Source organism: Nicotiana tabacum, chromosome 10 (genome assembly GCF_000715075.1).
Source record: "Nicotiana tabacum cultivar K326 chromosome 10, ASM71507v2, whole genome shotgun sequence".
NCBI lineage: Eukaryota > Viridiplantae > Streptophyta > Magnoliopsida > Solanales > Solanaceae > Nicotiana > Nicotiana tabacum.
This window is the reverse complement of record NC_134089.1, coordinates 11358861-11430949: the sequence shown is the minus strand read 5'-3', so window position 1 is coordinate 11430949 and position 72089 is coordinate 11358861. Positions and strand designations below refer to the sequence as shown.

General features: G+C 38.2%; 2 protein-coding genes and 1 long non-coding RNA gene across 3 annotated transcripts; 2 read left to right on the top strand and 1 right to left on the bottom strand.

Moving 5' to 3' along the window:
- The first annotated feature begins 26892 nt into the window (after positions 1-26892).
- LOC107801452 (uncharacterized) lies at positions 26893-31107 on the top strand. The gene is made up of 6 exons (XM_016624782.2): positions 26893-27164; positions 29776-29867; positions 29995-30073; positions 30363-30457; positions 30605-30700; positions 30807-31107. Exons 1-6 carry the CDS (start codon positions 26984-26986, stop codon positions 30885-30887), a joined length of 624 nt encoding a protein of 207 aa, XP_016480268.2. The 5' UTR covers positions 26893-26983; the 3' UTR covers positions 30888-31107.
- An 843-nt stretch (positions 31108-31950) lies between these two features.
- On the bottom strand, positions 31951-39096 carry LOC107801453 (ras-related protein RABC2a). Its single transcript, XM_016624783.2, has 6 exons — positions 38774-39096; positions 36854-36922; positions 35681-35746; positions 33870-33991; positions 32979-33107; positions 31951-32320 (listed from the first exon to the last, which is right to left on the bottom strand). The coding sequence occupies exons 1-6, from the start codon at positions 38910-38912 to the stop codon at positions 32210-32212; spliced, it is 636 nt and encodes a 211-aa protein (XP_016480269.1). The 5' UTR covers positions 38913-39096; the 3' UTR covers positions 31951-32209.
- Positions 39097-45602: 6506 nt separating this feature from the next.
- On the top strand, positions 45603-47114 carry LOC107801451 (uncharacterized). Its single transcript, XR_001651639.2, has 2 exons — positions 45603-46658; positions 46758-47114. It is a non-coding gene; the product is annotated as an uncharacterized LOC107801451 (long non-coding RNA).
- The last annotated feature ends 24975 nt before the right edge of the window (positions 47115-72089 follow it).

Sequence of the window (72089 nt, the reverse complement as noted above, 5' to 3'; positions counted from 1 at the left end):
ATATAGAATAATCCAAAAGGACGAATCTCTTTAGAAAGGTGATCTTTGTATTAATCTAGAGAGTTTGCTTTTCAAGAGAGTTCTTATCAGAGAGAATATTACATGCCCTTTATCTTATCTCCTTTTCTATTTATATGGGACATACCCCTACAGAACCCTAAAAGTACTAGTACAGAGAATATTCAATGGAGTATTCTCTCTAAAGATCCTAGTACAAAACTAGTTGTTACTGTTGCTCGTGACACTCGACCTCAGCTGTAATTGACTGCTCGGCAGTAAGTTTCGTTAATTACTGGTAGACCTCGGCCAAATTGCTTCTGGTAATTACCTTTTCGTGTTGAATTCCTTTAGTCAGATTTTGACCCATACAACTATGTCCATATATAAGTAGCCCATTACAAAAATTGGCCAATTCATAAGATATTACTAATGTTAGCCAAATATTACTAATATTAGCTATTTAGTTATTTGTGGCAAAATAATGTCAAATTTTTACTTTCTTTTGAGTGAGTGTTATTAGAATAGATTGGGTATGTCACGACTCGGAATTCTCACATTCGGGACCGTGATGCCACCTAACATTTTTCTTGCTAGGCAAGCCAACGTTAGATGATCTTTAAGCCAATTTTAATCAATTACAATAAGTACAATCAATTAAGCCAAAATGAAACTGAAACTCAGTGCGGAATAACATAAAAACCAATAATATCTAACTACAACTCGGATCTGGAGTCATAATTCACGAGTTTCTAGAGTTTCAACATACAGAGTTTGAAATAAGTTCAACTGTCTTGAATGATAAAAACAGTAAATATGGGGAAAGGGTAAGGGGAGTTCAAAGTCTGTGGACGCCAGCAGATCTACCTCGAGTCTCCAAGTCAGCTGATCCTAGATAATGCACCTCACGGGTAACTGGGACCAGTACCAAAATCTGCACAAGAAGTGCAGAGTGTAGTATGAGTACAACCGACCCCATGTACTTTGTAAATGTCAAGTCTAACCTCGACAAGGTAGTGACGAGGCTATGACAAGATACCCATGTAATTAAACATGTGCAGATAATAATATGTGTACAACATAACAATAAATAAAGGCTAAACATGTTCTATTGGGAGGGGACATGCGAAAGGGGTACAAAATACGGTTCAACAGGGAATGATAACAAGAATCAGTCAATAAACCTTCAATCAACAAAATGAACAAAACATAATGAATGAAACTGCACGACATCACCCTTCGTGCTTTTACTCTCATCCTCACCATGAAATAGTAATAATGGCTCGGCATCACCCTTTGTGCTTTTACTCTCAATCTCACCATAAAATGATAAATACGGTACGGCATCACCCTTCGTGCAATAACTCGCAAGTATGGCATGACATCACCCTTCGTGCTTTAACTCTCAAATATGACACGACATCACCCTTCGTGCATTAACTCTCAAATACGGCACTGCATCACCCTTCGTGCTTTAACTCTCTTCCTCACTATATATAAATCAATAATTGCAACAACAATCTGCACGGTATCACCCTTCGTGTTTTAACACTCTCCCTTGTCATGTAACGATGAACAAAGAATAATAGGGAGATAGAATGAGCAAGATCAAGTCTTATGTCAATAATGATTCCATAATATCAACCTCAACTTCAGTACCAATACTCAATTAACACAAATAACCCATAAATATGGAAAAAACGATCAATTTAATAATTAACTAGTCTAAGTATGGATAGATATCATGATCAAAGGAAGAAAGAAATTACAAGAAACAAGTCCCACCCGCATTCTTTAACCCAACAACAACGCATAAATACTCGTCACCTCACATATACATTGTACCCAACATCTAAATAGGTAGCTAGCAAACAAGTCTTAATCCCTCAAGTCAAGGTTAACCACGATACTTATCTCGCTCCAAAGATCAACTCAAAGTTCAACCACAGCTTTGTCTTTCAAACAAGTCTCCGAACCAACCAAATCTAGCAAATTATCAACCAAACGATTCAAAATAAGCCATAGGAACTACCCACGAATGAAAAGGTTCAATTTAGGTCATTATTGAAAAAGTCAACTCCTGAGCCCTCTTTGTCCAAACTCAAAATTCAGACCATAGTCCGATTACCCATTTATCCCCGAGCCCGGTTATGTAATTTGTTTCTAAATCCGACTTCAATTTGAGGTCTAAATTCCAATTTTACAAAAATTCCTAATTCTACCCAAACCCCCCATTTCTACCATGAAATCCAAGATTTTAGGTTGAATTATCATGAAATGTAATGAAAGATTGAATGAAAATAGGTTAGAATCACTTACCAATGAATCGGGGAAAAGGGGCTCTTGGAAAAATCGCCTATATGGTTTTCTAGGTTTGAAAATTTGAAGAATGAGAGAAAATCCCATCCAACTCAGATCTTGACCAGTTGTAGATGTCGCAATTGCGACCTGGGGTTCGCAATTGCGAACCCTGTAAATGCAAGAAACACTTCACAAATGTGAAGTCCCAGCATTTCTGCTATCATCGCAATTGTGATGATTTGTTCGCAATTGCGATGATTTGTTCGCAATTGCGAACAGTGGCTATCCCGCAAATGCGAACACTGTCCCCCTAGCCCCACTTCACAAGTGCGAGAAAATAGCTCGCAATTGCAAACCTGACATGAGTTCTGCAGTGTTGCAAATGTGAGGCCTGACTTCGCAATTGCGAGGTCTGAGGCCTGCACCAGAACTAAAGCACACCAGCATTGTTTTCTAAGTCCAAACCACTCTGTAGCCTATTCGAATCACGTCAAACTAATTCCCTTTCTCATCAAATATGACAGGCAAGTCATAAATATAGTAACAGACCTATACCGAGTTTTGAAATCAAAATACGGACCCGGTATCAATAAAGTCAAATATTGGTCAAACTTTTAGATTCATTAAGCCTTCAAACTTCAGTTTTCCAACAAAATGTGAAAACTCGAGTTAGGGACCTCCGAATTCGATTCCGGACATATGCCCAAGTCCCAAATTACTAAACGGACCCACCGGAACCGTCAAAATACGGATCCGAGTTCGTTTGCTCAAAATGTTGACTGAAGTCAAATCAAATGGATTTTTAAGGCAAAATTTCATATTTTTCAATTTTAACATAAGTTCCTTCCAGAAAAAAATCCGGACTGCACATGCAATTTTAGGAAGGCTAAATTGAGGTATTTGAGGCTTCGAAATACAGAATTAGGTTCTAAAACTCTAGATGACCTTTCGGGTAATCACAGGTACATCTTAATGAGCTTGAATCTCAGTTTTGGGATGATTTGGTGAAGTTTTGAGGTGGTTTGAATTGAAAATTCGAAGTAAAAACTGAACATGAGAAAAAAATAATAATATGTGTATCACACTATGTATCATTTGTGTACACATATGTATCATATTTGTATCAATTCTGTATCATATGTCTATCCATGTATAACTGTGTGAGATATATGCATGATATATGTTTGATACATGTGTCGCAAAAGAATTTTTTGAACTCGATTTAATTACGAATTTTGATACAAAACCAGTCCAAGTTACCTCCAATCTTCCTCAACTTTTATATATTGACTTATCATGTTTTTAATGAATTTCAACTATACCCATTGATAAAGTTCCTTTTTTGCTTAGATTTTTGGAATACTTTATATTTATTTATTTATTTATTTTTTGTATTCCATCGCCTTATTTGCTACCTCATCCATGACATTTCCTTTTCGTCTTGCATCTAATGTTGCTAATCATGCTTAAAAATATGAAAGGTGATTTTTGCATGTGATTCTTTGAGAGAAAGAACCTTATTTATTTGGTTTTTCAAGTTTTATATGTTCTTGGCTAGTTTTGGTAAGTCTATGATTAATGGCTAGAGATTGGGGCATTTGCATTTATACCCGCTTTTTGGGTCACATTTTAACTTGTGCCCGCTTTGCAAAAATAATTGCAAGCGTACACACTTTTTCGCGTAACTTCAGCATACGGGGCTGAAGTAGCAAAGGCAATCACGCAAAACTTCAGCATTCTAGTAGACGGGCCTAAAGTAGCAAAGGCAATACGCTGAAGTTTTTTTTGTCCTGGATAAGCTTTTTCAAAAACTTCAGCAGAAGATGCTGAAGTTATTTAGTTCATTTGTAAAAACTTCAACACTAAATAAGCTGAAGTTTTTTTTACCCTGGATAAGTTTTTTCAAAAAACTTAAGTAGAAGATGCTGAAGTTATTTAGTTCATTTGTAAAAACTTCACCACTATATAAGCTGAAGTTTTTGAAAAAGCTTTCTGAATGTTACTATAGTACAGAAGGAAGGACAAACAAAGCAGGAGGCTTACACGATGCTCTACCAACTGAAGTGGGATTTTGTGGCTCTTACTTTTGTCTCTCTTACAATCCCATCTTATTCTGAATGTTACTATAGTACAGAGACAGATTGGTTATTTTGCAGTGCAAAAGATACCATTCACAACACTCTCACTGTTCTGCTTCCTCTTTCCCCGCTTCTTTTTACTCTTCCCTTTGCATATCCATACGAAAATATATAAAGAAGACTACTCACCTTCCCATTCTTATATGTATAGTAATAATACACCTTTCAATAGTTTAAGCTAGTTCTTGAATTCATAGAGAAAGATAGGTTTAAAAAAAAGATTGTGTTTTTATTATATTTTCTTGAGTTTAGAGTTGTGGGAAATCGGTAAGACCGTGATCCGATGATGAAAGATCTATGTCTTTTTGCTTGACGCTACTGTTGCGTGGTTTTGAAGGAAGCAGTCGAAAGAAGAAGAAGAAGGAGGAGGAGGAGGAGGAGGAGGAGAAAAGGGGTTGAAATTATTTAAAAAGTGGGTACAAGTTAAAACTTTTTTAAAAAATGTGTATAGGTTAAATGGGGGCGACCAAATAGGGCGGACCATGCAATTTTTACTTGGTAAGTTGAGACTTATTTGGGACGTTTGTGTAACTTTCCCTAAAAAAATATTACTAAGGCACTATTTATTGGAAAATTTATATTGGATATTAAAATTATAGTATCATTAATAACTTTTTACTGTTTGTTCGATGGATGTTTCCACTTTACTTTCTTCTTACTCGCACATTTATTAGTACATGATTTTTTTGGGGGAAGTGCACGGTTGGCCACTAATAACACATGTATTTATTTTTAAGCCACCGTTTAAAATGTCTTTAGTCTTTAGCCACTGCTTTAATAAACTTTAACTGCCCGGATGAAAATACCCTTCTGCTCATGTCCTTAACTTCAGGATTTCAGGACTACATGTCCTTAACTTTTGAACTTGGAACTCTAAGTTCAGGATTTCAGGACTGCATGTCCTTAACTTTTGAACTTGTAACTCTAAGTTCAGGACTAGATGTCCTTAACTTTTGTACTTGTAACTGTAAGTTAAGGACTGCTTGTCCTTAACTTTGAACGTGTAACTGTAAGTTAATGACTGTCTGTCCTTAACTTTTGAACATGTAACTGTAAGTTAAGGACTGTCTGTCCTTAACTTTTGAACTTGTAACTATAAGTTAAGGACTGTCTGTCCTTAACTTTAGAACTTGTAACTGTAAGTTAAGGACTGTCTGTCCTTAACTTTTGAACTTGTGTCCTTAACTATTGAACTTAACTTTAGGACTTCAAGACTACATTTCCTTAACTTTTGAACTTGAAACTCTTTGAATTTAACTTTAGGACTTCAGGACTACATGTCCTTAACTTCTGGGAAGGAATTGTATTTCCTGTTTACTCATCACTCTTTTACTTATTTTCACAACTTTTAGATCTAAAAATAAATTCAAGGAGCTAAGAGCAAATAAACCCTATTACTATAGACTCACTAGAAAGAAAAATAATTAGCACACTGATTCTGCCACAAGAGAAATGGCAGAAGCATAATAGCTTCTTGAGAAAGTAAAACAGTAGCAACGTTTTCTTCGGAGGAATCTCATTTGGAGGCCAAATTTGTCTTACGCGAACCACAGCGATGACAATGAAGACGATAGCAAGCCCAAAAGTAAGAAAAATCCTGCCGATCATAAAAACTTAGAAAGGGTAACACTGTCTTTTCATATTAATTTTAATAGACTAGTGGCTATTATTGCTAAGCATTAAAAATGTTGGATAAAAAGTAAATACCACTTTAAAAAGTGGCTACCCCACACAATTTTTACGATTTTTTTGAGGTATCCTCTTTGAACATTGGGCCAAAGAGGTTCGTCAAAGCCCAATTTGAGCTCAAATTAAAAAAAGTTGGGAAAATAATATTGTATAGTCACTCTCAAAATAATAGCCGAAAAAATTTATATTTTATATATATAAATTTTATACACTTTTTGGTTACCAAATGTAAATAATTTCTGGCGCAGGCTAAAAATGAAAAAACCTCTTCAAAGTTTTGAAGAATTAATCTAAATAGTCGTCCACCCAAATCGTTTAAATTAAAATTAGCCAATAAATATATAATATAGGTATAATTTACATATAATATGTATATAATCATGAATTTATAGCGGTTAAAAAAATAATAAATCCGACCAACTATTTGTATAAAGATACTAAAAGTTTACAATACTTTAGTGGTGCGGTGTGACAACATATAACTATAAATGCCCTATGATGATCGAGGGAACTAAATCCATGTATATATATTTGCAGATGCATTAACAATTGGAATAGTGGAGTACACTGATGCACCGGTGAGAAGGTGTGAATGACTGGCGGTTGTGGGTACGAGGAGAGGTAGAGGGAGACCTAAGAAGTATTGGGGAGAGGTGATCAGGCAGGATATGGCGCGACTTAGGGTTACTGAGGACATGGCCCTAAACAGGGAATTGTGGAGATCGAGCATTAAGGTTGTAGGTTAGGGAAAATTGTGATGTCTTTTTTACAGCGCACTAGAGTGAGACTAGCTAGTTAGGAATTAGTCTTAGGATGCTATTGATCAACTACTAATGATGGGCTTTATCTTCTGTGTATTAATACCCTACATATTCTCGTATTTCCTATATCTCTTATATTGCTGTTACTCTGTTACTTTGTTTGTATGCTATTTATGTTATGTTATGGATTTTATGGTATTTTATGGTGTTTTATTATGAGACTATTGATAGTACTAATATAGTGTCTCTTGTTGTCTCTTGTTGCCTTTTTGAGCCGAGGGTCTCCTGGAAACAGCCTCTCTGCCCCTCGGGGTAGAGGTAAGGTCTGCGTACATATTACCCTCCCCAGACCCCACTTGTGGGATTACACTAGGTTGTTGTTGTTGGTGGTGGTGGTGGTTTATATAAAAGTGTGGTGGTATTTGTCTTCGTTCACCAAATATATTAAGATTTTCTTTTCCTTCCTTTTCCGGCATTTTTCCTAAAAAAAAATTACTTGTCTACCTCCATTACTCGCTGATCACGCATGTTTAACCAAAAATCTGAGTCTTTGGTCAAAGCTAAAAAGAAATTCGGGTTACTGATAATCAAGAGACAAAAATAAAATACTTTTGAGAATGATGGTAAAACAGCAAATAGTTTTGTATTTCAATGACTTCTCAATAGTATTCTGTGTCCTTACAAATGATGATACTTTTTCCTTTTATAGATAATTCTAGGTAAAGGAATGAAGCCTCAGCTTTAATGATATAATTATGAGTAATAAATGATATTAAATAAGCCGTTATACAATCATTCCTATTAAATACCAATTTTCTAACGTATCAGGTATTTAATAATGAATTTGGACTCCTTTCTGTCATCAGATCTTTGTCTTTAATGCCTTCTAATCCGTTGGCTGTAAATGACTTGAATTGGTACGAGACTCGTATCTGCACTTCGTCTCGTGCCTATTTAAATTCCTCTTCTCGTGGCTGTCTCCATCCGTGCCTCTTAGTCAATTGTTGCGCTTTAACCATTTAACCAAACCACGGTCATGCCACGTCATCTTTAATATAAACTCAGTTTTTTCCCAATACAGATAGCCCCTCCCCCCACTTTCCATTTATTTATCAATTAAATAATTGGGAAGTGGATCTTCATAAAAAGGAATTTTCGCCACCATTAATGCTTATGACAATATTAACGCCTGAGTAGTCTTTTCCATTTAATGTTCCGCCCATGTGTCATTTTCTGATTGATTCTGCTATTTACACCCTTTTTCAGGACTTCTTCATTCTCACTATTCACGAAGTGATAGTTGCCTTTATTATAGGCTTTCCATCATTACACTTTTAAGGTTGATGGTTCCCATTATATACATAACTTTTTCTTCCTTTGTCTTCTTCTCAAATCTTCAGCAAACACTTTCTTCTTTATTTCTACTTTCTTTCGACTTATCCTTCCTAACAATATTTTCTTCAAACCCTAACCGTAAAAAAGTTCCAATTCTAGACCAATTCCCCAACGCCCATGTTAGACACAGAAGAGGTGGAGGAGGTAGGCTTCGAACAGGGTTAGAATCTACTCGAGGCGGTTCATCTGGTTCTTTGTTAAGGAGTTCTATCCCAAAGGCCCCCTCTTCTAAAAGTAGAGAAATTCTTGATTCTTCTCAAGAACCCTTAGTTGATGAGATAGTTCCCAGCGATTTGTCTTTTGAAAGTAACAAAACGTCTCTTCAAAAGCAAATTGCAAATTTAGAAAAAGTCGATACTTACCCTACAATAGTAACCGAGCTTACAATCCCCACCATAAGAAAAGATTGTAACTGGAAGGATAGTCTTCAAATGTCAATTCCTTCCCCAAATCAAAGAATTTCCTCCTTTAGAAGTGGGTATTCTTTTGTTTATACTTACCCCTTCACCTTAGGTTTTAATCCTCCGATTGACCCAGTTATTCTTGATTTTTGCCGTTTCTTTACAATTTGTTTGGCCCAAATCGGCCCACTAGTGTGGAGAACAGTGGCTTGTTTGAGATACTTATCCTCTAAAGCCAATGTCAATTTCACCTTCTCTCATCTCATTCATTTATACCACCCTAACTTAATACGCCATGAGGTTTTTACCTTAACTGCAAGGAGCAAAAAAGTTCTGGTAAATCCCGAAGATGACAAAGATCGTGGATGGTATATCCGTTACGTTGTTGTTCGTACGGTGGACTTGATTGGCGAAATAAATACTCCCTTCCCTGAGAAGTGGAATTTTGAACGTAGGTTTCCTTTTATTTACCGTACCTATTTTTGAGAATTTCAAAAGAAATTTTGTTTTTAACCTCGTCTCTTCTTGGTTTTTTGTAGCAACCATGGGAGATGTGGAACCTATTCCCAACTTCCGTGGTTGGGTAGACTCACTTTTGAAGATTGCTTCTAGGGAGCAAAGAACTTGGAAATCGATTTCTTCCTTATATGGCTGGAAGGTCAAAACACATGGTATGCCCCTTTTTATATGTTTTTTTTACATGTTAAGCATTTTTTCCTCAATTTTGATCATGTATATCCATCCTTTAATCAGGATTTGGCATTAGAGGAATGACGGCTAAAGTAGTTATGGCCATTCGCATGTCTGCGAATGCTGCTCTTGATTTGGATAAGGCTCGAGCCTTGCTGCCAAAAAGGAAAGCTATAAAAGAAAGTTCTGAAGAAGAGGAGGGTACCTCCCTAATTACCAGGCCAAGGGTCAGGAGGCGAATAATCATTGATGATGAAATTGAAGACACTCCTGCTCGAACCTCCACCACCGAGCCTGTTTTGATTCATTCTGACGAGGACACTGAACCAAGAGATAATAATGAGTCAATTCAGCATCTTTTTGATAGTGGTTTCGGGAGTGGCGAGCTCGGCCCTGTTTTTTATGAAGCTCCTCTTTCCTCATTCGTTCCTATTTCCTCCATTCCTCTGCCAACCGTAAGTATTTCTTTACCAGTTTTGACGACTTCCGTTCTTTTGCCAGTTTCTACCGCTCTTATGTCCGTTCCCTTGGCAGTTTCTTCTGCACCTACTTCCGCTCCTGCGTTGGTTTCTACATCTTCTCCTTCCATTCCTGTTTCTACATCTTCTCCTTCCATTCCTTCCATTGCTCCTCTTCCCTCTGTTCATCGTACAGAGACGGGTTCTAGCAGTGGAAGTATGACTATGAGAAGTGTTACTCTGGAAGTTCCTGCCAATCATAGCCTCTTAAGAAATACTGGTAGAGCCGATGTTTTGCTCGAGCCCCTAATTGGAGATATTGAGAAGAAGAAAATGGAGAGCCATAGCTGCTTGACTTTGATGAATGACATAGTTCATTCTACTTTGAAGGTATTTTTCCTTTTCTTACCAACAAGTTTTTTTTTTAATTATCTTCAATCCCTTATTTCTATGAGTTGTCTCTGTAGGCTAACCTCATTGGTACGGAATTAATGGGAAGAATTTCCCTTCTGGAAAGAAAAGCCCGTGAGTCTGAAAAAACTGTCCACGAGGCCGAAGAAATAGCTAGGGGAGCCTAGCTTGAAGCAGCCAATTGGAAAGAACAGTTTGAAAATGCTCAAGGGACCATAGAGGAGTTGCAAGAAAATAAAAACCTCCTGGAGCAGCAAAACCGTGGTTTGACTTCTGAACTGGCAACTGCCAAGGCTTCTTCAAGCCAATTTAAAAGAGACAAAGAGCTTTTGGAATGCTCTTTGTCAGAATAATTATCCAAGGCTAGTGAAGAAGTTAGGGAGCTTAAGGCACTTTTGGCTAAGAAAGAAGAGTATGCAGGAGAGTTAGTGCAAAGTTTGACTCAAACTCAAGCTGACTTACAGACCTCCTCTAACGAGATTCATGCCTTGAAGAGTTCTCATGCCTCTCTTGAAGCTTCCCTTGATTCCCATTTAGCTGAGTACCAAATCTTAAAAAACGATCTTGCTATGTGGGAAAAGGAATATGGACTTCTGGAGGAGAACTTCAACATAGAGGTGAGTTGGGCTTTCCTGAAATCTCGCCGTGATGCTTTGACGGAAGCTGCTCAGGAAGGTTTTGACTTGCAGTCTGAACTGGCCAAAGTCGTAGATACCATCGAGAAAAGTCAACAATCTACTGATACTCCTTCTCCTGTACTTGAAGCTCCTGGAACGGAAGAACTTTTAAATGAAGAAGTGGCTACTGCAGCAATTGGGGTTGCAATTCTTGCTCCCGAGGGTGAAACTTCTGATGTTCCAAACCCTTCAGTGACTAGCTGAAAATGAAATTGTTGTAAAGGATCTTTTGATGAAGTCCCCAGTTATCATAATGGGGCATTTGTAAAAAACAAATGCTTTGTTGACTAAGTTTGTACTTAGTTTTTTTTATATTAAGAAGTTTTATCGGTACTTCTGTATATTCTATTCTTGCCTATTTATCTAGGACTTATAGAATAGCTTAGCATTTTTATCCTTTGAAAATGCTTTATGATTCTTCTCATGGATTATCAACATGAGGCTTATAAAAGAGGGCCCTTTTATTTTATCGACACTTAATGAAGAAGACGTCTCAACTTCATAATGGTGTTATAATACGATGAAAGAAATAGGAATACACATGTTTTGTATGAAACAACTTTGGCAAGTTTTTATTCATAAACTTTATCAAGTGTTTGACTGTTACATGTATTACAATACATCTACAACTTTCTCGTAACTATTTTTCTTGTAACAGATTTGTACATAACATAGAATAAACAAGGTTTTTCTTCATAACCTGTTTCAGTACATAGTCATGACCCTATCTTTATATATTAAGAAGGGTTTGAGAGATGACTTTGCTTATGAGTTTTGAGAGATGACTCTGTTATTCTCATGAATGCTGAATACTTCGTAACTTTTACTCAACACTTGACTCTGTTGTTCGATATTCGTATTTGCATTTCTACACGTATCTGTGTACAGTATTGTAGTCCCCCAAGTGTTTGAGCGGTGAAGTATGAAGCCTCAAGCACTTGTTTATTTCTTTTACTTTGGCCCTTTTTCCTGAAACAGAAAGATATACGGGACTCGAAGGTGCGATTATAGATGAAGACTGCCTAACTCGTGTGTATTTCCATCAGATTAATTGTAACCCTGGGCTAGGAATTTAAGAATACTCCATTTTGCCTTGCAGGTTGTGACTCATCATTTGGCACGAGTTAGGGTATTTTGCCTAGCATCTAAAATCGTTAGTAAAATATTAATAATCCAAGAGAGAAATTTTAACATGATGATACCTGACCGTAGGTACTTTCTCAAAAGTAATATCTTTTTAAGTGGACGGCATTCCAATGTGAGGGTAAAACTTTACAGTCCATTGTCTCCAACTGGTATGCTCCTTTTCCCGCAATGTCACGGACTTTGTACGGTCCTTCCCATGTTGGACTTAGCTTTCCTGAGTTAGCAGCCTTTGCAGATTGGAACACCTTTTTAAGCACGAAGTCCCCAATTTTGAAAAATCTGAGGCGTGCTTTCCTATTGTAATATCGTTCAATTACTTGCTTTTGTGCTGCCATCCTTATCAATGCAGCTTCTCTTCTCCCTTCAAGTAAATCTAGGCTAACCCGCATCTCTTCATCATTAGATTCTTCCGTTTCCTGATCGTACCGTGTGCTTGGCTCACCAATTTCAACTGTAATTAAGTCTTCTGCACCATAAACCATTGAAAATGGTGTTTCTCCAGTGCATGTTTTGGTCGTTGTACGATAAGCCCATAATACTCCAGGTAACACCTCAGGCCAATTACCTTTTGAATCCTGTAACCTCTTTTTCAAGTTGTTGATAATGACTTTGTTAGTAGATTCTACTTGCCCATTACCTACTGGATGGTATGGCGTAGACATTATCCTTTTGATCTGCCAACTTTGAAGAAATTCTGTGAATTGAGCTCCAATGAATTGTGGTCCATTGTCACACACGATCTCCTTTGGTGCTCCAAAGCGGCATATTATATTTCGCCATATGAAGTCTTTAACTTCTTTCTCTCGTACCTGTTTAAATGCCCCTGCTTCTACCCATTTAGTGAAATAATCTGTAAGTACAAGTAGAAACTTTACCTGACCTTTTGCTTGTGGAAGTGGACCTACGATATCCATTCCCCATTTCATAAAGGGCCACGGGGCTATAATAGGATGTAGTAACTCAGCTAGTCTGTGCATATTATTGCCGTACCTTTGACATTTATCACATTTGGACACGAAATTGGTTGCTTCTTCTTCCATCTTAGGCCAATAATATCCTGTGCGAATTAATGTTCTTACCAGTGACCGTCCCCCTGCGTGATTCCCACAATGTCCTTCGTGCACTTCTCTCATCACATATTCTGTTTGAGAGGGTCCGAGACACCTTGCTAGTGGTCCACCGAACATCTTTCGATAAAGATTTCCTTGATATAAACAATATCGAGCAGCTTTTTTGCGAAGCGCGTGAGCCTTTCCTTTGTCATTAGGCACGATATCGTGCTGTAAAAAGGCAACAATTTCGTTTCTCCAATCCCATGTTAAATGATTAAAATTTACCTCGTTTTTATCAGATTCGAGAACGGAATGAAATAGATGTATGACAGAAGCATTTGTATTGTTTGCTACGTCTGCTGCAGATGCGAGATTTGCTAAAGCATCTGCCTCTACATTCTCATCTCTTGGTATCTGCACTACTTTTCAAGTTTGGAATTGCTTTATTAACTCCCGTACCTTTGCGAGGTATTCTTACATTCGTGTCTCTCTGGATGTATAAGTCCCCAACATTTGATTAACCATGAGTTGAGAATCACTCTTGATTATAATCTGTGTTATGCCGAGTTCTCGTGCCAATTCTAAACCTGCAATTACAGCCTCATACTCTGCTTCATTGTTAGTTATAGAATGACATTTTATAGCCTGTCTAATAGTCTTACCCACAGGTGGTACGAGGACTATTCCTAGGCCTGCCCCTTTTACATTAGATGAACCGTCAGTGAATAAAACCCAAGTCCCCGGGTTTGCACCATTAAAAACTAGTAATTCTTTTTCTGCTTCTAAATGCATCCCCTGGCTAAAATCAGCCACGAAATCAGCTAGTACTTGAGACTTTATAGCGGTCCTGGGTTGATAAACAACTTCATATTCACTTAGTTCTATATCCCATTTTGCTAATCTTCCTGAGAGTTCGTGTTTATGCAAAATATTTCGAAGCGGAAAAGCAGTAACTACATTAATGGGATGACATTGAAAATAAGGTCTTAATTTTATAGATGCCATGATCAAAGCTAATGCTAATTTTTCTAGCTGTGGGTATCGTGTCTCAACTTCCAATAAGGACTTACTTACATAATAAATAGGAGATTGTTTACCTTGGTCCTCGCGGACTAAAACAGCACTCACTGCGACTTCAGACACGGCCAGATAAATGAGAAGTTTTTCTCCCACCTTTGGTTTTGCCAACAACGGTGGTTTTGACAAATAAGCTTTCAAATTTCTAAGGGCTTGTTGACAATCTTCATTCCATTCAAAATGATCTTGCTTTTTAAGTGCAGAGAAAAACTTAAAACACCTTTCTGAGGATTTGGAAATAAATCTCCCCAAAGCTGCAATTCTTCCCGTTAATCTTTGTACTTCCTTTTTATTAGTAAGGATATCAGGGATTTCTTCTATTGCTTTGATCTGAGAAGGATTCACTTCAATACCACGATTAGAAACAAGAAAACCCAAAAACTTACCTGATGCAACTCCAAATGCACATTTTTCTGGGTTGAGTTTCATATTAAATTTTCGCAAAATTTCAAACGTAACAGATAGATGAGAAATATGATCATGAGATTGCTGGGTTTTGACGAGCATATCGTCTATATATACCTCCATTGTTTTCCCTAAATGTTCTTGGAACATTTTGGTGACCAACCTTTGATAGGTTGCCCCAGCATTTTTGAGACCAAAGGGCATTACTTTATAACAGTAAGTCCCCCTGTCTGTGATGAAAGAAGTTTTTTCTTCATCACCAGGATCCATTTTAATTTGATTATATCCCAAGTATGCATCTAAAAAACTTAAAAGTTCATGACCTGCGGTTGCATCAATTAGTTAGTCTATATGCGGTAAGGGAAAGGAATCTTTTGGACAGGCTTTATTTAAATCGGTATAATCCACACAAACACGCCACTTACCATTTTTCTTGGGTACGACCACCGTGTTAGCTAACCAAGTAAGATACTTTACCTCACGGATTGATCCGATTTTTAATAATTTTTGGACTTCATCCTGAATCACCTGGTTCTTGAAAGCACCTTGCTTTCGTTTCTTTTGCTTTATTGGTGTGAAAGAAGGGTCCTCATTGAGTTTGTGAGTCATCACATTCGGTGGTATCCCTGGCAAATCAGTGTGGGACCAAGCAAAGCAGTCTAAGTTAGCTTTTAAAAATTCGATTATCATACCTCGCATGTTTAAGCTTAAATTGGCCCCGACATAAACCTTCCGTTCAGGCCATTGATCAAATAACATCACTGCCTCAAGCTCTTCAATTGTCGTTTTGATGCTTTCATTTTCTTCAGGTTCCTGAATTGTGTCAGGCCTTGAGTCCAAATCTGTCTTTTCTTGTTCAGCTGAAGTTTGATCTTTTTTACCTTCAACTGTTTCCTGTAATTGCTATTTTTCTTTATTTATGGCGCTCGTACTTGTTACAGCGTTGACACTTCTAGCCATCTGCTGATCCCCACAAATTTGGCAAATTCCCCATGGTGATGGGAATTTAATAACCTGTGTAGAGTTGATGGGACAACATCCATATCGTGTATCCATGGTCTCCCCATGATCATATTGTAGGCCATTTCCATATCAACTACCTGAAATTTAGTTTCCTTAACAACACCCATAGCAAAAGTTGTTAGAATTACCTCTCCTTTTGTTACTACACTTGAATTGTCGAAGCCTGACAAGGTGTGCGCCTTGGGTATCATTTTGTCTTCAGCTTGCATTTCCCGTAGTACCCTTAGTAATATAATATTTACAGAACTCCCTGGATCAATCAAAACTCGTTTTACATTAGTATCATGTACAAGTAAAGATATTACCAGTGCGTCATTATGTGGAGTTGTCACTCCTTCGGTATCTGCATCATCGAACGAAATACTTTCATTTTCAAGGACCTGCCGCACCCGTTTCCCGTGTGTAATTGTTACCTTAGAAACCTTGTTGGAGGCTGTGTAGGTTATGCCGTGAATATCTTCTCCCCCACTTATGACATTCACTGTTCTCTTGGGTGAAGGAGGTTGTGGTGGCTCTTGCCTGTTTTTCATATAAGCTTGTTTTCCTTTCTCACTAAATAACTCAGTGAGGTACCCTTGCTTCAATAGATGATCCACTTCACTCTGCAAGAATCTACATTCTGAAGTTTTGTGCCCGTGATCGTTGTGGAATTCGCACCAATGATCTGGATTGCGTCTATTTGGATTTGACCACATCTCTTTTGGCCACCGTATCTTATCTCCCATGCTTCTTAAAACAGCTAGATCTCGAAGGTAGAGACATTAAAATTATATAAGCCGAATCGTGCCTTTAAACTTCTGTCATCATCTCGTGATTCTTGTCTGTTCCGATCATTCCTGAACTTTGAAGGAAAGCCAGAATCCCGGTTCCTCGATTTTTGATCATATTGCTGGCTATCTTGTTTCGACCGTGGGTCTTTTCCTGCAGGTCCCATATATGGATCGTACCTGTTTTTACCTGATCTTTTTTCGGTTTCTGATCTTCGGGGACCGCCCCTTTCTTCATGATGAAACTTAGGTACGGTATCTTCTTCAATTCGCAGCTTCGTACTATACCTGTTGTAAACATCATTCCACGTGGTTGCAGGAAATTCTCGAAGGCTTTCTTTGAGTCGTCTCGTGGCTTCAGAACTTTTGTCATTTAAATTACTTGCAAAGGCTATTGCAGCCCAATTGTCAGGCACACGAGGTAGAGTCATTCTTTCACGCTGGAATCTATCAACAAAGTTTCTAAGCAGCTCTGAATCCCCTTGTTTGATTTTGAAAATATCTTCCATTCTTTTCTCAACCTTTTGTGCTCCCGAATGTGCTTTAATAAAAGAATCTGCAAGCTCAGCAAAAGAATTAATAGAATTTTCAGATAAAAGAGAATACCATGTTAATGCACCCTTGGTGAGTGTTTCTCCATATTTCTTGACCAATACTGATTCAATTTCTTGTTTGGTCAAGTCGTTGCCTTTTACGCCTGTTGTAAATGCAGTCACGTGGTCACGTGGGTCTGTAGTACCATCATATTTCAGGATGTCAGGCATTTTGAACTTTTTTGAAATTGGAAGGGGAGCATCACTAGGCTTCCATGGTTGTTGTGAGTATTTGTCCATGTCTACTCCTTTTATTACAGGCGGAACTCCAGGGATTTGTTCAATACGCTCATTTTGTTCCTTAATCTGTTTCTGCAAGGTTAGTACTAAATTTTGCAAATATGAATTATTTGAATTACCTGTCCCCCTTCATGTGGTTCACTGGGGGTTGCTCCGTTTCCAGAATTATCAAGACCAGAACGGGGATTCTCCAATGTATTATTATTAGGAGTTGGTGTGGGTGGTGCAGCAGGCAATCGAATAACAAGTGCCTGAAGAGCTTTGCCGACCTGTGCATCAATTAGCTTTTGTAAAGCTTCAGTTGTAACTCCTTCAAAATGTTCAGATTGCTCTTGTTGATAAACACGGGATTCAGTAACAGGAGTGCCTTCACGAGATTGACGTGGTGAATTTAGAGGAGAGGGAACCACGTCATCTTGATTTTGATGTATTTGATTCTCATGGTTTCCCAATGTGTTATTACTGTTGTTGTCGGTGTTGTTGTTGTTTGACATGGTGACGACAATAGATAAGATATAGCTTAAAAGAAAAGATTATAAGATTCCTGGTAACGGAACCAATTTGTTTAACCAAAAATCTGAGTCTTTGGTCAAAGCTAAAAAGAAATTCGGGTTACTGATAATCAAGAGACAAAAATAAAATACTTTTGAGAATGATGGTAAAACAACAAATAGTTTTGTATTTCAATGACTTCTCAATAGTATTTCGTGTCCTTACAAATGATGATACTTCTTCCTTTTATAGATAATTCTAGGTAAAGAAATGAAGCCTCAGCTTTAATGATATAATTATGAGTAATAAATGATATTAAATAAGCCGTTATACAATCATTCCTATTAAATACCAATTTTCTAACGTATCAGGTATTTAATAATGAATTTGGACTCCTTTCTATCATCAGATCTTTGTCTTTAATGCCTTCTAATTTGTTGGCTGTAAATGACTTGAATTGGTACGAGACTCGTATCTGCACTTCGTCTCGTGCCTATTTAAATTCTTCTTCCCGTGGCTGTCTCCATTCGTGCCTCTTAGTCAATTGTTGCACTTTGACCATTTGACCAAACCACGTGTCATGCCACGTCATCATTAATATAAACTCAGTTTTTTCCCAATACAACGCCCAACTTTAATCCTAAAAAGAATAAGTGGTCGCTGCAAATATAATCTGGTCTAAGAGTCCGGAGTTGAATCCCACAAAGAAATAAGGTTCAGCTACAACTGTTCACTATCACTAAAAAGACAAGCTCGAATAGTTCCTAAGTTGGAAATATTAAGATTCTTATACCTAATTAACTAACAAATTAAAGTAGTATATTAACAACTAAAGATACTACGAGTTAGAGAAAAGATTAAGAAGGTCTAGAGTTATGATTTCCCCAATTGTCGGAATCCTTCCCGCTACGTCTTCTATAATTTTACCTAAGTGTTCTCTACTGATCATGAGCACTCGGCTTTTCGTAATTCTCTCTCGAGCAACTACAACAATGTACCAGTCATATTCTCTCGAATTATGCTAGCTCACACTTTTTCACCGCACACTATGATCACGTCAAAGCTTCATTATCTCTAATCCTGCTTTTAAACCTGTCGTATTGATATCTCATATACGTTAGGAGTGACGTTGTTCAACAACCACCTAAATATGTACTTTTTTTTAAGCAATACATAATAAATAGGCACCATTAATTGAGAGCTTTTCAATTAACTAAAATAAGCACATAGTTGAATAATAGAAAAATTCAAAGACTCAATTATATCAAAACGTGTCAAGAATTCATCCTACAAAATGTTTCATCAAAATCCTAGATAACAAATTAGCTATTCATAATAGTATGCAAAACTATAATACTAGAATTCATAACCAATAATGAAAATAGGAAGAAGAAAGTAAAAAACTCGTAGAAGAATTCTCCTCCTTGCTCCAAGCGTGTTTTTGCCTCCTTAGGTCGATTCTCTCTCTAATGAAGTCTTCTCCTCTCAAAACTAACTTTAAGAGGTATTTATAGGGTAAGGGCCGAGTTTACATGTCCAATACTAATGAGGAATTAAACATTTTTTCGGATGGCATTGTTGGCGCCTTGCACTGCCTGTAGCACTATCGTTTCGGTGAAAGGCACTGTCTGTAGCACTGTCTTTTCGGTGCAAGGCACTGTCTATGGCACTGATGACAATGCCCTAGACAATGCCTTACACTGTATATGGCGATGTTGTTACTACACAAGGCACTATCTATGGTACTGACTTTTCGTTGTTTTGCACGTCTTCTTTTATTGCTCCATTTTGTAGCTCTGAGGTACCATTTCGTGCCACTTTTATCCAATTCATGCCCAAGCATTCCTACACATGAAATAAGCTCTATTAAGCGCAATTGTCGCACAAATTAGCATCTAAACAACAAGCAAGTAGGGTAAATAATGTCAAAATATATGGAATTATCTCACGATATCAACATCCCACACTTAAATGTTTCTCGCCCTCGAGTTAACCAACTAAACACTTCCTCATCAGAGACCCAACAAGCCACACATTTATAACACACTACACCTATGACCATGGTTGATAGCAACAATTAAGCTCTAGCATATGCTGTCAACACTTCCTATACTTATACCCAATTTCAAAACATCCAATACAGGAACAACATGATTATAACAATCCTAGCCTCGAAAACTAACTCAATGTCACAATGCACCTGAGTCTTGATTACTTAATCTAATAGAGAGGTCTAATAACATTACCTATCCTTTGTGAAACCATGTGCCCTCACAATAAAATAAAAGGGTAAGCAGTCCACACATCCAAATCACATGATCGAATATAATTTAAGGACTCATATATATGAAGAAAAGGTACTCACTCTCTCAAAGAAGCCACATGCACGCAAAAGGTACCATAGGTTTCCCATTATATAAACCTCTACTAATGTAGGCTCGCTCGGTCCGAAATCAAGTAGGACTTTATTATGGTTGTAATGTGGGTCAAGGGACAGGTAAGATATATTTAGGGTATAGTGGCTAACCCTCCTAAGGACTTCAACACATCATGTATTCATCTTTAAGCACAAAATTCCTTCAATCCACTTCAATCAACATAAGATAGCTCACCCCAGAATATTTTTCCTTCTTCTTTACGCACTACTTTAGATTACATCCACTATCAAAAATAAAAAACCTTTATTTATTTATTTATTTATTTATTCGTTCCTTCTTCTTTTTTTACTTTTACCTTGCCGCTAGTGAATTTTTATTTAAAGCACAAGTGTACATTTCTAATTTGGGACTAAAATCGCCAATGAGGCAATTTATCGAACACTTTGATGTATTATTTGTCGATGAGCTTCTTTGTGGGTGAAGGATTGCTCCACCCTCCAAAATCGGCTTGGGAATCGAGTGTGAAACACTCATTACAACAATCACAAGATATCCTACGGGGTATTTGGGGTTGGAAGATTTTTAGCACAATTACACCATTGATGCACCTTGTAAAACATATTACCCACAAACTAGAATTTACAAGAAAAAAAAAGAGTATATAAGAGTGAGAAAGAGAACAAAATCATACCTGGGAATTGAGTAAGAGAGGGCGAGGCAGTGAGGTGGGGTGGTGCATTGAGGACTTTGGATTTCCTTCTACTTGGAAACGGGACAGTAGGGTAAATAATTTCTTCCTTCTATTGGTTTCACTCAAAAGCTACCCCAAGTTTCCTCATTACTTCTTTCTACTGTTCTCTTTAAAATTTAAGTGTTTTAAGAGATATATGGATCAAAATAATTTAATTAAGAACAAAAGGGGATATGCTTGTAATGCGGGTGTCAAAAGAAAGACTTATAGGCTCAAAAGGGTAACTATGGATGCTTTTATTTGTGATAGACAACAAAACTCAAAAAGATCAAAGAAAGCCTAACATCACTTTTCAAACCGAGTAACACCTAGGATTTCGATTCAATTTACATTCCAGGCAAGTTCTAGACTCAAATGCAATAACATGGACTATACAAAGAACTCACTTCACACATGGCACTTGACTCACTAAGGATGGTTTCACTCGGACTCTCACTCAAACAAGTATTCACAAAGCCAAGAGATATATTAAGCATAAAGCACAAAGTAAACACAAGTCAAGCAACCGATACATAGGAGTTATACCACATGCTATTCATTTTTTATCAAGGCATCATCATATATCAAAAATTAAGGAAAGGTGAAACACATGCCAGAACCTAAATATGCAACCATAAAACAAGTCAAAAGGTGCAAATCACATCAGTTCTTCTCCTTTATTTCCTACATACTACTATAAAAGTAAAAATAAAAAAATAAAAATTAAACTACTACCGGTTCAAGTTACATCCTATAGAAAAGAACCAAGGCACTAAGAAAATTCACGGGGGATTATTACTACCTAAGGAAAATAAAAGACATGTTTTTGTTTTTTTTTTTCTAATTTTTTTGTATGTTTAGACTTAAATCTCTCAAGAAAACTGTCTAGGAGATCCATCGTTGGGAAAAGTCCAAAAAAAATTTCTAAAGAAAATTATCAATTAAACTAACACAACTAAAATAGCATAGAAAGTCACCCAGACAATCTCCTCACCCCACACTTAAAATTGTGCATTGTCCCTAATGCATAACATAAATAATTAGAGGGTAAAAGAAACTCCCTAGTAGGCCAAACACCGAAGCACTAGCAGCTCATGGGGTACTCAGACTTCTCCCGAGTTTTTTTCTTTTGTGCGGATACCCCACACTTAGTTCTAACCATCTGTCTTGTTGTTGCATCATTCCAATAGTTATGCTTCCCATGCTCCTAAAAAATCAAAAATGAACTACAAAAATAATACAATAAGAAAATAATAATAAAACTAAAAATAAAAGAAAGCAGTAAAGTTGTGTTGCCTCCTAACAAACACTTGATTTAACGTCGCGGCATGACATGAACCACTTTTTGCCTCCACCTCGAGCTTATGAATTGAACCCTCAATTTGGCTTCAAGTTTTCAATTATGCTTTAGGGGTGGTAGAACAAATCTAATTGGCCCAAGAAACCATTGTACTATTCTACACTTCTTGACTTTTAGATAAGGTATGTAGTCATGTCTTTCTAACAAGAAAACTTCCAGAATGTAGGCACATTGTTCCTCATTTCTTGACTCCTCAATCGGCTCGAATGACTCTATTTCCATATCATCATCCAAGCATAATGTGAAAAAATGTTTGGAGTGAGGACCAATGCGCTCAAACACATGAACTTCAGGGCTTTCAACATCCTCAACATCAATAATACTAGAGCCAACAAAATTTATATCCTCAATGTCCTTGGATGACTCTAGTCTCGCGTCTTCAAATCAACATTCTCAAATTGTAGTTGGCTAGGTTTTTTATCTTCTACTCTGACCTCCTCCAATAGCACCTCGAATTCATGCTATTCTTGGCTACTATCCCCAATATTGGCGTGTCAAGCATTAAAAGCTTCGACCACTTGACTCACTTGAGCCTTTAAGTTGCGAATAGTTGCCTCTTGCCTTTCTATCTGCAATTGTTTCTCATTATTTTGTTCTATAAGGTACTTTAACATATCCTTGATCTCCTTCTGGTGCGCATCCCCAGGGTCTTTGTTCCTATTAACTTCAGAAGAAAAAGTAAAACCATCATAGTAAGGGGTTGGAGGACGATAAGAAATATAAGCACAACCATAAAAGTGACCATTTTGACCACCACACACATCACACACATTCCACAAATAAGATTGAGTTAGTGCACATAACTAGCTCTCGGGAATATTTTGATAATTTGGCCATATGTGGTTTTTACATATATATGCGGATCAATAGTAGAATTATCTACACCTAAACTCCTATAATTCTAAGATGTCATGTTTCTCAAATCAACAAGTAGAATAAATAAAAATAAAAAATAAAACAAAAAAATAAAATAAAAGTTCAAACTTGAACCTAGCAATATATACATCTACAATTACACTTTTACTTCCCCAACAACGGCGCAAAAATTTGATCACGCCCAACTCTAATCTTAAAAAGGATAAACAGTCGCTGCAAATATAATCCGGTCTAAGAGTCCGGAGTTGAATCCCACAAAGAACTAAGGTTTAGCTACAATTGTTGACTATCACTAAGAAGACAAGCTCAAACAACTCCTAAGTTGTAAATATTAATATTCTCATATCTAATTAACTAACAAATTAAAGTAGTATATTAACAACTAAAGATACTACGAGTTGGAGAAAAGATTAAGGAGGTCTAGAGTTATGATTTTCCCAATTGTCGGAATCCTTCCCGCTACGTCTTCTATAATTTCGCGTAAGTATTCTCTATTGATCATGAGCACTTGACTTCTCGTAATTCTCTCTCGAGCAACTACAATAATGTACTAGTTATATTCTCTCAAATTACGCTAGCTCACACTTTTTCACCGCACACTATGATCACGTCAAAGCTTCGTTATCTCTAATCCTACTTTTAAACCTGTCGTATTGATTTCTCATATATGTTAGGAGTGACGTTGTTCAACAACCACATAAATATGTACTCTTTTTCAAGCAATACATAATAAATAGGCACCATTAATTGAGAGCTCTTCAATTAAGTAAAATAAGCACATAGTTGAATAATAGAAAAATGCAAAGACTCAATTATATCAAAACGTATCAAGAATTCATCCTACAAAAGGTTTCATCAAAACCCTAGATAAAAAATTAGCTATTCATAATAGTATGCAAAACTGTAATACTAGAATTCATAACCAATAATGAAAATAGGAAGAAGAAAGTAAAAAACTCGTAGAAGAATTCTCCTCCTTGCTCCAAGCGTGTTTTTGCCTCCTTAGGTCGATTCTCTCTCTAATGAAGTCTTCTCCTCTCAAAACTAACTTTAAGAGGTATTTATAGGGTAAGGGCCGAGTTTACATGTCCAATACTAATGAGGAATTAAACATTTTTTCGGATGGCATTGTTGGCGCCTTGCACTGCCTGTAGCACTATCGTTTCGGTGCAAGGCACTGTCTGTAGCACTGTCTTTTCGGTGCAAGGCACTGTCTATGGCACTGATGACAATGCCCTGGACAATGCCTTGCACTGTCTATGGCACTGACTTTTCGTTGCCTTGCATGTCTTCTTTTATTGCTCGATTTTGTAGCTCTGAGGTACCATTTCGTACAACTTTTTTCCAATTCATGTCCAAGTATTCCTACACATGAAATAAGCTCTATTAAGTGCAACTGTCACACAAATTAGCAACCAAACAGCAAGCAAGTAGGGCAAATAATATCAAAATATATGGAATTATCTCACGATATCACTCGCACCTCTTCATCTTCTTAACTTTGGGCAAAACATATAAAACCAAAAGCCAAAGTGCAACTAGTCGTGGTAAGGCGTAAGTCATCCGTTCAAATTCGATAAGGGGTGATAATGACAATATCTTGTACCTGAATTTATGGCTCACTTTTTCTAAATAATGGAGAAGAGGACCTAAACGTGCCAGTCCAGGTGCGAATTTATGTAGAGGGAAGGGAGTGGTACGCCACCCAGTCGCTCCGGTAGAATTTCATATTAGTATTAGTATTCCACTGATATTTCATGAAGGAAAATGATATAATGAAAGTGTGGCACCCTAAATATCAAAGTTATGGTAAGTGCCACGGTCCAAGTGCTTACTGCCAGGTCCAAGGCCCGGGATCGAATCTCTCACAGTCATGTTTTACCAAAGCCTAGTTTGCTTTTCATTGTTCCCTCATTTTCAGTGGTTAGGTCTGTCATGTTATATGGAACTGAATGTTGGCCGGTAAAGAACTCACACATCCAGAAGATGAAAGTAGCAGAGAAGAGGATGTTGAGGTGGATGTGCCGGCATACAAGGATGGATAAGATTAGGAATGAAGATATTCGAGAGAAGGTGGGTGTGGCCCCCATGGAGGACAAGATGCGGGAAGTAAGACTCAGATGGTTCGGGCACATTCAGAGGAGGAGCACTGATGCACCGGTGAGGAGGTGTGAGCGACTGGCTGTAGTGGGCACGCGGAGAGGTAGAGGACGACCTAAGAAGTATTGGGGAGAGGTGATCAGACAGGACATGGCGCGACTTAGGATTACTGAGGACATGGCCCTTGACAGGGAATTATGGAGGTCGAGTATTAAGGTTGTAGGTTAGGGGAGAGTTGTGAATATTTCTACAGCACAATAGAGTGAGACTAGCCAATTAGGAGTTAGACTAAGAATGTCATTGGTCGTCTATTGATGCAGGGCTTTACCTTCTAGTTTTACTATACTAGCCATCTATTTTGTATTTCGTATTCTGTATTTCATATCTCTTATATATTGCTGTTATTTTTATTATGCATTTTTATGGTACTAATATATCAGCTCCTATTGCTTTTTTGAGCCGAGGGTCTCCTGGAAACAACCTCTCTACCCTTCGGGGTAGGGGTAAGGTCTGCGTACATATTACCCTCCCCAGACCCCACTTGTGGGATTATACTAGGTCGTTGTTGTTGTTGTTGTTGTTCCCTCGTTTTCAGATTTTTCTTTTCATCTTTTTCTCTTAATTTCTTATTTTCATCTTTGTAATTTCTCTTTATACAGTTCCATTTTAATTAGTTATTTAGATTATAAAAGTATATTTATTTTTATGTTCCTTTTCTATATCTCAATTTTTAAAATTTAATATGCTTTTAATCATTTTTCTTTTGATCTAATTAATTTTAATTTTTCCTTGAAGGACCGAACATTTTTAGTTTGGTTATCATTTGTGTATTTATGCACCAAAAAATCTTATTAAATGAATCGAATTAATTAAAAAATGAATCGAATCGAACCGAGTTAATTCAAAATTCTAGCCAAATGTACACTCTAATTCGACCTCCTTGGCTAGAGGTAAGTTTACATCAAAGATAATGACACCCGTAACCATTAAATTTTGAATCCGCATCTGTGTGACACTAAAGACTCTACTAAGATCCATATTATTCTGTCTTCGCCCTTTGAAATCTTACTTGTCGCGACTTTAAATTGTTTAGTAGGTTGGTTTGCTGGAGCTTTTTTAACTGTTTTCTCGTTGTTGTAATATTCTTTTATATGTTAATCATTTTCATTAATTATTAGTTCTTTTTCTATCTTTTCCCCTTAGTGTGTTATGCAACCACAAATGCCTTGAATACCTTAATCGAGTTTTCTGATTTTATTTTTTAAAGAAACTGCCAAAAAAAAAAAAAAAAACTGACGAGCTAATGAAACCTTGACATAATATTTGTGTCCAACTTTTATGTTAGTATATTCTTTTTATCAGTGTATGATTCATGAGTTGGCTTTCCTTAATTTCAAAGTTAAGTTCAATTTCATCAATTTACTAAATTTAACGTTTGCGTGCATACACATGAAAAATTTGTCCCTTCGACCTAAGGGTAAATTCAGGGGTTGGTTGGTAAACAAGTTATCTCAGAATTAATTATTTCAAAATTAATTCTCTATGATTATTATCTCACTCTCCCATAATGATATAAAAGTTACTACAATCCCAAGATAACTGATTTTAAAATTAGTTATACCATAATTTTATCTCAATCAAATATGAAATAACCGCATCTTAAATTTAGTTTCGAGATTAATTATCTCTTATCAACACGTGTGAGAGTTATATCATTGCTACATTACTTTCATTTTGACACTCCAACCGACTCTTGTAGTAAAGTGGCAGGGTTTTGGAGTCCACAAAATCAGAGAGCGAAAAACACAAAGAGGAGAAGAGAGAAAATGGCAGTACAAAGGGGACGTAACGGAATGATGGGGGAAGAGGAAGACGAAGGTGGTTTGTTCGAAGAGGAGGAATTGGAGTTGGAGGAAGACCCTTCCGACTCTCACATCCCTCTTCACCTCCGTGACCTTTTCAACGCCGCCGAACGCGGCGAAATCAACGCCTTTCGCCTTGCCCTAGGTAGGTCAAATTCAATTCCCCCTTTTATCTATGTAATTTTTTCTTTTTTTCTCTGTTCTCTTGGTCCCAATGTGTTTAATAAATTTTTGTTCTTATATTAAAAAAAAAAAAGGAATCCTAATTAAAATAAAATAGAACAAAAGGCCCGTATTCTAGTCCAGATACACTCCTATTTTAAGTTGCTGTTGTAAAGGGCGTACTTTAAGGATGAACTGCTGCATTTCATTTTATGGAAGAACAATTTTTTTTTGGGGTGTGTGTGCGTGTGGTGGGCAGCGGCGAAGCTAGTAATTTTCCCAAGGTTGTTCAAATTTGAAAGAAGTGAAAAATTTCCGACAAAAGGTGTTCAATATGTGTTATATAACTCTAAAATATAATATTTTTACCTATATACACAATGTAATTTTATTTTTCGACAAAGGGTGATCAATTCCTTATGACCATTTGTCTTCTCCTCTGGTGGTGGTGGGGTGTGTGTGTGGGGGGTGGGGGCACTTTTATTGATTGAATTGCTGAAGATCTAGTAGTGTTACTCGAAGATTTAGATGAATAGAGGTTGTTGTTAAGAACAACTGGTGATCAATAAGAATGTGTGCATAGCTTCCTGGTTTTACACATAAAGAAAGAGAATGTTGTAACAATGAAATGGGCATGTGATAATTTGGTATTAGCTAGTGGAACGAGAAAGACATGGATTTGTTAGTTGAATTTTCAAAATAATGATATCAAGTCCATGTCTTTTCCTTTACCTTTCATTAACAAAACAAAAAGATTATACCTTTTTCTACTTTTGGAGCCATTTGAGGTAAAATTGGTTGTTCTTGATCCCAATGAAGGTAGTATGAGTGAATTTCCAAAAGAAACATTGAGTTGGCTCAGTTTCTTTCTAAAAAAAAGAGCAAAGGTTGGCTCAATTAGCAAGACGACTCCACTTCCAACCAGTAAGTCAGGAGTTTGAGTCTCCCTAGGGTTAGTGGGGAACTATCATTGATACGGGGTGTGAGGTGAGAGTAATAAAATATTGAACTTTCAGATTGAGGATAACAAGAGCTATAAATGAAAGAAATGGAAGAGAATTCAACACCTACTACGAAATGTGAGATTTCAGTCTCATGGTACTGATGATTGCTTCGCATGATTTCCAAGCATGTCCAGCAATGGCCATTGTATCCCTTGTTACTTGTTGCTATGTCTTACACAATTGAACAACAGAGGCACAGACACCAGGTTGATAGATGGGTAATGATAGAGCATGTGTTTGTGAGGTTGTTCCTTGGAATTTGTAAGGACAAATGCAGGATGCCTTTAAAATCCTCATGGAATTTCATTCCTAATTGTTATGACGTAGAGCTCAGAATTGAAAGCTCCTATTGTTTCAGCGAAAAAAATAAAGTTACTGTCATAGAAACAAGTATGAATATTGGCTGTGTCGTAGAGGTTGGTCTCGAAGAGATTCACCATGTTGTCTGAATCTCTGAGATCCCTCAGACAAGGTTGGTTCACCATGTTGTCTGAATCTCTGAGATCGGTAATGGAATTATGGAAGGATTAGAGATGATTTAAGCTGAAATATGACAAAGTCAATGCCTATTTAAGAACGCAAAAGTGGAAGGAATGGAGATTCACCTAGTTGTCAAATTCATTCAACTAGATCGGATTACAATACCCTACTCTGATGTGAGAAATAATAGATTAATTAAAGCTTGAATACAGCTAAGTGCGTGCCCACACAACAAAGTAGGGGCGGTGGAGGGAGGGAGATACAAATTCACCCAGTCATACCTCTCTTGTACTTCTTGATTGCATGTTGACCAAAACAATCCACCCACTTAGGAGAGAAGTGACACTGCCTCCGACCATAATGATGATCCATCAGCACCCTCCACAAGGCCAAGAATTATCTCAAACTATCATCTATTTTTTTTCATTTTCTTGTGTGTTAGGTTACACGCACTGGTACTAGCAGAGGTCCTAGTGGCTTACCTAAAAAATTTGGTAAATTGCACTTTTGAATCGTGATGCACATGTTGCAACTTGTGCCTACTTTTTAGTTTGAGTTGGGTCCGAGCCTACTTGTCCACACCTTAAATTATTCTATCCGGTCTCTGCTACCTTCCACCAGCATAGGTACCGGGTAACTCTGTGAACCAAGTCTTAAGCAAATGGGAAGAAATCACCTAGTGGTTTTTTGTCTCCACTGGGATTGAACCTGAAACATTATGGTTCTCCACCCACTTCGTTAACCATTAAACCCGCACCCTGAGGTGCAAATTTGTCGCTACTTTTATGCATGAAGGGTTAAAACATCATTCTCTTTATCAAAGAAGATGGGGGAGGGGGGTTGTTTGGAACATCATTCTTATTTCATCTCTTGCTCAATCTAATAATAATTGATTTTTGTGGAGTCTAAAATAATGTTTTACCGAGCTGCAATTTGATCATAATGCTGCTTATTATGTGTGGTGGATTTCTAGTCACCCCTATCTTTTGAGAGAAGTAACTAAGTTGCGCTGCATTATCTTACCTATCAAAATATAGGTTGTTCTATGTACCTTGTTATCCATGTCTGTGTCATACTCACGTATTATATATATTTGATGGATTGCTGCAGATAATTTTAACGGAAACATTGATGAACCTCTTGAAGATGGGGACACTGCTCTTCATCTAACTTGTCTGTATGGCCATCTGGCTTGTGTGGAGGTTGGTCCATTCGGCCATGCTCAATCGTCCCTGTGGCAGATGTTGTCTCATTTTGATGGATCTGCTGGTCTTGATTTCATTATCATGTTTTGGACTAAACCTAATATAATTTTGTATTTCTGCCCAGCTACTGTTAGAGAGGGGAGCTTCTGTGGAGGCAAAGGATGAAGATGGAGCACTTCCGTTGCATGATGCTTGTGCTGGAGGTATACATATGGTTGCAAGTTCTAATCCCTAAACTGTCATATCTGTGAACTATATTAATCTTTTTACCTTGAAGAGATGGTACACTTGAATTGTATGATTAATAAACTAGTAAATTAAGCAGTCAGCTAATCTTAAGGTGTGACCTAATTTATCAGGCAGCAAGTAAACGAACTACCTTAACCCAAGCCTTTCTAGGAAGTAAGAGGGCTAAGGGTATGGTGTTGGTTCAGTAAAAAGGAAAACATAGGCTCGCATTGCTTACTTTCTGAGTGCTTGACTTTTTAACAGGATACACGGAAATAGTCCGTCTGCTAATAAACAGTGCCCCTGACCCTGAATGTGTGAAGAGGATGATGGAGTCCTTTGATGAAGAAGGTGATGCGGTGAGGCATCTCTACTGAAATTTCATTATGCAAAATTTGAATTTTTAGTGACCTAAATCTTGGAAATTGAATCATTTAAATAGCTCTTCAATTATATTTCTTAAAGCACCTTGTACTGATTCGTTTCGTTTCGTTTAATTTTGGTAGCCTCTCCATCATGCTGCCAGAGGTGAACATGTAGATGTTATCAAATTATTGTTAGCTTCTGGTGCTTCTGCTATGACGAGAAATTTATATGGAAGGGTTAGCAGCTGACACGGCAATTATATAAATTGAAATTATCAATTAAATGATTCTTTTTTATGTCTGATTAATTCAATATGGCTTGTTTGACATGTGATTATTGCAGATGCCTTCTGAGCTTGTTGAGCCTGAAAGTGAAGTTTGCAGAATCTTACAAGAAGCTATAAATGCTGAACTTGGCCGTTAGGCCTTCGTACAGAAAATTGGGGCACTTGGCTTTCACCAATATGTTTACCCTGTTTTATAAGTACCAGATTTTGTCGGAACTTAGAAGCTTGGAAATTATGTAGCAATAGGTGACAGAAGTTCTCCTGAAAGTTGCAATACTCCTTATAATAAGATTGCAGTTTGAGAAATATTCAGGTTTTGAAGTGGTTGTCAGTGATTTATCAATTATAATGTTATACTAATAGGAGGTACATTTCTGATCTGAGTTGAGCAGTCTGTGTAGGGACTTCTGGTGCCCCCCCCCCCCCCCCCCCCCGCGTCTTTTTGGAGCGTCTCATAGGAATATTTTTAAAGTTAGAATTTTGAGTATCAGTACATCTACAATGGCATTCAATTTTCTGGAAATCAAAATTTCATTGGACTCTTCTCACTTAGAAGCTCACATCGCCAACTCCTCTCCATTTATATTTGGTATATAATTAGAACTTAGCTTCTTAACTCTTACATTTTTATTTTCTGTAACGACACACCATTATTCTCTCCGAAACTAAGGGGATGCTCCATAAAAAAGACCGTTTACTGGTTTTCTCACACTTTTCGTTCATTATTTCTTTAATTTTTTTGGGACAATTAACTGCATGCTTGCAGTCTTCAATTAAATTGGTAAACCTGAAACAATTTAGTTTCTTGATACTATAGTGGATGTGATTCTAAAGACTGGAAAATGTGTATCCAGAGTTCTGAATGTCTAACCATTCAGGAGCATCAGCACTTCAGTCTTAAATGTGTTACCATTCCCTTGAGGGAATTTGATAATCCCATAAGCATCTCTAAACTGTATAGAAAACTGAAATGTGTTATGGCTATTTCTCTTAGAGCAGCTTTCCTTTTCCTTTACAATTCTATAAATAATTGGGATTTATATTTCCGCAAGTGTTTATAAGTTAGACCCTGAGAAGATCTTGGTTTGCAAATCTAAAGTATCTTTTAAATATTCTGATATTGCCTTGTATCGAAGGAGATGTACAAAGGAAAGGAAAAACATAGAGTGGATAGTGCAATATGATGCTGATTCTCAAAGATAGTGATGAAATGCACATAAAATTATGAAACACGCCCAATTTGACAGCAATCTGGCAAATATTAACAAGAACATTGGCGAATAACGAAACGAACCAATTACTTTACATGAGACTTCTAAACCAATTTCAAAGCAGCAGGATAACAACAGCAAGGATAAAAGAAAACATCATATACATATTTGATTAACTGCGACTTTTCAGGTCCATCTAGTGCACAGTTTTGATGTCTGTCAATTTGTTGGTCCTAGTTTGAAGAGTTTCATGAGCAACAACCACCACCCTGTTGTGTGTTCTGTTCTTGTTTCTGTTTCAAGATATTTCTCTTGCCTACAGTGGATCCTTCTTCCAATAGACTAGGTACCTCCATTATCTGAATACAGGAGTCTAGTTAGAAAATCAATCGAAAAGTTTATCCCTATGAGATGCGAGCTGAGCAAAAGAATCTGTTTTAAACCAACCAGACCAGAACTGCTGGACTGCAATGTTTCTCAATCTTGAAAGTCACGGAGTATGAGTCAACCAGGTAAAAAACATTTGGCTGTAATGTTTCTTGATCTTGAGAGTCGAATAGTAATACTCTCAGTACCTAAAGGATGATGTACCTTCGGAATTGCACTTATCTACTGACTGATATTATAAAGGCAATACATTGTCCCTTATGCGTCAAACAAGGGAAATATAAATGTAAATCACGATTGGAAGCAAGAGAGATTTCCCGTACAGCATAAAGTAGATGTGCTTGGGAAATCTTTAACACCGTCAAAGATGAAAGTAAAAACTGCTGCCAGATACCATCATCAGGATAATATGTTATGAAGGTTTTTGATCTAAAAAGGTCAACTAGATGCATCTACAAAATAATGTTATATTAACAATCAGCATCATATGCAAAGTAACATGATTGGCTACTTTTTCTTTTCCCTTTTTACCAATGAAAAGATCAGCGGACCATGTTACTTTGCATAAGATGCTAACTTTGAAAACATGCCTTGTGAAACCTACAGAGAACTCATGAATGTATAATTTACCTTTAAGGCAAGCTCTTCAAAGCAGTGTTGAACATTTTCTCGAGTTTTAGCACTACATTCAAGAAATAGACTTCCAAGCTCCTTTGCTAGGGCAATGCCTTCTTCCCTGGTCACAGCTCTCTCAGATTCCTGATAACCCAATAGCAAAGTGAGAATAAAAGTTGGTTTACAAACATTATGTAGAATTTATTCAAACATCAAAGAATGGACTGCAACTTTAACGTACATGCTAAAGATAAACACTTTGACGAAGATAAACAAAGATAAATGATAACAGATACTCCTACATAAAGCAAAAGATGCAACTGGTAAAGGAAATGTGGATGATAAGCAACAGAATACAACAAAGTAAGATGGATAATACATTCCCTGAAGCATATATTCTCAAACAGTTATCCAAAGTCACCCTCTAACTCTGGAACTCATTGTGCCCCAGTACATTCACTTTGCACCTGACTCATTATGATTTATGAGTATCCTTCTTGACATTGTTCCCTCTTATATTTAGGACGCGTAATCTTTTTTCTATTTTGAACCCCTTTATATTTATGTCACATATAGCTTCATTATTTTCCATTATTTGCTCTAACATATTAAATTCCGGCAGCTGCAATAACACTATTTGCAAGGGCAGAAAGAATCCCCTAATCATAGTTTTCATGAATTCTTATTATAAGAATTATGCAAGTTCCTAGATCCCAGATTCCACAACAAGATAAAGTATACTGCATTTGAAGAGGTGATATCAACATCTTAGTTTACTTGGTTTCTCCTTGAAATAATGTCTCCAAACATTCAAGAAGCAAAAATGAAGAGAACACTTATCAAAAAAATGTTAGGAGAGAAAGAGAGAGACACACACAAGCACGTTTACTTTTGCAAAGAACATACTTTGTCAACTTTATTTCCAACCAGCATCTTCACACAATCCTGATTATTACTGTACAACTCCACCTCTTTTGCCCACACATCAGACAAGTTTGTGAAGGTCTCTCTTCTTGTTACATCATAGACTGTAAACAAAATTTAAAAAAGCAATTGTAAACATAATAGTTAGAAATGCATATAAGAATTTGGAGAACACAAAGCATCTACAAGTACTGTAGCAAAATGTCAACAAAGAAAGCACAAACAAATGCTTTTTTATAAAGAAATAGGAATACTACTTTCTTGCCAAGTATCTGAACACTACATGGATGCCTTTTTGAATTTGAACATTCGCTACCAGTCAACCTACAGATTGTATTCAATTAATGGAGATTGGAGAGCTGTCAAATATTTGCAGTTTGTTGCTCTCTGAGGGCCAGTCAGAAGGGACTGAGGCAATAATCAGCAAAAATTTCCATCACAAGGAAGTTATATAGTGTTCTCATGGAAACAATAGATAGGGATGCTTGCTTACTATTCTAGGCAGATAGAACTCCAGCAACTGGAAAAAGACTACAGAAGATAGTGTTATCATGGACACTTATCACTGGAAGCAGATTTATTGGAGGTGTAATCAAATTGTTCATTAACAGGGAACTTTGGCACAACGGTAAAAGTTGACGTTGTGTGATCAAAAGTTCAGGGATTCAAGCCGTGGAAGCAACACTTAAATAAATGTAAAGGTAAAGCTGCAAACAATAGACCCAATAGGTCTAGCCCTTCCCGGATTCCGCACGTAACGAGAGCTTAGTGCACTAGGCTGCCAACAACAACAACAACCCAGTATAATCCCACTTAGTGGGGTCTGGGGAGGGTAGTGTGTACGCAGACCTTACCCCTACCCTGGGGTAGAGAGGTTGTGAGTTCGAGTATCCCCAAGAGCAAGGTGGGAAGTTCTTGGAGCAAGTGCACTAGGCTGCCCTTTTTTAAAATCAAAATGTTCAACTTAAGTGTGCTTGCCAAGATCTGATATAGTTTCATGCTGTAGCATTGTCATTTACGAGAGCGGATGGCGCTTAGATTGACATTATCTAAGAGAAGAAGCTAAAAAAATAGTTTGAACTTTCACCAGTATTATAAAGAAAAATTATTTTACTTTGGGACTGCCATAAACAAACATGAATGTGGCTGATGGATGACAAATAAAAATTGTGAAAAATTGACTAATGGGAATGGCTTAAAAAAAAGTATGGATATGGCATTAAATGTAAGGCCCACGAAACACTAAAAGCAAATGAATAAGCATCAAGTGTAATCACTAAAGAAAATTGCATCACTATATTTCAACCTTGACAAGCTATAGCAGATGCTAACATTTACGGATTGCTATTACAAGTGACCCTTAATTATGCATTGTTCTATCATGATGGAAAAAGACAGAATTGCGTTAAACTGCTATGAAGTTGAATGATGTAATAACAAAAGTCTAACACTAGCTAACTCACAGATGCATTATCAACAATGAATGTATCTTCTCTTGCAAGATATAAAATGCACCAATTCACTTGCTCCTTTCATTCCACTTTATGTGGAAAGGTTCAAAGTACGAGAGTCGAGGTACTTAATTTTCGGAGTGAATTCGAGCATAGATTTATTAAACTTTTGAAAATATAAGTTACATATTTGGAAACTTCATAAAAAGTACTATAAGTGTAATAGTTAACAATCAAAACATTTTACATATAAATAAGAAAAAAGTGTGGTCAGAAGAACCTCTTTGACTCCCTGAATAGTAATGCAGCCACATAAATTGAAACAGAGGGAGTATTACTTACCAAGAATGATCCCTTGAGCACCTCTGTAGTAGGAGCTTGTCAGTGTCCTGAACCTCTCCTGTCCAGCTGTAGGAAACATGATATGTACAATTAGAACTTTCCATTGGATCTAAGTAAAATCAACAACTTACATAAAGTTCCATGGGAAAGATGCTGAGGACCATATGGTTAATATGTTGGAGTATAACAACTGTAAAAGTTTTTAACAATAAAAAAACAGGTTTAAGTATTTTCACCAGAATTTTAAATTCTGCAACTCCTGATCTCCAAGAAAAGCCTTACACTTCTCTGCGTAGTGATTCAATGTTGTGCGATATTAACATATTAACCTTATTGCATAGAGGAAGTTTAGCAGTAGTCATGTTACAATGTCTTACTTTGGAAGGGGGAATGGATTATTGCCTCCTTATATGGTCTTAGACAATCCTCACCTAGTGACTAGCATTTGGATTGAGTTAAGTACAAGTTTTATTTTTCTAAACATGGTCGGAGACTCAGACTCATCCCTATTGTTGTGTTTTTCAATGTTGGGCTCCCATGTTATGTTATCCAGATATTCTGGCATGCAGGGAGAGTGTTAGAGTGTCACATATGGATGAGGGGATGAGTTATAGTCTCCTTAAATGATCTTGGACACTCTTACCTCATGACCTAGCTTTTGGGTTAGTTAGACCACAAGTCCATCTTTTTTTCACAAGTCATGCATCTCAAATGGCAGGTGAAAATCAAATTAGCACATCTTCAGTTAAAGCAACCAAGCATGTAGATTAAGTTTGTATTTAAGCACATAAATCCACCATTTCACAAAGAGATTTAAGTGATGCTTCGTTAATTTGATACCACTGTTTCCCATACTTGATCACGCAAAGCAAATACTCTTTTCCTAACTAGACTTGGTTTAATCACGTGTCATCTATGTAACATGAAATGCCATATTCCCAGTGGTAAGGAATATTGACGTAAATGGTCACAAACATTTTGGAACTCCAACAGCTACGATATTAAGCTTTAATATCAAAAGTTCCTAATTTATGCAGTTCAAAAGTTTTAGTGCAAATTTCATCTGAACCTAGTACCTACTGATTATGCGTCTTGTGAATGATGAACAAACGTAAGGCTTTGGCAGCATAAAATACAGCAAACTAAATTCTAGAGTCTTGTTTTGGTTCTTACCTGTGTCCCAAATGGTAAGCTTCAGTCTTTTCCCACCAACAGTGAGCGTCTTTATCTTAAAATCAACACCTAGTCATCAGACAAGGATTAGCAAGTCAATGGGAAATTGTATCAGAGATCAACCATCATATGAAAAGCTACTCGACAACTTGAAAAAGATGTTACTATATCAGTTAGATAGATAGATAGATAGATAGATAGATAGATAGAGAGAGAGAGAGAGAGAGAGAGAGGAGGGAAAGGAAAGAATTGAACAATCTACAGCTACATTTCTTGCTTGCTCTTCTTCCCTCATTCTTTTCATCTTACATTCTAAAGCCAGTTGGAGCATTCTCCTGAATCAGGATGCTGACAGGAAGGAATTCTACTCTATATTGCTATGAATAAACAACTTAAGATGCTGTATTTCTAAAAGACATATCAGATCAGTTTAGGCGATCTAAAAGAAATAGCAGAATGATATCTGCACATTTATCATAACAGAAGCATTAGTGATCTGATACAAAACTAAAATTGATCGTTAATAAGGAAGTCAACTCAACTCAACACCTGACACAATGTGGCAAAATGGGCTCAAAGACAATTTTATGTTAAAGGACAGTCCAGTGCATGGAGACAAAGTCGTCGCTTCTACTAACCGAACCCTTAGTTCGAGGGTCTTCCTCAACATGTTAGGAAGCTCCAGTCTTCGGTGTTTTTCACACTCCTAATAATGGTCTTCTTTCTATTTTTCTCATTTCCTCTGTCTTTATGGTACTCTAAGAAACAAATCAGAGTAACATAATATTCCGACAATAGTGCATTTCAGATAAATTTATTATCAGGATTCAGGAGGCAAAGAGACCTTGTTCTATTTCTTACTAAATATAAACTATTTTTTTCTAGTTTTGGTGAATAACATGTTTATTTATATATATATAGGCCATACCAATTAATTGAGATACATGTTTTTGTCATGTTAATACTTATTTTAGGTACTATGCTTTCTAGGAGTCTTTTAACCATGTTAGAGATTCTTATGCCAATAGGAGATATAGTGAACATACTTTCCATTTTTAATTCTTAACAATGTTGGCTTGAGATGATTTTAGATGGCGAAACATGGTCAATGACAATCCATATAGCCAACTCGAACTTGTTTAAGACTGAGGTGTAGTTGTTACTGTTGTTGGTGGTGGTGGCGGTGATGGTGAATAACCTGTGTAAGATAAGTTTGGATCCGGAGCTAGGATCTAAATAATGATTCTCTTGCAGTGTAAGTACTGAGCTCAAAATTACTGCTAAGAAGAATCCTCAACATTAAGGAACAAAACGTTGACACAACGTTAACAGTGATCAAACTGAGAATCAAAATCTTAACTTTGGGCAATCATTAAAAAGAAAACACAGCTGCTGATTTTATATAAAACTTGAAAATCACAGCGGTAAGTGGTGATTAATCTGAGAATCAACCAAAATAACTAGCATAATTCACACAAAGTTTCGCAATAGTTAAACTAGTTCACAGATTTTGGATTCAAAATTCCGAGCTAATAAGTTCCAAATTCTAAATCAAAGGATCACGTAAGCTTCTATGATTGAAATTAGAACTAATCTGATAATTAAAAAAAAATAACCAATGCAAGGAAAAAAAACACAGCTCCTGAGTTGAATATATAACTTGAAACAACAACAGTCAACAGTGATTTATCTGAAACTTAACAAAAATAGCTTGCATTAATCATGCAATATTCGCAAATTTAAACTAGTTCATCGATTCCGGATTCAAAATTCCGCGCAAATAAGTTCCAATATCCAAATCAAAGGATCAATCAAAAACTTCAAAAAAAAAAAAAATACAGCATACAATTTTTTTCACAAAAGTATGTAGCTGAAAAAATGAGAAAATAAAAAGAATAAAATAGAGTCGTAATATAATACCAATGGTAGGGGCAAGATCGTCGACGGCATTAGAAATGAAGCTAACAAGCAAACTACTCTTGCCTACTCCAGAATCTCCGATCAACAATATCTTAAATGACAGATCGTAACTAGTATTGCTCTGCCCCGTCGTCGCCATCAGCTAACTCTCCGACGACTCCTTTTCTCAACTTTCTCTCTCTAGAAGATCCTCCGATACAAAAAAATATGTACTTTCTCTCTCTAAAAACTTCACAAAGAAAATACTACTATATGTAACAGTACAATGTGATACACAGAGAGAGAAGAGGGCCAGTAAAAGTATTGTGAATGCTTATGGCATCATTCACTACTTTTTCTCTCTCTGTCTATATGTACAGATATTTAGAGAGAGAAAATGGATATGTATGTATAGGTTGTAGAGAGAGAGGGGGGAAAACGGGTAGCTGAAGAGTCAGGACAACGTTATGCGCGCAGTTATTCTTTTCTTTAACTTGGTTAATAAGTGACTTCTCAGCTGCTACAGGTACAATACCAATCTAGTTTTTTCAAATTTGTTAAAAGTTCTTAAATAAATTAGGCATAAAATAAATATGCCCTCAAACTTCGCCTAAGGCATCTCCAACCTTTACTCTATTTTTGGTCCCCAAAATGGAGATTTTTCTTTTTTTGGGACAATTTACTCCAACCTTTACCCCATTTTTTTTCCAAACTTTTTTATATTCTTCTCTCTCTTCTATATTATATTATTATCTTTCATTTCAATTTTATTTTTTAATTTCCATTAAGCAAATTCCATCTTTTATTTTTATTAATTTGTAATTTCCATTAAAACAATTTCATAAAATTTTAAATAATATAATTTGTAAGCAATTATTATAGATTAACTAATAATTCAAATAAAAGTGAAGTCATTGCAATATCAAATATTTTATATTCGCACCATTCATTTTTTGAGATAATTATATATTATACATAAAAAAAATAAATGCACGGAAATTAATTTATCAAAATTATACACCAAAGTTAAGATGTAAAATTAATGTTATTAAGACATTACATAAACATAATTAGATATATATAAAGAGATAAATTAAAAGATTAAATAAAAAAATAATAATAAAAAAGTGATGAATAGTAATGGGGGAGATGAATAGTGTACCCCATATTTGAGGGAACACTATTCATCCCCCATTTTGGGGACAAAACTGGGGGAGGATTGGAGCTAAATTACCCCAAAAAATGCCCTCATTATGGGGAATGGGGGTAAGGTTGGAGATGGCCTCAACTGGCAAATATGTTTGACTCAAAAGATTTTTAACCCTTAATAAGCAAATCAATCAAAGATGAAGGGATAAATTGTAGTCAAACTTAATTAATACCGGATCGAAAGGCAAAATGGCTGCAATGAATCGAAAGGCAAAGTAGTTACAAATACATATTAGACGAGCAGAATATTGAAAGATCGTATTCATAATTGAGCACTTCTTTCCCCTCTCCTTGGAGGGAGAAAGGGAATAACAATTGTTTCGCCTTTTTTCCGATACAGAGATGGAGCTTCTTTTTTCTTTTCTCTAGAAGTGGAGTTATGTTCATTCTTTCAATCTGAGAGAATGTTTTCCAAGGAGAAGAAGCCCCCCTGGAGTTTCCTGGTGTGGGTATATATAGTTGAAAACCTTTTTACCTTTGCCACGACTCGTCGTGACTGAGTCAGAGGGGCCCCCTGGTCGTGGAGAGATATTACTTTCGTTGCTATGTCGAATGTCTTAAAGGCGGGATGAGGTTAGCTTCGCTGGCTTCTTTTGTAAGAAGGACGGGGTCATGGCCATCCTGGTCGAGGTGGTCAGATTTTGACCAATACAGTTAGTCCCTCCGTTCATCGAAGTCGTGTTTCATTGAGCTCGACGGACGGATCATGTATGCACTGCAGTCGAGAGGAATCTAACCCCTTATTCCGCTCTTTAATTGTGTTGTGAACTTATAGAAATAGCATCGTCTGAGTTCGAGTGAGGTCAAACTTTTCTGTTTCTTGGATGGCGAAGGCTCTTGGCCTTAAGGCCGCTATTTTGAACTTATCGAAATAATGGCGTTTGAGTTCGACCGAGGTCGAACTTTTCTATCTGTTGATGGCGAAGTCTCTAGGCCTTAAGGGCGCTATTTCGAACTTATCGAAATAACGGCGCCTAAGTTCGAGCGAGGTCGAACTTTTCTATCTGTTGATGGCGAAGGCTTTTGGCCTTAAGGGTGCTATTTCGAACTTATCGAAATAACGACGTTTGAGTTTGAGAGAGGTCGAACTTTTCTATCTATTGATGGCGAAGGCTCTTGGCCTTAAGGGCGCTATTTCGAACTTATCGAAATAACGACATCTGTGCCTTTTCGGTGTTCGCATATTGTCGTAATGGTATCAGAATTAAAATGCCGATAGGTAAACGAAACGTTGCTTTGTGCGTGTCACCATTATGACATGTTTCCAAGGAACTGAAACGTGTTTCATCATGTTCAAATGGCGACTCTTGGGTTTCGAGCTCGAGGGATTTGTGTCTCTTATAAATAGGGGAATCTGGTTATTTGCTTCTCACACTTCAGTGTTCATTTTAAGGGAATTCCCCTGATATTTTCTTTTCTGATATCTAGAGTTTTTGCTTACTCTCTTGCTTGTTGCGATCCTTAATCCTTTCACTTCTCCCGGCAAGTTCTTTTCCCCTTTTGGCTAAAAATGGTCGGTGCTTCTTCCCGTGACCATCTCCCTGTTGCTCACCCGGTAACTGAAACCCGGTTCAGGCTACTGGGGAATTGAACATGGTGGAGGAAGAGGAGGTTCCCAAGGTAGATGAGATCCTACCCCGCCCTGGGAGGGGGGCGATTGACTTCAGTATCGACGGTGGAATGGAACCAGAGAACATTACTCCTGTTATAAGAGAGAGGGATCGTGGATTTGAGGGAGCGATGGGGAATACCTAGATTAGTCGAGATACAGCCGGCGGGGAGGAACGATCGAGTTCAGTACGACCGCCCTGGTTTTTGTATGTTCTACGCCTACCCCTTCATCGTAGGGTACACACTCTCGCTCCCTATGTTAGTGGTGGATTTCTGCCGCTACTATGAGGTGTGTCCTGCTCAACTCTCTCCTTATTTATACAAGTTGTTTCTCATGCTACTCAAATACGTGGAGCTGGCCGGTCGTGAGGTCACTCTGGGCCACGTGCTTAGCCTTTTTGCTCCCCAACTGATTCGAGGCACGATGATTCACGCGCGTCCTCGGGGATCGAAAGGTCTAGTAATAAAGATGGATGATAGAACCAATCGTCGCTTTTATGAGAACTTTTTCTATGTGCGGACCGAGCATATCGTGGCGGACCCGATTGGATTCCCTAAGAGATGGAATTTTGCCCGTAAGTCTGCGTCTCTGACTAATGGAGTGTTCGATTTCTCTTTTTCCTTCCTTTTCTTTTACGTTGCGGATACTGAATTGCCTTGTTATTCTACAGTTGAGAAGTTGCCTCCACCACCTTTTGAAGGGATTCATGAATGGGTGGAGCCGTTCTTCCCCACACAGTGGGGGTTCTCACCTGGTCGACTTTTCACAAAAGGTTTGGACGTAGGCCCCTTACAGGTGAGATAGCGTCCTTATTTATTATTCTCCTTTATTCGTTTTTCATCTTGTCTCTTATACCTTGTTTGTCATTGTCAGGGAGAGTACGGAGAGCCAGGGCTCCTCAATTGGCTTTTCGTCAGCCGACTACATCCGCTCATCTTGTTGTGGTACCTGCTACTCGTCCTTCATCAAGGCAGCTTCGATCGAATTTGCGGCCTTGGTTGCCCCAGCTAGGACTGCCTCCTAGGATGAGGTTCATACTACGAATGAATCACCAACTAGGGAGGAGGAAGGGCCGTCGAAGAGATGGAGGGTAGAGTTCATGGTGGCGCCTCCAACAGTGATTAACCTGGACGAGTCTCCCCCGACGGGCTTAGGGGAAGGTGTTGCTACGGCATCCTCCATAGAGGCGGATTGAGTTGTTGAAGCAAACGCCGGTGGTAGGTGCTTGGAAACTCCGGTCATTGCAACGGCTCAACCAGAAATTCCTGATGTTACTGATGATCAGCGCCCTGCTGGAGCAAAGAACCAGACCTCCGGTGCCGCTATAGTGACTTCAAACATGTCCTCTTTGTCCGCGGCGGGTCAAACTTTTCCTTCCGCAATGGAAAAGGGGAAAGGCGTGGTGATTGATGAGTATGAATCCGAGTCATACCTGGATCCTGACGACGTCAGAATATTCGATGAGGGCCTTACTCATTCGGTGGTTCACGCCGGGGGGTCATCTCGAGTTCTCAAAATTCCTTCTGACGTGAATCTTTTGGTGTAGGGGTATAACTTGGTACCGCAATTTAGCCTGTTGTGCTCGGAAGCGGAGGATGAGTCCCTGCAGAGTATCCCTGATGCTGAGTTGAGGGATGAGGTGGCTGTTATGGCCTTGAGGGTATGATATATTTTTGGCTCTTGTTTTGGACTTTCCCTTTGCTTGAAAGCATTAGTTTAATCGCCTTTCCTTTTTTTAGACGTATATGGTGGAGGTGGAAAGTATCTGTAGGGCCAACACCCGGTTGAGGATCTTCTTGCAGATGTTAGAGAAATACAGTCACTGCCGCGACATGTGTCGTGAATTGCACGAACGGTTGAGGACGGACCCCCACAACCGGGCTCTGGGCGAGGAGTTGGAGAGGAGGGATCAAGAGCTGCTGCAGACGATCCGTAGTAAGAGCGAGCTCGGGGAGCAGCTCTGCCTCAAGGACGAGGAGCTCAAATTGGGCAAGGGTATCGCCGCAGAATGTGAGTATTTGCAAGGCAAGCTGAGGTCCATGCAGTCGAAGATGGATCAGAACTTGATCCGGCTCGAGGCGATGAGAGCGGAATGGACAGGAAAACTGACTGTGTTGGAGAATAAGGTCGATGGCCTGGAGAATATTGAGAGAGCCTGGTCTGAGGCTTTGGCGAGGGAGGCGGCTTTAGAAGAAACCATTCATGTGCTCCGGTCTGAGCAGGAATCCGAGAGGGCGACAGCAACCCTTATGGAAGCGAGGCTCGAGGAGCGGATTGGTACGATTGATCAGGAAACTTTGGTCATGGTAGATCGAGCCAGGGCCTGGAGGCGGAGAATGAGCGACTGAAGGCTCAAGCTAAATAGTCTCATGCTATTTTTCCTTGCCAGACTCATGAGCTCTGGGTTTATGCCGAAGCTCAGCGTGACATTTATAAGAGTTTGTTGGAAGCGGGCACCGTGACCGAGGCTGCATATGAGGAAACGCGAGCGAAAGCTCGTGAGGCTCGCATCAACTGTGGGTATGACGCGGTGACGCCCGAAACTAATGGGGGCACAGATGGTGATGATGATGACGGTGGTGGCGCCGAGTAAAAAATATTTGTACTTCTGTTTCATTTTCATTTCGTTGGTAGACTGGTACTTGTTCGCTCCCTCTCTTTTTTGTTGGCCTGGGCCTGTTGTAAGCGGCGATTGTCCGCACTCATGACTTTTCGATAACAAAGAGTTCTTCGACATTTGCCTTGTATCTCAATTTTTGTTATTAATTATGTGGCCTTGGCGCGAAATGGGAGCTCGTCTGACGAGTCCCGATCTTTTTTCTTCTGATGGCGAAGGCCCTTGGCCTTAAGGGTGTTATTTCGAACTTATCGAAATAACCACCCGTCGTGATTCGAACGAGGTCGAATCCTGCTTTTACTTTGATGGCGAAGGCCCTTAGCCTTAAGAGTGTTATTTCGAACTTATCGAAATAACCACCCGTCGTGATTCGAACGAGGTCGAATCCTGCTTTTACGTTGATGGCAAAGGCCCTTAGCCTTAAGGGTGTTATTTCGAACTTATCGAAATAACCACCCGTCGTGATTCGAACGAGGTCGAATCCTGCTTTTACTTTGATGGCAAAGGTCCTTAGCCTTAAGGGTGTTATTTCAAACTTATCGAAATAACCACTCGTCGTGATTCAAACGAGGCCGAATCCTGCTTTTACTTTGATGGCGAAGGCCCTTAGCCTTAAGGGTGTTATTTTGAACTTATCGAAATAACCACCCGTCGTGATTCAAATGAGGTCGAATCCTACTTTTACGTTGATGGCGAAGGCCCTTAACCTTAAGGGTGTTATTTCGAACTTATCGAAATAACCACCCGTCGTGATTCGAACGTGGTCGAATCCTGCTTTTACTTTGATAGCGAAGGCCCTTGGCCTTAAGGGTATTATTTCGAACTTATCAAAATAACCACCCGTCGTGATTCGAACAAGGTCGAATCCTCCTTTTACTTTGATGGCGAAGGCCCTTATCCTTAAGGGTGTTATTTTGAACTTATCAAAATAACCACCCGTCATGATTCGAACGAGGTCGAATCCTGCTTTTACATTGATGGCGAAGGCCCTTAGCCTTAAGGGTATTAATTCGAACTTATCTATACACATGTAATTTTTTACCCTCTTCAAGATTTTTTATATTTTAGTATGTAAATATTTAATTTAGGTCTAATATAGCTATTTCAACTCATTTTGACTCTTTTACTTTATTTTATTACAAGAAAAATGAAAATTACAAAAAAAAAATATTTTAGTTTATGTATTTTTCATAAATTTTTAAAAAATACAAAAATAGTACCTTATTTTTATCTTTATATAATTTCGAAAACACAAAAATAGTTTCATGTTTAGTTTAATTAATTAGGATTAGTTTTGGCATTGTGTAGTATTTCTATCGTATTTTAAAAAGGAGTAAATTAAGGTGTTAGATCACAATTTTAGAGCCCAATTCTTGGCCCAATACCCAATACCCAATACCCATTAAGCCAACCCTAGGACCCTTCTAGACTCTTCTTTGGAACAAAAAATAAATAAAAAGACCCTAAGGACTTAACACAAAAAGACCTAGGGACTAACTGGCAAAATACACAAAATGTAAACCTAGACTCTAGACCTATAAGACCCTAAGGAGCTGCAATACACAGGGGGACAAAAAATATAACGCCTGATATATACACAAAGGAGGAGGAGCGCAACTTTACATCAGGACCCACCCCCCTGAACCATCGTCCTCTTCACCCCCCCCCCCCCTTCAAGTCTTCTTCTTCAGAACCTCCTTAGAACACCCTTCAACGGATACCTTCAGCAACACCAAACCAACACAAGCCATGCCACCTTCACAGAACCAGTAGCCCGCCGGAAATTAGCCATACACGCACGAAAATCAGAAGGACTGAAAAATCAGAAATCTGGAGCGTATCTTTTCAACAATAAGAAGACCCCCCCTTTTCGATCGTTTCTTCTCTTCTCCTTCAAAAGATCGGCGGATTTTCACCAGAAAAGGACCCTTCCTCATCCGTTTCTGATTTTCTTGATAAATAAACGAGAAGCAACATAAATTTGACCTTCCTCTCAGAAACCTAGACAAAATAAAGAACCTCAGGGACTAAATCAGCCGAAAACCAACAAAGAACACACACACAGTCACACGCCGGAGATTCACCTTCACAGACTCTTGGTCTCACACGTCCTTCACTCACTGTCGAAGAGAGCCAAAGTGGATTCGAATTATTTCTGGATTTGGAAACATAACCCTTCAAAAACTGAAAACAAAGATAGAAACAAACGGGAATTTCCCGATTTCATGGGAATTTTGTTAATTCATATGGTTTTCCAGTAAAGTTCAGTCCGTCGATGTCGATTCGAGGTCTGTTGTTGAGTTCTTGGTCGCGGTTCCTGTTGAATCTTGATTTTCAACAGTTGTTTTTCATTTCAAGTGTGTCGCCAAGTCTTCTTCTGCTTGTAATCATTTCAAACAGATTTAATCGAAAGAATTTTCAGACATTCTGATGGTAAATTGATTCTCAAGGTCACTGATGAATACGAGGTAAATATTCTTTTTTAAGCTGCAATTTTGCTATTTTTGTTCATAGTTTGTGCGTACAATGGATGCTGAATTGAATCTCAATTACTTCTACTACTGCAGCTTCTATCTTTGCATTGCAATCTAGTGCTAATGTTTGGGTTCCTTGTGTTGTCATTCTCTCTTGAATCTTATTGGGTGTATGTAAAAGCTGAAATTCTGCACGAGCTTTGCTGTATAATGACGTTCGTGTTTTATAAAGAAGCACAAATTAGCTTGTCTTAAGCTTTGATGATCGGAATCAATTAGTTTCATGTTTTGGCATCTGATACACGACCAATAGGGAGCTTTATTTGTTCTGAATGTTGGTAGTATTGGCCAGTTTATGTTGAATAGCCTGTTTGTTAATAGCGGTTCAACAACATTGAGATTCTGTTAAACTTTGAAATTTTGTATAGTAAGTGTTATATGTTCCTAGTTTGTTCTGTTGGCATTGTTCTTCCCTGCTAATTTAGTCACTAATAATATTATATTGCTTTGTTGGATTTGTTTGGTGCACATGAAAGTAGGATCGAGTCACGCTATTGGTTAAATGATGAAATAATTTAGACTTGCTTAGAGTGAACTTTACTTGATGAGAGGAGCTAATAGAAGAATGAAATGGACTGATAATGTTGCTCAACTTCTTATACAAGTAGTTGCATATGTCAAAGATTGACGGCTTTAACTATTGAATTACTAGTAGTTGAATACAATCTTTAGACATCGAGGCGCGCCATTTAGCAAATTTTCCATGGCCCTCGCAAACTTGAAAATGCATAGTTGCTTTAGGCGCGTAATTTAAAATTACCTTTCTAAACTCGGGTGTGCATTTCATGTGATCAAATCTTAACAATGTTGAATAAAATGTGTTTCGAATTGCGGGTGCATTTCATGTGGCGCGGTCCAAAGATATGTTTTAGACGACGTTGAAATCTTCCTTAAAATAATTAAAAGCAATTTTTAAAGTTAAAAAATGCACATAGGTTAAAAAGTGTTCTAAAATCAAGTAAATAGGCCAATTATAACAATTGAGCGACCGTGTTAGAATCACGGAACTCGGGAATGCCTAATACCTTCTCCCGGGTTAATAGAATTTCTTACCCGGATTTTTGTGTTCGCAGACTGTAAAACAGAGTCAATCTTTCCTCGATTCGGGATTTAAAACCGGTGACTTGGGACACCATAAATTATCCCAAGTGGCAACTCTGATTTTAATTAAATAATACCGTTTTGATTGTCCTTTAATTGGAAAAACTCCTTTATACCTTCCGGGGTGTAGGAAAAAGGAGGTGTGACAGCTCTGGCGACTCTGCTGGGGATAAGAACCCAGAACTTTTGGTTCAGGGTTCAGAATTCGAGCTTAGATGAATTGTTATATTTGCCTTTATCTATTATTTGATTTTATTACATGTTTTGGCCTAATGTGCTAAATGCTGCTTTTACCGCTTTGATATTATCTGAAATGTATATAAACTGCTACGAAACCCTTCTCTTCTCATCTTCGGAGATGTGCATGCTGGCCGTGACTCCCTATTCTGTTAGTGTCATACCTTGAAATAAGAAAGAGGCTCGGACAAGTTACTAAGCCGGATGGCCTTTTGGTTCCCGGTGTGTAGCCCCCTCCTCGGCTCGAGTTGTCCGCTCGGGTACACAAGTCTAGAACAATATACCCAGGTTTTGAACCTAGAATAACTCAGCCTCATGCCGTATCCCTAGTAGGAACATTTGTTTGCATCATGTGCATTTGACTTTGGAGACTCAACACAGGGGTTGGGTCTGTCTAGGACAGGTGTACCCAAAATGAAAAGACCATCCTGATGCATCCTAATGTGCTACATATTGCAATCTTCAAGGGTAAAAAGGGTCATTTGGCGGACCAATGATAATTGAGGACAAATGAAAAAAAGAAAAAAAAAGGGTGAAGTGTGAAGATAAAGCGAGTGGGGCCCAGTTATGTTTTCTGTCACATTTTTGTAAAGGAAAAAAAAGAGCTTGAAATTTTTTTTAAAAAAAAAAGAATTTTGCACTTTTTATCATTTTCCGAAAAATCAAAAAAAAAGAGAAAAGAAAATCCAAATTTTTTTTACATGTTTCATCATTTTTCGGAAAAAAAGAAAGAAAAAAATGTGTTTTCTATAAATTAATTATTTTTTTTAATTCTCGCCCGTATCCAATATGCCCGAACTATGCATACCTGATTCTTGTCTTTTGGGGCGTGATACGTAGGCAACCCACATAGGGTCCGGTCTTCCTAGTAAATCTTAGGTTCTTGGCTTTGCGGGTTCTTAGCCAAACTTTGCACTTCTACCCACCTTTTGGCCGCATAAGTCATTTTGCAAAAAATAGCCTCAACCATGTCTTGCATGTGTCTAGTAGAGAATGTTATTGTCCCACATAGTGTTGGTTTAAGTTTTCTCATACATGTGTGGATCTACTTACCGGAGTTTGAGCATGACAGATACCCCAGAATCATTGCATTCAGGAGCTGCTCGAGGAGCCATTTTATGTTTTGAGTCAATTGGTCATGTTTTACTTCTAGCCCTGTATAGTAGTATCCAATCTTTTAGGTGATGTTAGAGTTTGTAATAGTCTAGTTAAGTTTTCCTAGTCTTTTGTTATTGTATTTCTTATTTTGTATTTGGAAATGTGTTACAAGTCAAAAATCAAAAAAAAAGAAAAAAAAAGAAATTTTGCGTTTTTATATTTTCGTTATAAGTTTTCTTTAGAATACTAATTCTAGAAAAAAAATTCCTTTGAGATTGTTTCTCCTTTAGGCAATTAATATCAAAATAAAAATCGTTTTTATATTTCCTATACTATATTAGGACCAAAATTCAAAAAAAAGAATTTTTTTTAATACCTCTTTAAAAGCTTTCTTTAAGGTATTAATTCCAAAATCCAAAAAGATTTTCTTTTGAGGTGTTTCTTTGGGAAATTAGTGAAAAATAAAAAAAAATCTTTTTATTTTCATTAGAACTTTAGGATATTGTACATAGAAAAAAATATATCTTATCTTTTGTTTATCATTAGACTTTCTTCTTTAGGCAATCAAAATTGAAATCCAAAAATAATTTGTTTTATCTTTTTCATTGCTTGTTTCGAAATCTTGCGTCAGGATATCAAATGAAAATTCAAAATATTTTTCTGTGGTTTATTCTTTAGATTTTCTTCCTAAAAACAAAAAAAGAATCAAAAAATATTTTTTCTCTTCTATGGGTTTTCCTAAATAATTTCCCGTAGAGTGTTTGTTTAGTCATTAAGGTAAAAAAAAGAAAGCGTTAGTATGCTCGTTAAACTTGAGTTTGGAATAGGTTATAGAACATTAAGTCTAGAAAATTCAAAAAAAAAGATTTGCTTCTTTTATTTCTCTTTTCTCATCAGAGTAGTCATTAAGGTAAAAAAAAAAGAACGTTAGTTTGTTTCCTTTATTCCCGATCTTTCAGAACTACGCAAAAATCTGATTCATGCGGGGTCATAATAAATAGGCAACCTACATAGGGTTCGATCGAATCATTTTTTAAATTATTAAAAGAAAGGAAAAATAAAAAAAGAAGAAAAAAAAGGGTGAAATTATGGGATGTGAGAAATGAGAAAGAAAAAAAAAGAGCGAAAATCAGAAAGAAAAAAGGGAAAGGAAAATGAGCGAGCTAAGAAATGCAAGGAAAGAAAAGAAAAAAGAAGATTCAAATGAACAAAACCGGGATGATGCCAAGTGACCTTGTGACCCTCGAAGTCATTCTAGAACCGTTAATTGTTGTTAGGTGCGTTACACGCAATGTGATATTTTTAGTTGTTAAATGCCCTAATGCTAACAGGATGACCCCATTTTGTTCCTTTTGTTATCTTCATTGAGCAGAAGGGTGGTTGGTTTGTGGTTTTTAAGTAACTCATCCATACAATACAAGGTCAAAGAGCAAGGCAGTCATGGCTAGCAAAGACTTGGGCACAGGGGTTGTTGATCCGTTCGAGGGAATTGTTGAATCAGAATCTGAGTTGAAAGAAGAGGTCTTGAGGTTGAAAAGACAGATGGCCGAAATATACCAATCTTGGATTAGTGGGTGCCCTCCACCATTAGTCCCCGATGGCCAACACTATGCTCCAGTACCAATTTTCAAGGTCTCTGGTCCATACTCTCACGCTCCTTATTTTGAGCCTCCCAGTGAGACTACAAAGCTTGTTAAGATAGTGGAGCAAGATGAGATATCCAGAAAGCTAAAAGGGTTTAAGAGGCCAAAGTTTAATTTGTATGATGGGCAGGGAGATCCAGCAGCCCACCTGAGGGGTTATTGTAGTGAAATGAGGAATGTTGGCGGGAAAGATGAGCTGCTGATGGTGTATTTCAATGAGATCCTGACTGGGGAAACTTTGGAATGGCATACTCGGCAAGATGGCGATAAGTGGCATACATGGGATGACATGGCTCAAGATTTTGTACGACACTTTCAGAACAATATAGACATTGTCCCAGACTGTTCCTCCCTATCTCAGATAGAAAATAAACCCAAGGAAAGTTTTAGGGAATTTTGGTTCAGATGGAACGAACAAGTTGCTCGGGACAGTCCTCCTGTTGATAGAAAAGATGTTGTTGAGCCTCGCCAACGACATGATCCAGTGGGCATTCCTGCTAGACAATTTCAGCCTCAATACCACCCCCATGAATATCCCCGAACTCCACATAATCCACCCCAGTGTTATCCTCCGAACAATGTCCGGCCATCTGTCCAACCACTGGGTCACTCTAAAAGGCGAGCACGAGCACCGCAGAATCCCCACCAGCCTCCACAAAATTTTCAAGTACCATATAACCCACATTCAAGCCAAGGGTATAGAAGGGAATAAAAGCTAAAAGATAATTTTACACAAATAGGAGGGTCCTATGCAAGTTTGTTTGAGAGATTAAAGCATTACGACATGATTGCACCTATTCCTCTAAATTATATAGACCCACGTGCCAGAAGTTTTGACCCTGCTAAAAGGTGTGAATACCATTCCAATGCCCAAGGGCACAATGTTGAAGATTGTCGTGCTTTGAAAAGGGAAATATAAAGAATGATTCAAGAAGGAATAATTGTGGTCCAAGGCAGTAATACCCCAAGTGTCACACGTAGTCCTCTACAGGTACATGACCACACACAGATTGTTGGAATGGTTGGCAATGACGAAGGGTTGGTCAAAGGAGTCAAGGAGCCATTTGGTGAAATTAATGATATTAAAATTGGTAATGGTTTTGGTAATATTGATGTGGAATTCAGTGGCTAAGATGCCGAGCTTGGTAATTGGAAAGACTGTCCTTTCTTGGCTAGCCAAGGAAGAGTCTTGATGGTTCATTTTGTTGTCATTTCTGTTGTCCGGTTTATTTCAGGGTTGTAATCTGGAAATTGTCTTGTAGCTCAAACCCTTCTATCCTTTTATTTTGCTTGGTTTGTTTAGTCGTAACAACTTGTTTAGTGCTGTCTAGGTTTGTTCCAGGGTTGTAACCCCAGTTTAGTGCTTGTTTTATTGTTTGAACCCCTTCACCGGTTGCCTAATGCAATTTTTTTTTCTGTTATTTTTAGTCATTTCTGTTTAGTTCTCTTCTCCTTTTATAGTTATCTTCTTGCTCGCTTTAGTGACATGACATGCACACATAATTCTAGGCCTAGTCTTAAAAGTTAGTTTACATATGAAGCAATGAAGCAATTTTGAAGATGATTGGGGCATTTTAAGGAAATAAGTACATAATTTTGAGATCATTTGAAGCCCGAACTGTGTGAAACTGGGGCAGATAATTTGGGAAGTCAATAGGGTAACAAGAATTCGTCAAAAGAAGAGTGCATCCCGGGCGATTTGAAGCAAACAACTTTGAGTTCAAGTGCATCTCAAGTTACAAGATAAAGTCAAGAAAGTTGTCTCCGAATTGACGGAGGATATCTATTGTGGAAAGGGAATCACCCAACGAGGGTTCTATACTTAACAAGGTGCTAAAGAAAAGTGGAAGGCATATCAGTGATACCAATGCTGAAGCCGCAAAAGAAATGTTGTGCATGATCTTCAATTTTCATTTCAAGTTGCATGTGTTGTACTTGGCATTTTCAGGGATTGGGAGGCCCTCTTTCAGCTACCCAAACACTTATACCATTTGATACCCTCTTGAGCCTGTAATAGTTTCTTTGACCTCCTCTCTTTTGGAATCAAGTTAGAGTTATAAAAAAAAAAGGAAAAGTTTATGTCCCGATAGGTTTATTTGAATGGTTCATACCAAAAGGAAAATTCAAAAAAAAAGAGAAAAGAAAAATAGAGATAAAAAGGGAAAAGAAAAAAGGAAAAGAAAGAAAAGAAAAAAAGACAGAAAAAGAAAGAAAAAGAAAATAGCAACAACAAAAGCAGTCTCATGAACTATGTTTGACCTGATTCTTGTCACCACAAGATGCGTAGGCAGCCTTAGGATTCGGTCATACGAAAAAAAATTCATAATCCCACGAAATCGAGAATGGGAAATTCAAAAAAAAAAGGGAAATAGATTCAAATTCCCCTGTTTTAGAAATTGGGGCAAAGTTTTTAGAATAGATTCCAAAGGTTGTAAATAAATTAACCCCATTGTCTTAGTTATTTTGAGCCTTTATGATATCCTTTCTTTCTAACCCTGTCCAAAAGTCACATTACAGTCCAAAAAAGACCTCCCAGATAATCTTTGAGAGTGCTGAGTTTAGCCACGCCAGGAGCGTATGATGTGTTTACTATGGTCAATGCCTTGTTATCTACAGAATCGGAGGGAGAAGAAGAAAAGAAAAATTAGAGAGTCTTATTGGTGAAAACCTTCACAGGCACCATAAGGCGGTGGTGAGTTGAGAGAAAGAACAAAATGAGAGAGACTTGATGGTGAAAACCCTTCGGGCACTACAAGTCGAATAAGCATCATGAATCGGATTGGATAATCGGAGCATTGAAGCCCAGTTTCACGTTTTAGAGGTACAACAAGAGTTGAACATCATACTTGTTTGACAGATTAGGCCACTTAATCCACAGATGCATGTCATGGTCATTAGAGTTGGTATCCACATCTGATAGGTGTCTACTTTATAGCTTTCTTGTTAGGAATAATCCCTTTCCTTTCTCCTTTACTTTGTTCCTTTTATCTTGTTTACTTCCTCTTTCTGAGTCTGTTTGGTCAGAACAAGTGAGAAATAACTTCAAAATTTGCCACCAGCTTTCCAAATTGCACAAAACGAGATCTGGCTAGCACATCAAAGTGGCATAAGTTAGGAAAGAACAATGTGCGCACTGAGTTGGTAATAATGAACATGCTTTGGGGTTCATGTGAAATACAAAGGTTTGGTATATATCAATTCATGAAGAATGCAACAGATGGAGGGTTAGGGTGAACGGATTAAAGGTATTTTCTATGATAAGATTGACAAAGAAAGTGGTTAACCAGTGACAAGCAAGGTCTTCCAAGCAGAAATCAAAGTTATCATGGCAAGTGAATGAGCAATAGACCTCAAGGCCAAGGTCAGTGGTTTAAGTCAAGAAAGAACATCATACACACTGAGGGGGTGGGAATTGATGTGCTTTGGAATTCATGTGAGACACAAAGGTTTGGTAAATGTCAGTTCATGAGCAATGCAACAGATAGAGGGTATTGGGTCTGAACGGAGAAGAGGTATTTTCTGTGATAAGGGTGACAAAGAAAGTGGTTAGTCAATAAATAGGCAAGGTCTTTCGAATGGAAATCAAAGCTATCATGGGAAGTGAAGGAGAAGTCGCCCTCAAAGTCAAGGCCACAAACCAACCACCATATTTTTAAACTGACAAGATTTTTCTTTGATGTGAAACAGGGACAAAAAATTTCGTTTGTTTCGGAGAAACCCTCCATAAGGAAAAGCAAGCACCAGACAGGTTTGACCGTAAATTCTCAGGACCCTCCAAGGAAAATGGGACCTAGTTTAAAATTCAAAACAATTAGGAGTAGAGAGACCTAGCATAAATGTACCCCAAAGGAATATAAGTTGGTTTCAAAGTTTTCATTCTTGAGATAGGATTCGATTAGAAATTTTCAGGACCCTCCTGGATAATGGGACTTAGCTTTAGGACTTCTATTAGATAACAAGATTTAGCATAAGCTATGTTGTAGGGTAGTATAATTCAGCCGTAAAAATTGGCACTCTTAAGATAATACTTGATTTTTGACTTTCAGGACCCTCCGAGATAATGGGATGTAGTTTTAAGACCCTTTTAGCTAACAAGATTTAGCGGAAGTCATACCTTTAGAAGATATAATTTAGGTTTAAAAACTGCCATTTAACTAGGAGTTGTTAGGACCCTCCTGGATAATGGGATCTAGCTTTCAAATTCTTAAAATATTTGGTAACATGATTCAGTTAACACTTACATATGTGCCTAGCTACCAAACTGGGGCAGAAAATTATCTTTGTTTTGTCTATTTTGTTGAAATCAGGCACCCACCTGGAGAACAAGGAGAAGCAGTTAAGTTTTGGCAATTAGGCACCCACTGGAGAGCAAGGGAATACAGTTAAAGTTTTGGCAATCAGGCGCCCACCTGGAGAGCAAGGGAATACAATTAATGTTTTGGCAATCAGGCGCCCACTTGGAGAGCAAAGGAATACAGTTAAAGTTTTGGCAATCAGGCGCCCACCTGGAGAGCAAGGGGATACAGTTAAAGTTTTGGCAATCAGGCGCCCACTTGGAGAGCAAGGGAATACAGTTCAAGGTTTAAAGGAAGACAACCTGGAGAACAAGGAGAAGCAGTCAAGTTTCGGCAATCAGGCGCCCACCTGGAGAGCAAGGGAATACAGTTCAAGGTTTGGCAATCAGGCGCCCACCAAGAGAGCAAGGGAATACAGTTAAAGTTTTGGCAATCAGGCGCCCACCTGGAGAGCAAGGGAATACAGTTAATGTTTTGGCAATCAAGCGCCCACCTGGAGAGCAAGGGAATACAGTTAAAGTTTTGGCAATCAGGCGCCCACCTGGAGAGCAAGGGAATACGGTTACAGTTTTGGCAATCGGGTGACCACCTAGAGAACAAGGAGAAGCAGTCAAGTTTCGGCAATCAGGCGCCCACCTGCAGAGCAAGGGAATACAATTCAAGTTTTGGCAATCAGGCGCCCACCAAGAGAGCGAGGGAATACAATTAAAGTTTTGGCAATCAGGCGCCCACCTGGAGAGCAAGGGAATACAGTTAAAGTTTTGGCAATCAAGCGCCCACCTGGAGAGCAAGGGAATACAGTTAAAGTTTTGGCAATCAGGCGCCCACCTGGAGAGCAAGGGAATACAGTTAAAGTTTTGGCAATCAGGCGCCCACCTGGAGAGCAAGGGAATACAGTTAAAGTTTTGGCAATCAGGCGCCCACCTGGAGAGCAAGGGAATACAGTTAAAGTTTTGGCAATCAGGCGCCCACCTGGAGAGCAAGGGAATACAGTTAAAGTTTTGGCAATCAGGCGCCCACCTGGAGAGCAAGGGAATGTGGTTGAAAATTTTGGCAATCAGGCACCCACCTGGAGAGCAGGGGAATACAGTTCAAGTTTTGGTAATCAGGCGCCCACCTGGAGAGCAAGGGAATACAGTTCAAGTTTTGGAAATCAGGGGCCTACCTGGAGAGCAAGGGAATACAGTTCAAGTTTCGGCAATCAGACGCCCACCTGGAGAACAAGGGAATACAATTAAAGTTTTGGTAATCAGGCGCCCACCTGAAAAAAAGGGAAAGCATCTCAAAAATTACAATTCAAGTTGGCAACAAAGGAATCTCACCTGGAGAATACAAGTCAACAAGACAACAAGAACCACAAGATCAAGTTTGAAGATATAGATAGGAATCTTGGAACTTGTAGCTGACATGTTTAGTTAGTTTTTTTTTATGGTGGTTTTGATGTAATAACGGGAATCATGGACCGGAACCTCGGCGGAACGACACCTCGACTGGCTCTCCACCTCGGCATACTCCATCATCTCACTCACTTCTGAACTGCACGTGGCTTGATTCCTTTATAGCCAAGGATATGTAGGCAGCTCAGAGGGCTTGGTCACATTCTCCTTTTCTCTTAGTTTTAGTCTTTCCAAATAAGGGTCGGGTCAAAAAACTTGTCTAATCGTTCTTTGACTGAAAATACTTCGTACTTCCAGTCAAAGAGGGGCAGCTGTAGACATGTAATTTTTGACCATCCCCAAGTTTTGTTATATTTTAGTATGTAAATATTTAATTTAGGACTAATATAGATATTTCAACTCATTTTGACTCTTTTACTTTATTTTATTACAAGAAAAATGAAAATTACAAAAAAAAAATATTTTAGTTTATGTATTTTTCATAAATTTTTAAAAAATACAAAAATAGTACCTTATTTTTATCTTTATACAATTTTGAAAACACAAAAATAGTTTTATGTTTAGTTTAATTAATTAGGATTAGCTTTAGCATTGTGTAGTATTTCTATCGTATTTTAAAAAGGAGTCAATTAAGGTGTTAGACCACAATCTTAAGAGTTTTAGAGCCCAATTCTTGGCCCAATACCCAATACCCATTAAACCAACCCTAGGGACCCTTCTAGACTCTTCTTTGGAACAAAAAATAAATAAAAAGACCCTAAGGATTTAACATAAAAAAACCTAGGGATTAATTGACAAATACACAAAAAATACTCCTAAAACCTAGACCTATATTATAGGTAACACTACAATGAGCTAGAAAAGGAGGACAAAATATAACGCCTGATATATACACAAAGGAGGAGGAGCACAACTTTACATCCGGACCCACCCCTTGAACCATCGTCCTCTTCACACCCCCCTTTCAAGTCTTCTTCTTCAGAACCTCCTTAGAACATCCTTCAATGGAAACCTTCAGCAACACCAAACCAACACAAGCCATGCCACCTTCACAGAACCAGTAGCCCGCCGAAAATCTGCCATACACGTATGAAAATCAGAAGGACTAAAAAATCAGAAATATGGAGCGCAACTTTTCAACAATAAACCCCCCCTTTTCGATCGTTTCTTCTCTTTTCCTTCAAAAGATCGGCGGATTTTCACCAAAGAAGGACCCTTTCTCATGTTTCTGATTTTCTTGACAAATAAATGAGAAGCAGCATAAATTTGACCTTCCTCTCAAAAACTTAGACAAAATAAAGAACCCTAGGGACTAAATCAGCCGAAAACCAACAAAGAACACACACACAGTCACACACCGGAGATTCAACTTCACGGACTCTCGGTCTCGCACGTCCTTCACTCATTGTCGAAGAGAGCCAAAGTGGATTCGAATTGTATTCTAGATTTGGAAACATAACCCTTCAAAAACTGAAAACAAAGATAGAAACAAACGGGAATTTCCCGATTTCATGGGAATTTTGTTAATTTATATGGTTTTCCAGTAAAGTTTAGTCTGTCGATGCCGATTCGAGGTCCATTGTTGAGTTCCTGGTCTCGGTTCCTGTTGACTCTCGATTTTCAGCAGTTGTTTTTCATTTCAAGTGTGTCGCCAAGTCTTCTTCTTCTTGTAATCGTTTCAAACAAATTTAATCGAAAGAATTTTCAGACATTCTGATGGTAAATTGATTCTCAAGGTCACTGATGAATACGAGGTAAATATTCCTTTTTAAGCTGCGATTTTGCTATTTTTGTTCATAGTTTGTGCGTACAATGGATGCTGAATTGAATCTCAATTACTTCTATTACAACAACTTTTATCTTTGCATTGTAATCTAGTGCTAATGTTTGGGTTCCTTGTGTTGTCATTCTCTCTTGAATCTTATTGGGGTATATGTAAAAGTTGAAATTCTGCATGAGCTTTGTTGTATAATGACGTTCCTGTTTTATAAAGAAGCACAAATTAGCTTGTCTTAAACTTTGATGATCGGAATCAATTAGTTTCATGTGTTTGGCATCTGATACACGACCAATAGGGGGCTTCATTTGTTCTGAATGTTGGTAGTATTGGCCAGTTTATGTTGAATAGCCTGTTTGTTATTAGCGGTTCAACAACATTGAGATTCTGTTAAACTTTGAAATTTTGTATAGTGAGTGTTATATTTTCCTAGTTTGTTCTGTTGGCATTGTTCTTCCCTGCTAATTTAGTCACTAATAATATTATATTGCTTTGTTGGATTTATTTGGTGCACATGAAAGTAGGATCGAGTCACGCTATTGGTTTAAATGATGAAATAATTTAGACTTGCTTAGAGTGAACTTTACTTGATGAGAGGAGCTTATAGAAGAATGAAATGGACTAATAATGTTATTCGACAACTTATACAATTAGTTGCATATGTAAAATAATGACGGCTTTAACTATTGAATTACTAGTAGTTGAGTACAATCCTTAGACATCGAGGCGCGCCATTTAATGAATTTTCCATGGCCCTCGCAAACTTGAAAATGCGTAGTTGCTTTAGGCGCGTAATTTAAAATTACCTTCCTAAACTTGGGTGTGCATTTCATGTGACCCAAATCCAAATCTTAACAACGTTGAATAAAATGTGTTTTGGATTGCGGGTGCATTTCATGTGGCGCGGTCCAAAGACATGTTTTAGACGATGTTGAAATCTTTCTTAAAATAATTAAAAGCGGTTTTTAAAGTTAAAAAATGCACATAGGTTTAAAAGTGTTCTAAAATCAAGTAAATAGGCCAATTATAATAGTTGAGCAACCGTGCTAGAACCACGAAACTCGGGAATGACTAATACCTTCTCTCGGGTTAACATAATTCCTTACTCGAATTTCTGTATTCGCGGACTATAAAATAGAGTCAATCTTTCCTCGATTCGAGATTTAAAACCTGTGACTTGGGACACCATAAATTATCCCAAGTGGTGACTCTGATTTTAATTAAATAATCCCATTTCGATTGTCATTTAATTGGAAATCTCCTTTATACCTTCCGGAGTGTAAGAAAAAGGAGGTGTGACATTATCGAAATAACCACCCGTCGTGATTCGAACGAGGTCGAATCCTGTTTTTACTTTGATGGCGAAGGCCCTTGGTGGAAGTCCCAGTTTGGTTGGCATTGCTCGCATCGATGGTTCAATGTCACGGGCACGAAGTGCCAATATTTCGCATAGGCTCGCGTGGTATGCGTGTTGCAGTTTCTCGCTTGACTTTGGCCGTTTGTTTTGAAGGTGCCGCTGACCGGGAGGGTTTCGGCTGCATTGAGATGATTTTTGGTTCCTCAGTCAGGATACCCTTCCGTTAATTCCCGGTTTGGCGAAGTACAGAGGATGAGGATGTGATGTTCCTGACTCTGCCCGACGATTTTAAGGGAAGGGGAGGATAGACTGCAGCGATTTTTGCCTTGTTCAGAGTGTTCGAAACCGGTAGGGTAGGGAATTCTAGACCTTGCTAACCCGTTCGGTTTCTCTTTACTCAACGCACTGCCCTCAAATCTGGTGCGAGTTGGATTCTCTTCTCGTGTTTCTTTAGCTTCGATCCGGGAAAAACTAGGTGTTTTCACTAGAAAATCCCCACAGATGGCGTCAAATTGTTTGACTCAAAATATTTTTAACCCTTAATGAGCAAATCAATCAAAGATAAGGGGTAAATCGTAGTCAAACTTAATTAATACCGGATCGAAAGACAAAATGGCTGCATTGAATTGAAAGGCAAAGTAGTTACAAATACATATTAGACGAGCAGAATATTGAAAGATCTTATTCATAATTGAGCACTTCTTTCCCCTCTCCTTGGAAGGAGAAAGGGAATTACAATTGTTTCGGCTTTTTTCTGATACACAGATAGAGCTCCTTTTTTCTTTTCTCTAGAAGTGGAGTTCTGTTCATTCTTTCAATCTGTGAGAATGTTTTCCAAGGAGAAGCCCCCCTGGAGTTTCCTGGTGTGGGTATATATAGTTGAAAACCTTTTTACCTTTGCCATGACTCGTCGTGACTGAGTCGTAGGGGCCCCCTGGTCGTGGAGAGATATTACTTTCGTTGCTATGTCGAATGTCTTAAAGGCGGGATGAGGTTAGCTTCGCTGACTTCTTTTGTAAGAAGGACGGGGTCATGGCCATCCTGGTCGAGATGGTCAGATTTTGACCAATACAAAATATACCCTCAATTTTGAGTGTGTACAAGTAGACACCTCAACTAATATAAAGATGAACACGTGGCACTAACTTGGCACATAAATTTTGGAGGTGTCTAAATGATTGTTTTGTAAGTTCGAGTGTTCAACTTTATATAAGTTGAGGTGCCTACTTGTTCACACCTAAAAATTGGGGTTTATACTTGCTAGTTGAGGCCAAGTTCGAGGGTATATTTATGTACAGTCAGATCTTTCTATAACAGGCTCGTTTGTGTCACGCCCCAACCTCGGGAGGCACGACGGGCGCTCAACTGAGTGAACCCGACTGAACAAGCCTTTTTTGGACACTTTCTACCCAACTCATTATAATCAAGAAACCATGCTTTCATTCAATTAGACAGTAGGAAAGATCGTACATATAACATTGCTAGTTCATTTTATATTACAACCCTTACACCATAGTTAAATTCCCAAAAATTCATATAGTTTACAGTTTAGAAGAACAAGAGTTTAGAATTACAACACAGTCCAGTGACCCATTCAATACTCGTACATAACCCACACAAACATCTACAGAGCCTCTAAGGATATAAAAGACAGTTATGATAATGCAGGCGATAAGGCCCCGACTACACCTCAAAATATGGTAATTTATAAACAAAGATATACTGCATGACCCCTGGAAGAAAAGGGGTCTCACCAAGACTACTGAGAGGAGGATGCACCGCTATCTGCGATCGACACTGTCTGTTACGGAACTACCTACATCCATTCAAAGATGTAGCACTCCCGACAAAAGGGACGTTAGTACTGTGGAATAGTACTAGTATGTATAACTAAACACCATCTTATTAAAAGAAAAACAATACAAGAATAAAGTAATCATAAAGATCTACAAAAGCCTTAAACAACACCACATCATCAAATTAAGGAATCACACAGCTTTTAAATAATTTCCATACCTTTAAGTTAAGGACATTTAATACTATTACACCATCATCCATAATACTACCACTTTCTTGCGCGGAGTCCGATCACGACCCGATCAGCTAGGTTGTCTCATTTGAGACATGTATCTCAATCACAATTTCATTATCACTTTCCGATTTTAATAATAGCACAATCACCACTATGTGTGCGGTATGGCGTCTGATCACGGCCCGATCGGCAAGGCCGTCTTACCAAGACATTTTCATATTTCATCAATCATCTCATTTCAAATTTATTTCACATATATCAATTCATCGGCACTTGGGGCCACAATTTTTTATTTCATGCTTGGCATATTTCATAACCCAAGCTCTTTTTTCACATCATTTCTGCTTTCAACACTAAACCTTTCAATTCAAGATAATAGGCACATACGAGAGCAATTATAAGTCGTAAGCATAAAGAGGATTTCACATTTCGGCATAACAATCTCAATTTAAACTCGACTTGAAGTCTAGGTATTTTAGCACATGTTTCACATTCTTCACACGTTCTTAATTGACAAAATAGCATATTGAAAGCATTGAGACACACCTTGCACATATATACTTGCAACACAAAATTTATTTAAAATAGCAACTACTATATCGATCAATTTTCGGAACTTACAACATTTGCATGGACACCAAAGGGGTTCAGTTTCTAAGAAGAGGGGGTTTTAGCCATACATACCTCAATAGAGCTTTCCTTAAATTCTTACAATAATTCCGGAACCCTTAGCAACTTCGATACCCCATTCATTACATTTTTTGCTCACAATCTCCCCATACCCTTTATCATACATGCATGCAAGATAATCAATCCTTATACTCAGGAACCCACTTACTACTTATTCCATTCTTAGAAGAATTTCAAAATTTAGAGCTAAGGCACAGATTTTTACCTCTTAGGAAGAAGGCTTAGTAAACTTTACTTGATAATCTTCAAAGATTGGGCAAGAATTGAATAGTGATTTGGTGAGGATCACTTTCTCCCTATAGAACTCTTTCTCTCACTCTAAAGGTAGCAGAAAATAGCACAGTATGGTCTAATGGGGTGTTTTTAACGGGATGGAGTCGGATTTTAAAAGTTAGAAAATAGGAGCTCCGGCTCAATATGCGATCGCATATGCGACCGCATAACTGATATGCGGCCCGCAAAGGGACCGCAAAAGTAGCCCTCAAGGGCTTGAATCTTCTGTCGGGGTATGCGACAAATATGCGGTCCGCAAACCTGTTCTGCAGTCGCATAATTCACTACAGAACTACCCTTCGCAAAAAAACCAAGAAGGTTATGCGACGATTATGCGGCCCACATATCGATTATGTGATCGTATAACTGGCCGCATAGTTGTCCTCAAAATTAGCCAACCTTCTGCCTTACTCTGCGGTAACTATGTGGTCTGCATAGTTATTATGCGGCCGCATAATGGGCCGCAGAAACGCGCTCTTCTGAAAAACATTTTTCCTTAACTTTTTAATGCACGGATCAATCCAAAATTCCGAACCGCGGGCACTACGAGATTTCGGGTTTTGAGTAAAAATTTCATGGGGCCTTACAGTTTGTTCCGAATATTTTTGGATGTTATAGCGAAGTACTGTTATGGAGAACATATATTATAATATAACATGAAAATTGGTTTCGGAAAAGCTTGTCTTTACTAAAAGTATTGTTATATGTGAGCACGTGATCTTTGTTTTCGCACGACAATCGCTCCAAAAAGAAATAAAAACAAATATAATTGGCCCTGCTGTACAATTTCGGATTTCTGTGCGGCACTTTGTTGATTTATTTGTGACTTTGGCCCATTTTTATTTATTTACTTTATTAAAATAAAATTCAAAAAATATATGTGTCCTGCATAATTCAAACCGTAATCCGGTCGTTAAATAGAAAATCATGAATAGGCATTTTCGTCCGTGATTTTATTTGGTTTGACTTTACCTGTTTTGAAATATTTTAGTGTGTGTGCAAATAATTGTATTGAGTGTGTATTTAATTTTAATTTGATTTTTTGGCTTAGTTTTGTTTTAAAATAAATAAGAAAAAGGAAATAAATAAATAAATAAATAAAATAAAGAAAAGACCCCTTCCCTTCCGGACTTGGGCCAATTTTAACAAAATTGGCCCAAACAAACAGCCCAAGACCCAGGCCTGCCCGGTCCAGGCCACCTGATGCCCAGGACGTCCAAACGACGTCGTTTGAGTCGTGCCTGATCTGGGCCGTTGATCTCAGAGTGATCAACGGCCAAGATCAATTTTCCATAACCCATCAATAAACCCGACCCATCTTACCCGGACCGATCCCAACCCTTTACCCTTGAAACGACACTGTTCCGCTTAAGCAATCAGATCCAGACCGTAGATCTAGATTGATCTAACGGTCGAGATCAATCCACCCATTAACTATATAAGGCCATAATCCTACCCTGCCCCCCTATCTGAACCCCAGCCTTCGTCTCCAAACAAACAACCCTAAAACCCTAGCCGTCCCTGCGTACTTCCGCCATGAAAGCCGGCGGCATGGATGCCGGTGACCTTCCCCTGAACACCATAGAACCCCCATGCCATCCTGAACCCAAATCTACCAACCCCATGCTTCGAATCTTATCCCACCTTCTCGAATCTTCATTTGAAGATTCGAGTCGGAACCTAATCTACACCGATCTGCTTCAAATTCATACCAGACACTCCCCAGACCCCCTCGTGACCAAACCATACTTGGTTTGGTCCGAATCTGATCAGGGAAGCCTGAATCCCAGATCTAAGTTTGAAAGTCGTGTGTCCTTCATCACTGGCCCATGCCAGTCCGAGCCAAAGAGATTAAGGTCTAATGGACCTTAATCGAAGTGTTTCTCATCTGAGAAACACTTCGATTAAAGTCCGTTCAGCCTTAAGAAAGGTCTGTCCAAGTCCGAGTTCAAATTTTTAACTTTGCAAGCTTTAAGGTGAGTTTGTTTTCTTTCCTTTATTTGTTTTAGTCCGTGTGATTTGTTTTAAATATCTGGTCATGTTTTGTTTCAATTTGTGTCTTTAAATTTTACCACCTTCTGATTGACCACTTTGCCTGAACCACTGTGTTTTGCTTGAACCCCTCCTATTTTGATAAGACATGTGTATTGGTTGTATTCCAAATTTGTACTGACTAACTGATTCCTCAAAGTATAATCCTGCTTAATCAGCATAAGTCGAGTCATGTGTCCCATGCTTTTGAATGTCTGATTTGGCTACGTTTGTGTATATTAATGCTAATATAGTCGAGTCGACATGTGTCGTCAATTAGTTTCAACTGTCTGAACAAAGTTAAATCGATTTGCTTCTATTGAACATTTGCCTGAATCAATTAAGAGCCAGTTTAGTTCACTTATAGTTGTTGGATTGTTTGTGTTTAGATTCTGAATTGGAAGGCATGTGCATTCGTGCACAGAATGTGCATTGGTGCATCTCATGTGCTTTGTGCACAGCCTGTGGCCTGCATAAAGGTCCTTTGTTTAATTTTAAATGGTTTGACAACATATGCTGTCAACCTATTCTACTGCCCATACTTGGCTTTAGTTTAAAGAAGTATTTAAACCTTTTAAAAGTGAAATCTGCCAGGGAATGTTGATGGGGTTTAATACTTAATTAGCTAAAGTTGGAATTGAAAATGGAAGGCACATGGGAAGGGTACTGTGATTTCTAAAAACAGGCTGTTTTAAAAGAGTAGGATAGAGGCTTATAAAAGGGGAGAAAGAGACATACAGAAAGAGGACTGGAAAACTGGGAGGGTTGTAAAAGAAAAAGACTGGGAGAGAGAAGAAAAGAGAGAGCCTGAAAGACACACAGAGATATAGAGAGGGACAGAATTAGGACAGACATGAGAAAAGATTGGGAAAGAGGAGGGAAAGAAAATACAGACACTGTGAGGAATTTTTGAAAGAGAGAGTGGAAATACATACAGATATATACACACAGACAGGAATAGATAGAGGGAGGATAACACAGGAAAGAGGAACTGCATCTTTTCCTCTTTGTCTTGATTCTCATCTGGCCGGATTCCCCTGTTCCATATCATTTCTCCTAGGTTCTGTTTGGGATTTTTTAGTTGTGTGTAGCATCAGTGCATCCCCAGATCTGTTTTTGCCTAAATTTTGATTCATATTACTGGGAACTTGCCACACCCTGTCATCTTTCATTAGTTCCAGCTGCATCTTGCACTGGGATTCTGCTTTCTATCTTGGTTACCTGCTGTTACTGCTGCTGTTTGGTTTCCTGCTGCTGCTGACTTTCTGCTTCGCTTCTTCTTTGCATTTCAGTATTCAGTGTTTTTCCAGGTACACATTTCAAATCCCACTTTGGTGTTAACTGTAACAGTCCAAAAAGCATGAAATGAAAGGAGTTCTTGAAGAAGATTCAGATGTCTGTTTTGTACTGCCTTTGATACACTGATCTCTGTTGTATAAATAGATTAGTGTAATTCAGTAGTGAAAGATTAGTTAGATAATACTCAATCAAGTTTAGCCTCTTGCATTTTAGTGTATAGCTGTTTGCTAGTACAAAATGTAATGATACAATACATAGAGGGCATGGAGAATTAGTATAGATTTTTGACTGGATTCCCGTTTAGCTGAATGACATGCATAGAATAGAATATTTCCACCTTACACAAATGTTCCTTCTTCATTTTAATTTTTTTTTATCATAACTCGTTAGGCAGTACATAATATCATATTCAAATCCCATTAGTAACAATGCCTAGTAGTTAATTCCTTTAATTCAGCCCCAATAAGTTTAGTAAAATTCAATTCAAGAAATGTTTGGACACAAGTATAATATTGGGTCAATCTCAAATGTAATTTCTTTGTCCAATTAAAGTATGTTTCATAAGTTATGACATCCCTCCACTTCGTAAATAATCAATCAGAAATTGATAAGAATCCGGACTAGGCAAAAGCATATAGTTAATTTAGCATGTTCCTTTTCTTTAGTTTTAGGGACAAATGTATTAAAAATGTAGCCACTTTAGCATATCCTTTCTAAAATAGGGACGAGCCTCGCCAAATAAAATACAGAATTGCGGGGCCCTCGACGAACAATCATAATAATTATTTAGAATTCAAGATAGGCCATTTAATAAATTTCATGGCCTTCTACAAAGATAATAACGTGTTAGATTCTGTAGGCGCGGCTTAATTAAATCACATTCTTAAATTCGGGTGCACATTGATGTGACCCAAATCCAAATCTCAATGAAGTCAAAATGTGTTGACGATCACGGGCACATTGATTGTGACGTGGTTCGAGACGCATTTTCACGACGTTGCAATTCTATAAAAAATAAGTGATAATGATAAAAGCGGTTTAAACTTAATAAAAGCACATAAGTCACAACATGTATTTAAATCAGATATTCAGCCATTATAACAATTTAAGCGACCGTGCTAGAACCACGGGATTCGAGGGTGCCTAACACCTTCCCTCGGGTCAACAGAATTCCTTACTTAGAATTTCTGGTTCGCAGACTTCATTTGGAAAAGTCGAAAATTTCCTCGATTTGGGATTCAAGATAAACCGGTGACTTGGGACACCAAAAGCAAAACCTTTCCCAAGTGGCGACTCTGAATTAAATAAATATTCCCATTTCGAATATTGTCACTTAAATTGGAAAAACTCCACCCGCGCATTTACCCCTTCGGGGGCGGGCGCGCAAAAAGGAGGTGTGACAGCTCTGGCGACTCTGCTAGGGAACAATTAACCCAGATCCACTGGTTCAGGGTTCAAGAATTCGAGCTTAGAATAATTGTTATATTTGGCTTTATTATCTGATCTTTATTACATGTTTTTGCATAATGTGCTAAATGTTGTCTTTTACCGCTTTGATATTATCTGAACTGTATATAAACTGTGCTGAAACCCTTCTCTTCTTACCTCCGGGGAGAAGCTCGCTGGTCGAGACTCCCAATTCAGTTAGTGTCAATACCTGAAATAAGAAAGAGGTCGGACAAGTTACAAAGCCGGACGATCTCGCGGGTCCTCGGTACGTAGCCCCCTCCTCGGGTCGAGTTGTCCGCTCGGGTACACAGTCTAGAACGTATACCCAGGTTATAAACCCAGTATAACAAAACCGCTGCTGGAGAATTAGACCCAGAACCGCTGGTTCAGGGTTCAAGAACTCAAGCTTAGAATAATTGTTGTATTTGGCCTCACTATCTGATATATATTACATGTTTTGACATAACATACTAAATGTTGTCTTTTACCGCTTTGATATTATCTGAACTGCATATAAACTGTGCCGAACCCTTCTCTCTTCACCTCCGGGGAAAAGCTCGCTGGTCGAGACTCCCTATTCTGTTAGTGTCAATACCTGAAATAAGAAAGAGGACGGATAAGTTACGAAGCCGGACGGCCTTTTGGTTCCCGGTAAGTTGCCCCTCCTCGACTCGAGTTGTCCGCTCGGGTACACAGTCTAGAACAAATACCAAGGTTTAAACCTAGTATAACTCGACTTCATGCCGGATCCCTAGTAGGAACGCTTATTTGCATCATGTTGCATTTGACTTAGGGGGCTCAACACAGGGGTTGGGTCCATCTAAGACTAGCAACCTGAAATGAAAAGACCATCTTGTTGCATCCTATTTGTTTCCGCGCATTTATTTGTCTCGGACATGCATGTTACCTGACTTTGGAGTATTTGAAAAAAAAAATAAAAAAAAATAATAATATCAGTGTATAGGACTAATTTTCTACTTTGAAAAATAGCAATGCCCAATTACCGTCAAAACGCTGTTGAAATTTTGCATTAATAAAAGGTGAAAATGTTTTATTTACTAAGAAAAAAAAAACAACAAAAAGTCTTTTTGGAAAGTTGTTTGTTGAAAAGGAAAGAGTTTTGTTCTAAAATAATTCGGTTGATTGGACCGAACTACGCGGGTCTGATTCTCACCGGATGTGAGATACGTAGGCAAACCTCATCGGTTTCGACCCCAATTTTCAAAAATATCTAAAAATATTTTCCTTTAGTTCCTTCTTTATAAATTTTTCCTTAGAAAATATAAATAAAAAAAAAGAAACAAAAATAATATAGAAGTCTTCTTAAACTCAAATAAAAATAGTCTCTTTCTTTCTGAAGTCTTTCATGTGAAATAATAAGAATTAAAAACCAGCAATAAAAAATCTAAAAAAAAAATACTCTTTGCTTTTAGTCTCTCTTTTGTAAAATGTTTTTTTTAAAATAAAAAAAATATATATATTTGAAAAATTGAATTTCGAAATATTAGGATTTTTCTTTAGAAGTGATTTTGTAAATAAATAAAACTCAGAATTTCACATCATTTTCTTAAAAAATCCCTCTTTCAAAATTAAAGGGGCAACATCATATACATTCCTTCTTCCAAAGAAAAGGTAAAACAAAACAAAAAAAAATCAATCAACCAAACATATTTTCTTTTCTTAATAAATTTCCAGAATTCAAGTCAAAAGCAAATAAATTTTAGAAGTCTTTCTTTAAAAATAAAACAAAAATCAAAATAAACAAAATTTTCTTTCTTCTTTTAAAGTATTTCTTTCAAAAAATTCCAAAAAAAAAAAAAAAAAATTGAATAAGTAAATAAACAAAGAATAGTCAAATCTTTTGAGCACTTGCTTCTTTATTTTTGTTAGTTTCGAACTACGTAATGATCTGATTCACGTAGGCATTGTGATACGTAGGCAATCCTCATCGGATCCGGTCGCATTTCTTTTACTGCAAAATAAAAGAAAAACAAAAAAAACAAAAAAAAAACAAAAAAAATAAAAAATAAAAAGGGGGAAGAACTGATAAAAGGAAAAATGCCGGAATGACGCATGCTCTCGTAGCAAACATATAGTAATCCACTTAACTGTATAGGTGCATCATGCCCAACGTGAGATTAACTATCTGTTATTTGCTGCAAATTAACCGTGCGCTTGTCGATGAGTATATTCAGGGTTTTTGGAAAGACGGTTGGTTTGGTGAAAGTCTAGCCTCGCACTCATACTTCACAAGGTCAAGGAGAGGTGTTCAACTACCTGTTGTTAGGACCAGAAGCAGTACTCACACTTACTTCACTAGGTCAAAAGGAAGTGTGGAAATGTCTTCGGAAATTCCATTGCAAACAATCCCCGTCTCTGAGGAGAGCTCAATCTCAGCCGTCCTCACACCTGAATCCGCAACTGCGGAGGAAAATAGAATCCTACGGCTCCGCATGTTGGAAATGCTGGATGACTGGAACAATGGGAAAGAGCCGCCAAGTGTCATCCCCGGATTCCCTGAATTATTCTCCAGGTCAAGTGGGACTTCTAATGTCCCCATAAATTACCCTGCTACCCCATTTGGTTACCCAGCCACCTCCGCCTTCTCTGCCGGATCACCTTCTGAGCCTCATCCCCGAATGTCGGCCACTGATGCAAGCATGAACATCTCTACTGCATCACCTTGCCCGGCTACGGCACAGCCTGCCATATACAAGCCAAGCTTTGACTCCTCTTCTTTCACATTCCACGCACCATCGTTCTCAATGGAACCAACTAGGTTCGCTACCAGTACTAATCCGCTACCGCCTCAGTGCGAGCTCGCACCAGGACAGGATCAGAACCCCAAAGTTGTAGAACAAAATGAGATTGCCAAGAGAATGAGAAGCCTTGAACAATGTCTGAAGAATATGCAAGGATTGAGCGGACAAAAGAGCGTCTCTTACGCCGACCTGTGCATGTTCCCTCACGTGCACCTGCCAACGGGTTTCAAGACCCCCAAGTTCGAGAAATACGATGGGCACGGTGACCCCATCGCACATCTTAAAAAATACTGCAATCAATTGCGGGGAGCCGGCGGAAAAGGAGAGCTGCTAATGGCATATTTTGGAGAAAGTTTGGTGGGAATCGCTTCGGAATGGTATATGGACCAGGACATATCTCGCTGGCATATATGGGATGATCTTGCCAGAGACTTCGTAGGGCAGTTTCAATATAATATCGACATCGCGCCAGACAGAAATGCTTTGTCAAACTTAAAGAAGAAACCCTCGGAGAGCTTCAGAGAATACGCCATCAAATGGCGTGAGCAAGCGTCAAGGGTAAAACCTTCCATGGATGAGATAGAGATGGTCACTACTTTTCTCCAGGCTCAAGAGTCCGACTATTTTCAAAACATGATGTCAGCCATGGGAAAGCCTTTCGCAGAAGCGATTAAGATTGGAGAGATGGTGGAGAACGGTCTGAAAACGGGAAGAATTTTGAGTCAGGCAGCCATAAGGGCAACCTCCCAAGCCGTCCAAAGCGGGTCTGGAGGAATGGCAAGAGGGAAGAAAAAAGAGGAAACGTCCATGACAGTGTCAGAGGTGGGAGAATATCATAATCCCGGGCTTTGTTCTTCAGAAAGAACCTCACAACATTATTTCCCCCACCAAAATGCGACCTACGCTCCTCAGCCCTACATGGTCATGAGCGCCCAGCCTTATATCCAGCGGACACAACCAGTCAATCGGGGGCAGGCCCTACATCCTAGGAATCAGCCTCCTCACCGAAACCACTACAATCCTCGACCTCCTCAAAATAATTTCCGTCCTCGGGAACCACCCAGGAGACCCAACTACACACCAATCGGTGAACCCTATTCCACCCTATTCCCTAAGCTTGTCCAAATGAATTTGTTGCAGCCCATACCACCGAACGGGCAGAACCCGGGATCACCATCATATCGGCGGGGTGTCAGATGTGCATACCATTCAGGGGTAGAAGGGCACGACACCAACGACTGTTGGACATTGAAACAAGCTGTGGAGAATCTGTTAGACCAAGGGAAGATTGTGTTGAGAGACGAGGATGTCCCAAATGTGACCAATAATCCGTTGCCCGCCCACAACAACGGGCCGATAGTTGGGATGATTTGTGAAGACGAGGAAGTTGATCCGGCACTTAAAGCCATAATCGCTATTGCTGATACAGAAAAGGGACCCAGGGTAACTCCGGAGCCAGAAAAAGGAATAAGTGATGTATTCAAGCAGGCATCCAGGGTATGGGGGACGATCAAACAACCTCGGCCGAACGAGCCAGTGTTTGACGGACGCATACCACAGGAACCAAAATACAACAAAGAAGGAGATGATAAGGTGTCCCCGCTCGACGAAAGCAAAGAAATATGTGAGGCGACAAGGGAAAAGCTATGCGAAATACACATGGTCCAGCCAGGAGAGGGCACTAGCGCCATTGAGGAATCGTACATGGGACCAAGCACATAGTTTCAAAACTAGAAGGCTACGCATTTCTTGATCATATGGAAGTCCTAATGAACTTGTCTCGCCATTTTCTCTGCATCACAAGTAACCCCAGAGGGTGACTCAGATGTTTTTCTTCAGTTTCATGTTTTTTAATTTCCTGAATGTCAACCTTTTTCCTTATCTTCCCCAAAATGCCAAAAAATGAAATCATGCTTGATTACTC

Coding starts and splice junctions, on each gene's coding strand:
- LOC107801452 (XM_016624782.2), top strand. CDS start 26,984: ATGGCAGTACAAAGGGGACGTAACGGAATGATGGGGGAAGAGGAAGAC. Junction 29,868..29,994: donor GCCATCTGGCTTGTGTGGAG/GTTGGTCCATTC, acceptor ATTTCTGCCCAG/CTACTGTTAGAGAGGGGAGC. Junction 30,458..30,604: donor TTGATGAAGAAGGTGATGCG/GTGAGGCATCTC, acceptor TAATTTTGGTAG/CCTCTCCATCATGCTGCCAG.
- LOC107801453 (XM_016624783.2), bottom strand. CDS start 38,912: ATGGCGACGACGGGGCAGAGCAATACTAGTTACGATCTGTCATTTAAG. Junction 36,923..38,773: donor CGATCTTGCCCCTACCATTG/GTATTATATTAC, acceptor TCTGATGACTAG/GTGTTGATTTTAAGATAAAG. Junction 32,321..32,978: donor TTGAAGAGCTTGCCTTAAAG/GTAAATTATACA, acceptor TCCTGTATTCAG/ATAATGGAGGTACCTAGTCT.